Source organism: Anser cygnoides, chromosome 29, assembly GCF_040182565.1.
Source record: "Anser cygnoides isolate HZ-2024a breed goose chromosome 29, Taihu_goose_T2T_genome, whole genome shotgun sequence".
In the NCBI taxonomy this organism is placed as follows: domain Eukaryota; kingdom Metazoa; phylum Chordata; class Aves; order Anseriformes; family Anatidae; genus Anser; species Anser cygnoides.
In genome coordinates this window covers 710,371-781,054 of record NC_089901.1, presented here as the reverse complement: position 1 = coordinate 781,054, position 70,684 = coordinate 710,371, and the positions used below count along the sequence as shown (strand labels likewise).

The 70,684-nt window shown below is 54.1% G+C and overlaps 4 protein-coding genes across 4 annotated transcripts; 1 reads left to right on the top strand and 3 right to left on the bottom strand.

The window, feature by feature from the left end:
* Positions 1-463: 463 nt before the first annotated feature.
* Positions 464-3,728, bottom strand: LOC106049601 (olfactory receptor 14C36-like). Its single transcript, XM_013201967.3, has 2 exons — positions 2,727-3,728; positions 464-643 (listed from the first exon to the last, which is right to left on the bottom strand). Exons 1-2 carry the CDS (start codon positions 3,726-3,728, stop codon positions 464-466), a joined length of 1,182 nt encoding a protein of 393 aa, XP_013057421.3.
* A 10,504-nt stretch (positions 3,729-14,232) lies between these two features.
* On the bottom strand, positions 14,233-14,823 carry LOC136787350 (olfactory receptor 14J1-like). The gene has a single exon (XM_066984530.1). It carries the CDS (start codon positions 14,821-14,823, stop codon positions 14,233-14,235), a length of 591 nt encoding a protein of 196 aa, XP_066840631.1.
* Positions 14,824-20,430: 5,607 nt separating this feature from the next.
* On the top strand, positions 20,431-33,512 carry LOC136787349 (olfactory receptor 14C36-like). Its single transcript, XM_066984529.1, has 2 exons — positions 20,431-20,614; positions 32,740-33,512. The coding sequence occupies exons 1-2, from the start codon at positions 20,431-20,433 to the stop codon at positions 33,510-33,512; spliced, it is 957 nt and encodes a 318-aa protein (XP_066840630.1).
* A 7,866-nt stretch (positions 33,513-41,378) lies between these two features.
* On the bottom strand, positions 41,379-42,448 carry LOC136787348 (olfactory receptor 14J1-like). Its single transcript, XM_066984528.1, has one exon. The coding sequence runs from the start codon at positions 42,446-42,448 to the stop codon at positions 41,513-41,515; it is 936 nt and encodes a 311-aa protein (XP_066840629.1). The 3' UTR covers positions 41,379-41,512.
* Positions 42,449-70,684: the final 28,236 nt, after the last annotated feature.

Genomic DNA, 70,684 nt, shown 5'->3' with positions numbered 1-70,684 from the left:
TGATGCCTTGGAAATTCCTAATCCAGTAGGAAGCAAATGGCTGTTAAATGGCCTGTGATTAAATAGTTGACATGGCTCCTGGTTCCTTGGCTCCTGGCTGGGAGCAGTACCCATTATGTGCCATATAGGAAGAGGTCTTGAATAAGGGTTGTCATGTCAGAGGTTTCACCTTTTTCCTAAAAAAAGGTCTTCTTTTAGTTCTCCACACAAAAGTGTCCGATGCCCTAGGGGGGATGAAGCCTGCATGACGGACTGCAAAAAGTTATCCAGGAGCTGTAGGAGCCATTCTAGATCCATATCTGGTGGGTAGGAAGAGCACTTTTGGGTTGGTTGCTGGGCACATTGTGCAGGCTGCTCCTAGACAACTTTGTACCTTTTCCCCTCCTGACTACAACACCTCTTCTGTCTCAGGATTGGAGTAGCCATCAGAGGTGAGACAGATACTCTGACATCATGAAAACCATCAGAAAGGTGCCCTGTAGAAGATGACTGATATGGGGAGGTCACGAGAAGCCTGGAGAGGAGAAGTGTGTGATTTGGGGGAGGGAAGAGTGGCTAGGCCATCATGAAGTAACAATTTTGAAAAGGTAAGGGGGTTCAGGTAATATTGATGCTGCTGCAACACTGACTCTGAAAACAGTCCCTTTAGACTCTTACTGTGTTTCTAACCCCTAACTGCTACTCCTCACCTTGACTGTAATCCACTACTCTCCTGCTGTACCTCAAACCTTCCCTTGAAGCCAAAGCTCAAACAATAAGCCTTTACCATTAACCTCTCTCTCACCCTAATCCTTGTCCTTTTCACTAGGATTGAAATACTCTATTTAACCTTAGTACTCAGGCCAGCCCTAAACAAAACCCTATCCCAAAAAACTTTCCCATACCCTAAATACGGACCTGAACACCCTAAGCCTGTGTGCTATGCCTAACCTGGGAAAGCTCTAATCCCTAAGCCTTAACCAGTATCCTGGTTCCTGGGATCTAAAACCCTCACCTTCATCTCCTCTCCTACCTTTAACTTAAGCTGTTTGCCCTCTTGGTAGGAATCATAAAGTTGCTGAGCAGTCGTAAAGAATGCAGTCACGCATCTGGTTGCTCAGAGAAGCTGTGGTTGTCCCATCCTTTGAGGTGTTCAAATGATGTGTTTGGGGAGAGCAAAATGATGTTTCCAAATTTTGCTCACAGAGGGCTTTGATTCCAAAAAGCCATGTGTGGTGGTTTTACTCAGGTGGGCGGCTGAGCTCCACCACAACCGCTCTCTCACTCCCCCTCCTCAAAGAGGAACGGGGAGAAAATACGATGAAAAGGGCTCAAGAGTTGAGATAAGGACGAGGAGATCACACAGTAATTATCGTGACGGGCAAAACAGACTCAGCATAGGGAGATAGTAAGATTACTAACAAGCTAGAGAAGCGAGAAACAAAGAGAAGAAACCAAAAGCACCTTCCCCCCCATCCACCCTCTTCCACCTCCTCACCCTGAGTGGCACAGGGGAACAGGGGAATGGGGGTTATGGTCAGTCTATAACGCTTCTTCTCCACCGGTCCTTCTCGGTCACTCTTGTTCCCTGTGCTGTGGGGTCCCTCCCACGGGGTGCAGTCCTTGGTGAACTGATCCAGCGTGGGCTTCCCACAGGCAGCAGCTCTTCAAGAACTGCTCCAGATATGCGTCCATACTACGGGGTCCATTCCTCAGGAGCAAACTGCTCCAACCTGGGTCCCCCACAGGCAGCAGCTCCTGCCAGGTCACCTGCTCCTGTGTGGGCTCCTCTCCACGGACAACAGGTCCGGCCCGGAATCTGCTCCAGCAGGGGTCTTCCACAGGCCGCAGCCTCCATCGGTGCAGGTCCACATGCTCCACTGTGGTCTCTTCTACAGGCTGCAGCGTGGAACCCTGCTCCACTGTGGTACTCCATGGGCTGCAGGGGGACAGCCTGCTTCACCATGGTCCTCACCACAGGCCGCAGGGGACTTCTACTCCTGCACCTGGAGCACCTCTCCCCCTCCTTCTTCACTGACCTTAGCACCTGCAAGGCTGTTCCTCGCTCCTCTCACTCTCCCAGCTGCTGTGTGGTGCAGATTTTTTTTTTTTCCCTGTCTTAAATATGCTCTCACAGAAGCGCAAACAACACCACTTATTGGCTCAGTTCTGGTCAGCAGTGGGGCCCTTACCAAACATGGGGCAGCTTCTAGAACCTTCTCACAAAAGCTACCCCTATGGCCCCCTGCTACCAAAACCTTGCCACGTAAACCCACTACACCATGGGGACATAGTCCTAGGCAGACCCCTGTGGATCTTTCACCATCTCCAGGAGCACTGTGCACCATCACATAAAGACTCAGACCAGGACATTCCTTTTTGCATTGCCCCATGCCATACTCCCTTTTGCCCATGCAGAGCCCAAGCGGAGCAGCAGAGCCTCACAAGGACTATTTCTTCAGCCTGCTCTTCACGTACATTTGGAGAAAAGCCCAAGCACAAAACAGCAGCACTGAGGAAATCCACATTTATTACACAGCTTGGACATGGGATATGCCATGCTGTACCATACTGATACATAAGTACAATACATACATGTACAAAGGTGTCTGTGTAAGCCAGACTGATTCTATGCCACCAAGAAGTGGAGTGAAAGCAGACATTCTGGAACTTTAGCTGTAACAGATTGCACAATAAATTGGAAAATATTTTGAAGATGTGGAATCTTATTTCAGCCAAAAGACTACTGATTGAATCATCTTCTTCAGGATATCTTTGAGCTCCTGATTCCTCATGCTGTAGATGAGGGGGTTCACTGCTGGAGGCACCACCGAGTACAGAACTGCCACCACCAGGTCCAGGGATGGGGAAGAGATGGAGGGGGGCTTCAGGTAGGCAAAGATTGCAGTGCAGATAAACAGTGAGACCACAGCCAGGTGAGGGAGGCATGTGGAAAAGATTTTATGCCGTCCCTGCTGTGAGGGCATCCTCAGCACTGCCCTGAAGATCTGCACATAGGACAGCACAATGAAAACAAAATAACCGAAGGCTAAACAAACACCAGCCACAACCACTCCAACTTCCCTGAGGTGGGCATCTGAGCAGGAGAGCTTGAGGATCTGAGGGATTTCACAGAAGAACTGGTCCAGGGCATTGCCATGGCAAAGTGGTAATGAAAATGTTGTGGCAGTGTGCAGCACAGAATAAAGAAAGCCACTGCCCCAGGCAGCTGCTGCCAACTTGGCACAAGCTCTGCTGTCCAGGAGGCTCCTGTAGTGCAGGGGCTTGCAGATGGCAACGTAGCGGTCGTAGGCCATGATGGTAAGAAGAGAAAACTCTGCTGAAATGAAATAGAGTAGCAGAAAGACCTGTGCAGCACATCCTGCAAAAGAAATGGCCCTGTTGTCCCAGAAGAAATTGGCCATGGCTTTGGGCAGAGTGGTGGAGATGCATCCCAGGTCGAGGAGGGCGAGGTTGAGCAGGAAGAAGTACATGGGGGTGTGGAGACGGTGGTCGCAGGCTACGGCGGTGAGGATGAGGCCGTTGCCCAGGAGAGCAGCCAGGTAGATGCCCAGGAAGAGCCCAAAGTGCAGGAGCTGCAGCTCGCGGGTGTCTGCGAATGCCAGCAAGAGGAACTCGCTCACGGAGCTGCTGTTGGGCATTTGTTCCCTCTGGGCATGAGGACCTTCTGAAGGATGAAAACGTAATGACAGGTTAGGAGAGATGTCTCTGAGAAGACCCTCTGCCATTACCTATAGAATCCCAACTCCCTCAGTTGCTTCAGGAAGAAGACAGCTCTTTCCCCAACCCTAACAACTGAGTGAGATGATACTTGACAAATTTAAATAGGTATTTGGCACTTAGTTCCAGTGAAGATACCTCCATTGAACATCCCTGTGAATTAGTGCCAGGATAGCGCTGACCCATACGAGCATCAGTAAGAGAGCAGACATTAAGAGCCCCTGGGACAGGCAGAAAAACTTAGAAGAATCCTGCGATGTTCCTAAGAAATGAAGCAAGGAGAGAAAGGCAGACATGTATGGCGTGAAGCCTTCTCCCTACCCAACTTTGCTTGCCACCTCACAGTTAGCACCACTGCAAGGCTGGTGATGTCAGCTTCTTTGCTGTGCTCCACACTGCAGTACAATTCACCTCTCCTCTCCAGGAGGTGCAGATGCTGAGGGGTTTACTTCTGGCCTGGGCCACGAGGCAGCAGAGACAAGGGCTGTGCTGGGTGGGAGAGGAGACTGGGGCTTTGTTCTGGGGAAGGCACCTGCACTGCAGGGGAGGGCAGAGAGCTTCCTGAATCCACCTCCCACGGCATTTCTGAATCCATTTTCCTCTCATTCTGCACGTGTGTCTCTGTTTGCAGATGCCCCTGCTGGGAACTGTCTCTGTCCACACGTCTCTTCCCTGTCCATGCTCACAGACCCAATCTGACCTGCTGTGTGCTCAGCTCTGCCCTGCAGACTTCTCCTGGGTACAGGGAAAGGTCTGGAGACATTGCTCTGTTTGCATGTCCTGATGAACAGCTTCAAAGCACCTAGAGGAGACAACAAAACAGGATCAGTCTGTAATCAGAGATGAGCGGAGGGACTTTCAGAGGCTCCGCACCAACCTATGTATCTTAGTATAATGCTCTAGGAGTGTCAGTCTCCTAGAAAAATATAACCACAACATTAGTATGCAATCCGCCACATCACTGAAGCTGGAAAATGGAGACAGAGACACCTAAAGGGTGTCTAATAAAGATAGTCTCTGTCTTGAATTTCTACTTGAAAAGTCCTCTGTGCGATGCCCTGGGATGCTGTGCGGCTGTGAGCAGCCTGCCCCAGGCAGCAGGCAGTGGGCCCCTGCGATGTCCTGCCGGGGGGGGGGGGGCTCCTTCCACCCACAGCTTCTCCCCACAGCCCCTGGGCAGCTCCCCAGGCAGGCTGAGTGCTGAGCCTGGAAGGCGGCAGAGGCCCTGCCCCGCCACACAGCCCCTGGGGCACAGCAGGGACCCTGCTCTGCACCACATGGGCACTCCTGCAGGTGCCCTGCAGCACCTTCTCCTCCACACTGCACAAGCCACGAGAGACATCATGGCAGCTCCTGGCCAGGCAGAGACATCCTGGATCCAGAAAACCCTTCCAGGAACCTTCCCTGCACTGTCCTGAAGCCAGCGACTTACCATGTGCAGAGCTGTGAAGGTTTCTCCTGCACTGAGCTCTCCTCTCCTCCAGGCGGCCTGGAATCCCCTTCTGCTTGGGTGCCTGCAGTCAGAGCCCCCAGCCCTGCTGTGCTTTGCAGAGGAGCTGCTCCTGGGCAGAGCTGTCTCTCTGCACCAGGGCCCTCTTGCCAGGAGCTCTCTCTGTCCCAGGAGCCCGGCCCAGATCAGCAGCAGAGGCCCAGCCCAAGGCATTGTAATCACCCCTCTGGTGGCTTTGGTGATGAGCTCACGAACCTCAGGCAATGAGGGGCAATTGAAGAAATCTCTCAAGAAGTCCAAGTGTGATGCAAGTTTCCTGCAGTGTCCTCCTGAGGGCCAGCACTGAAATAGCCTCCCTTGGAGCTCGCTAGAGCAGAACATTGGAGGCAGTGGGGACAAGTAGACAAAGGCAATGTGAAGGTGTCACTGATGTGTAGGAAAACTGCATGTGTTTCACCAAGCACAAGGGCCAGACCTTGACCCCCTGGCCCTTGGAAGGGATATCCTTTCCCTTCACACACTGCTCAGGGCTCTTCCTGGGGCAGTAGGAGATGGGAGTTTCTTTCTCTTCATGTCCAGTCTCAACATCCTGAAGTAAACTTTGTGGCATTATTTCTGTTTGATGCTGTTTTCCCCTACAGAAGAAAACTACAGTATCTCCAAAACCACCCTTCAGGCAGCCTCAGGCTACTTTTGCTCTGCTTGGATTCTCCATGCCACTGGGCGAGAGAAACCCAGGTGTCTCGGTCTCTCTACACAGGGCAGGTGCTTTAGGCCCTGAACCCCACCTTGGCAGAATCTCTCTGGGCACTATCCTGAACCCCACCAAAATGAGGAGCTACGCACTGGGACACCCATGTGCAAGTGGTGTCATGAAGGGATGAAAGACATGGACTCCTGGTGGCTCTTGAACAGGAGACAATTATTGCCCTTTTTCAGTACTACATATACTTTCCCCGTAGCCCCACACGCTGTCCATGCACCTGAATCTGTCATAGAATTGGTTAGAGACCCTCAGACACACGCCTCGAGCCAGCCAGCAATTGGCCACTGCCCAAAGCTCATCTTTAACACTGTAGCCGATTTACTTTATCTCAACCTTGCTCAAGTTTTTGTTTCTACCGCTTGTTCTACCGCATTGTCTCTAATTCAGGGACATGTGAAACAGTGTGAAGCCACCTGCAAATTCCTTTCCCACAGTGTCACACCAGATCTGAGATGAGTATTATCATACTCAGATTTTCCTGGTGGCCATGCTCCTCCTAAGGCAGCTGTGTAGGAAGCTGGCCTGGTTCCTGGTGAGCAGGCACCACTGCTCACATGGCATCCCTCGTGGTGCCCAGGCCCTCCTCCTCCTGGGCACTGCTCACTCAGCAGGGTCCCAGTCTGCCCTGATGTGAAGGGTTACTCTTCCACTGGTGCAGGACTAGGCAATTCTCCTTGAAAATGTCAAGAGGTTTCTGTAGGCAAGTTCATGCAGTTTCTCAGAGTTCTCCTGGACAGATGCTGCATTCTGTCAGCTGTTAATATCTTCAGGCAGATGGCTCACCCTGATTGGGCTCACAAGATCGCATCATGAGAAGTTGCTGGATAGTTTGGACAGTACAGGAGTAACCAGTTGAATGGAATTGTGAGGACAGGCTCACAGAAAGGTAGAGCATGGAAGGCTTCCAGGTTCCACCTTTTCTGTGTTTCTCATTCATGCTGTCATTTTGTCTGAATCTGTGTCCTAAATGTTGTTAGGCTGTGCAAGGACAAATTTAGAAGGGCCAAAGCGCTAGTGGAGCTCAATATGGCAAAGACAACTAAAAATGTTTTTATAAATACATTAAAAAAAAAAAAAAAAGAGAATTAAGGAGAATCTTCATCCTGTATTGGATGTGGGAAAACAGAATTAGAAGAGGTGAGGAAAAGGCTGAGGTACTTAGTGCATTCTTTACCTCAGTGTTTAAAAGCAAGACCAGTTGTTCCCCTTGTACTCAGCCCGCTAAGCTGGTAGATAAGGACCTTGAGCAGAATGAAGCCCTCATAATCCATGAGGAAATAGTTAGAGAACTACTATTCTGCTTAGCTGTACACAAGTCTAGGCAGCTATTTGGGCTCCACCTGAGTGTACTGAGGGAGCTGACTGAAGTGCTCACCAAGCCGCTATCCATCATTTATCAGCAGTCCTGGCTATCAGGGGAGGTCCCAGTCTACTGGTGACTAGCAAATGTGACGGCCATCTACAAGAAGGGCCGGAAAGGGGATCTGGGGAACTACAGGCCCATCATTCTGACCTCGGTGCCGGGGAAGCTCATGGAGCAGATTGAATACCATCACACAACACTTCCAAGACAACCAGGAGATCAGGCCCAGTCAGCATGGGTTTATTAAAGCCAGGTCCTGCTTGACAAATCTGATCTCCTTTGAAGACAAGGTGATGAACTCTGTGGACAAGGGAAAGGCTGTGGCTGTAGTCTACCTAGACCTCAGTAAGGTTTTTGAAACCATTTCCCACAGCATTCTGTCAGAGAAACTGGCTGCTCATGGCCTGGATGGATGTACTATTCACTGGGTTAAAAACTGGCTGGGCGGCCAAGTCCAAAGCATAGTGGTGAATGGAGCCAAAGGCAATTGGAGGCCAGTCACTGGTAGTGTCCCCCAGGGCCAAGGACTGGGGCCAGTTCTCTTCAATATCTTCAGCAATGATCTGGATGAGGCGATCGAGTGCACCCTCAGTAAATTTTGCAGATGACACCAATTTCAGGGTGAATGCTGATCTGTTCAAGGGTAGGAGGGCTCTGAAGAAGAATCTGGATAGGCTGCACCCATGGGCGGAGACCAACTCTATGAAGTTCAACAGAGCTAAGTGCTGGGTCCTGTACTTGGGGCACAACAATCCCATATAATGCCACAGGCTGGGGGAAGAGCATGTGGAAAGCTGCCCGGCAGAAAGGGCCCTGGGGATATTGGTGGATAGTTGGCTGAATATGAGCCAGCAGTGTGCTCAGGTAGCCAAGAAGCCCAACAGCATCCTGGCTTGTCCCACGAATACTGTGGACAGCAGGAGTAGGGAAGCGATTGTCCCTCTGTACTTGGCCCTGGTGAGGCCACACCTCAAGTACTGTGTTTAGCTCACAGGCTCCCAGCACAAGAAGGACACAGGTCCATTAGTTCAGAGGAGGGCCACGAGGATGATCAATGGGCTGGAGCACCCCTCCTATGAAGACAGGCTTAGAGAGATGGGGTTGTTCAGCTTGGACAAGATAAGGCTCTGGGGAGACCTTACAGTGGTCTTCCGGTACCTAAAGGGGACTACAGGAAAGCTGGGGAAGGACTCTTCATCAAAGAGTGTAGTGATAAGGACTAGGGATAATGATTTTAAACTGAAAGAGAGCAGATTCAAATTAGACATTAGAAAGAAGTTCTTTACTCAGAGGGTGGTGAGGAACAGGCTGCCCAGAGAAGCTGTGAATGCCGCATCCCTGGAGGTGTTCAAGGCCAGGTTGGATGGGGCTTTGAGCAACCTGGTCTAGTGGAAGGTGTCTCTGCCCATGGCATGTGAGTTGGAATTATGTGATCTTTAAGGTCCTTTCATACCCAAACTGTTCTGTGGAAAGAAGAAGCACGGCACTATACCAGCTACTAGGAAGAAAAATTAACTCTATCGCTGCCAAAACTAGGACAATATCCACCCCTCATTCCATACCATATACATCATGCTCAGGTCCAACACTTTCTAATTAATCACCACCACCTTTCCTGTCTTTTGATATGCACACAAAAATATCATCTCCTTAGTCTCTTTGTGTCTATGATAATAATAATAATGATAATAATGATGATGATGATGATGATAATAATAATGATAATAATAATTCCTTTTGTGTCCTGTGCAACTGCCCTTATCTCAAACCACGAACTTTTACATTTTTTTTTCCTCCCGGTTCTCTCCTCCATCCCATTGGATGAATAGCTTTGTAGTGCTGAACTGCCTATCGGGTCAAACCAAAACAAGTTTTTTTGGTGCCTAGCGTGGAGCACAAAGTTTGAGATGACTGATCTGACCACAGCGTTTTAAAAGTAAATTGTTATAAGCATTAGATCAGTTTAACAGTTGCTGATCACAATGTTGACTTTTTGATCTCGGGTCTGTTGTGCTTGTTTTCAGAATTGTGTTGTATAGCACATTACTAACTGTCTGTCTTCCATGTCATGCTTTTTATGAATTCTGGGGGCTGGTTTAAGGTTACTGTTTTGCTGTATTGGATAACACTGACTTATGATAGGATAAAATTATTGCTGCCTCCATAACTCGGGAACCATCTCTTCATCTCTTAGAAACTATTAAGAATTACACTCTTTTACACTCTCTGCCTTTTATTCTCAAGGAGTAAATCTATGCAGGGTGGAGGGGGATGTTTTCTTCCACTTCTTCACTCTCCCTTTCACCTTCACCTCTCCTTTCTCCTCCAGGCTAATTACAGTGGCTCTTCAAAGCTTTGAACATCCTTGGGATGGTAAAACCAGCATATTCCTATTTTGATATTTCCTGAATGTGTTTGAGGTTTTGTTTAAATTTAAACAACTACTTCAGCATGCCATCCAGAGATCTGCCCCAAGGCAGGAGAGTTAGGAGTGGCAGGGAGTGTGGGAGGATATGGGCAGGCACCTAGAGCAGTGGGCACCTCTAGCATTTTGGAACTTCACCTCTAAGTGCAGAATTCTAAAAAAAAACCACTGTGAAATGCTTGAAAAAGGTGTGTGGTCACCCTGGCAGTTCCAAAGAGACACAAATCACTGCAATGACCTATGCTTAACAAGCCACTGTCAACACTTCCCAGACCCCTATGACTTTTCCTGCAGGCACACGACAGCCCCAGGAGCCATTACAACCATTGTCAAGGTCCCAAAAGCCACTCCAAACCCTGAAAAAGGTCCTGCAGGCACTCCATCTTCTGAGATGGGCCCAAAGTTAAATGACCCCTGTGACAGAAACTATAGCCACTCCAAAACCTGAGATAGGCCCTGCAGCCACTCCAACTCATCCGAAAGACCCTGCAGCCAGAACAACTCCTGTGTTGGGCCCTGCCCCTCCTTCAGAGGAGAAGAAACTCCTACCTACACAAGAAAGGAGTAGGAAAAAGATGAGGCAGGTTTCTCCAAAGAAGGGCCATCATGGAAGCAGGAGGACAAAGAAGAGATCATATAAACATCAGAAACCAAGTGAACCCTTTCCCAGGGTAAGCTATGAGGTATGGGAAAAGATTTCAGCCATCATCTTGGTGAGTATGTTGTCATCTGGCTGCTCCAGTGTGGGGAGAAAGGGCACAATAACCTGGAATTAGAGGAGAGGGAAGGCAAGAAGCTGGAATCCCTCTTTAGGGAAGGGGTGATTGACAAAGCCATTGGAAAAGGGCACAAGGAGCTTACTTCTGTAAGGAGTCAAGGGGACAAAGATCTTGTATGTCAACCAGGAAAGTGGACAATCATGCAGAGGGGTATCCAGTACGTGAGGGAATTAACAATGCTGGAGGTGATTTGTATAAACCGACAACTTACAGCTATCCAAAGATCCAGGTGAAGTCAAGTGCACACGATCCACGTGGCAGAAGTTTGTACAGAGCACACCATCATCATATGCCAACTCATTGGCAGTAATGACCTGGAAAGACCAAGAGGAACCCACAGCAGATGAATTGGCTAGGCTACTATGGCATTACAAAGTCTCTCTTCTTCCCTATGGGCCTGCATCTCGTCTTGAGAGAAACTTTCTTGTGAGGTGCAAGAACTACAAGAGAATACATCTTCCTTCCCACCTGCATGAACCAATACCTCAACTATCAGGTGTAAGCATCACTCTGCTCAAGAAAATTGATATAGTGGGTGCATACTACCTCTCACACTGTGGTTGTGACTGTGTGACCATGAAAAGACCATGAGAAAATGGGATGGAAAAATCTACCTCGACCTCCAATCTACCTCCTGCCAAGTGCAGGAGAATGATATGACCCCTGCCTGGTTCATGGGTGGTGGTGAGGAGGCAACGAGGCCCTGGTGCTTTATCGATAAGCTGTCTTCTCATAAGCCTCAGTGGCAGAGACAACAGCCAGAGCCATGGACACAAAGACCCGGATGACTTGCGGAAAACGGACTCCACAATCCATAAGATTGTGAAGTAGGTATGTTTACTCAGCGCTGGGCAGCACTGGGGGTAGTGCCACTGAAGTCGTGCGCATGCAACGCGGCAACTCGCCATGGTTATATGCAGTAAAGAGTTATATATGCATGAAGTTTCACAATGCGCCTATACATATGCATAACCTGTCCCCGCTTCATATTAAAATTAGTTCCAAGAAGTCGTCTCCATAAACTCATCCTGGAGGCGCTTTTACAGTGTCTCCTCGCAGTGGTCACCGGGGATCGTGGCGATGAAGGTAGGTGACTCTTACGTGTCAACACTAGTTGGCCTCTTATCTTTGCACAGACTCTGTTGCTCCTTGGCTCTTGTCCATCCGCAGGACTAGTAGTTATAGCCAGTTTCTTAAGATAGGCTCACATTCTTATCAAGAGACTAACCTTGGTAAGGGACCTAAGGCTTCTTGCTTTAGTTAATTTGCACAATGCACAATAGTTCCACTAGTTTAATACTGTCTAACTCCCTATCTCAAAGGGATGACCTGTCATCTACTTCAGAAAGAGCTCAACTCACATTCCACTTTACAGACATTCACATAGGACTGGATTAGGAATTTCTGAGGCACTATTTACCTCATAATACCACACCTACAAAACACCCCCTTTTCAGCCCAGGACCTGCCCAGCTAGAAGTGAGCTGGTTGTGATCCTTCAAGCCCTTGGTACTGCTGCTGGACTCCCAGCCTCTCTGATACATGGGAGCCAGCTCCTTGCCAGTCCTGTGAGGTGCTAGGGCAGGAGGGACCTTACAGTCAGTGTTCCAGCCCCGTGCCTGTTGACGGTCTCTCTTGCACACAGCAAAGATCATGCTCACATCCAGAAGCCATGTACCTGAAGCTGGCCTATAAGACACTTAGGGGAAGTGCCCTCCTAGCCCTAGCCCCAGCCGCAGCCCCAGCTCCAGGCTTAGCCCAAGTGTGCCCTGTGGCTTCAGAGCTCTCCTCTGCCTGCTCACACCAGATTGAGCACTTGAGCTCTGGTCAGTCCGCCTTGGACAGGCTCACACTCTGTGGGCTCCATTCACTGCTCTCTTCAGGGCTCACGCTGCCCCTGAAGATGTCCCTGCATACTCTGCACACACCACTCTTGACCACAGGTCCCATGTGTCTCTTTACCCAACCCCTCTTCGCCTGCAGTAGTGGCACCTCACTGCAGCATATCCAGGCTCGTGGGTGTTTCCTGAGGGCCTGACCCGTGTGGGGAGTGGTGGGGAGGAAGAGAACAAGATCACCTCCTGGGGCATGGCTGAGCACAGCCCAGCCATCCCACACCTTGGGCAGGCCCCTTGTCCCAGGCTGAGGCACACATGCAATGTGGACACTTCTCCAACTGCCCAGCTTCATGCAGGGCCCTTCAGCCCTGCTGCAGTCCTGGGACTCACCTCCTCCTCCCCCACCCACAGACATATATTACTTTCCATTTGGGTCTCAGGCAGGACTTTAAGGATCTGCTAAAGCCCTGAATTTTCATGTTTTTAATAGCCTTCACATCAGTCTTTCTTCTGGCCATCCCCACTGCCTAGCCCTGCCATCCAGGTGGCACTCAGTAACATGGTGCTCAGCAATAAATATTGGGGTCATCTTTCAAAGAGATGGTAGAAATTGCTTGAGGGCTGGCTGCAGAGATGATGAAGTATTGCATATTCATCAATTCGGGGGATTGATTTATTTTTTCAAAATAAGCACTGGGCAGGACTATGGGGTGTCTCTAAGGGCACAAAAGACAGGTGAGTGCTGCAACAGATCTGGCCTACTAGGCTTTAAATAGTCTCCTCAATTACTTTGCAGTCTTATGGGCCTTCCCCTGCAGGCTCTTCACCACCTCCCCTGGCATTGCAGAGCACTCCATAGCCCCTGGACTCCTCAGATCTGTTTTTCCCCCCGAAAAAACTCTTTGGGTGGTCACTTATTTTATGAAGCTTTCTTTCACTACGCAATGAGCTCGTTTTCCCTGGGTTCCACTGACTTCTCCTGGCAGCTCCAGATTCCTCTCCAGGCTGGCATCGGCCATCAGCCCACTGCAGGGGGTGCAATCCCATGCTGATAAGTTCAAGACCAGTTGTCTGCTTGGGCAAGTGCCACCACAAATGGAGCTCTTGGTCCAGCCGTTTGTTCCTTCACAGACCACCCTGGGACATTCAGCCTGTGTCCTTCACTCCATGAAGAACCCCAGAAAACAGAAGAGCGTGGAGCAACCCCTTGGCTCTGTTCCTAGCAGCAGCTTTGGAAGAGGTGCCCAGGCTTCTGGGTTTTCCCTGAGATGCCCCTTTTGTTACTGTGGTGCTAGCAGGGAGGCCAGCTGTGACCCAGGGCTGTACAGGGCCTGCTGCTACCTGCTAGGACAGGCATGTGACTACAGAGACAACAGGACTGTCACCAACATACATGAGATCTAAGGGCTTACCCAAATGCAAGAGCACAAGAGAATAATGTGAAAGCAAAATGAGAGCAGCAGTGAAAAGGCCACATCCTGCTGCTGGCCATGGCCATGCCTCCAGGGAAGCAGCAGCCCTGACCTGAAGGCAGCAGAGAGGCAGAGCCCAGCAGGCAGTGAGGAGTAGCCCTAAGGACCACCGGGGCTGCTCCTCCATGTAGCAGCTGGGCTCTTGGCCCTGAGCCCCTCCTGCGTGCTGGGGCTGCTCCCCCAGCTCCGGAGGAGGTGAGAGGAGATGGCAGCTAAGACAAATCAATTTCTGCTGATTCTTTATTGTCTTTATTTACACTGGAAGCCTATTTCTATATGTAGACTAGATGATTTGGTTAAAATAAATAAATGAATTAACAGGCAGAATGCTAAGAGTAAAGTCATTGAAATAATGGTTAAAATTGTATGATTCAAATCACAATAATTGCCCATAATTAAGAATACATATTATGAACACGTTATTGATGCTTAAGAAGCAGGCATAAAAACAATTTCTTCACTCCATACTTCAGCTCCTTGTTCCTCATGCTGTATAACAGGGGGTTCACTGCTGGAGGTACCACTGAATAAAGAACAGCTACCACCAGGTCCAAGGACGTGGAAGTGATGGAGGGGGTCTTCAGGTAGGCAAATAAGACAGTGCTGACCATCAGGAAGACCACGGCCAGATGAGGGAGGCACGTGGAAAAGACTTTGTGACGTCCCTGCTCAGGGGGCATCCTCAGCACAGCCCTGAAGATCTGCACATAGGACACCACAATAAAAACAAAACAACCAAATGCTAAAGAAATACTAAGCACAAGTGCCCCAATTTCCCTGAGGTAGGCATCTGAGCAGGAGAGCTTGAGGATCTGGGGGATTTCACAGAAGAACTGGTCCACAGAATTGCCTTGGCAGAGGGGCACTGAAAATGTATTGGCAGTGTGCAGGACAGCATTGAGAAAGTCACTGGCCCAGGCAGCTGCTGCCATCTGGGCACAAGCTCTGCTGCCCAGGAGGCTCCCGTAGTGCAGGGGTTTGCAGATGGCAATGTAGCGGTCGTAGGCCATGACGGTGAGAAGACAATACTCTGCTCCAACCAAGAAGAGTGAAAAGAGAATTTGTACAGCACATCCTTCATAGGAGATTGCCCTGGTGTCCTACAGAGAATTGGCCATGGCTTTGGGGAGAGTGGTGGAGATGGATCCCAGGTCGAGGAGGGCGAGGTTGAGGAGGAAGAAGTACATGGGGGTGTGGAGGCGGTGGTCACAGGATATGGCGGTGAGGATGAGGCCGTTGCCCAGGAGGGCATCCAGGTAGATGCCCAGGAAGAGCCCGAAGTGCAGGAGCTGCAGCTCGTGCGTGTCTGCGAATGCCAGCAGGAGGAAATCACACACAGGGCTGCTGTTGGGCATTTGCTGCCCTTCATCAAGGAGACTGAAAAAGAAGAAAAATGTATATTTTGTTAAGGGGCATTTCTCTGGGCCATACTCATTTCATTCCTCATTAAAGTCTTCACATTGCCTTTCTTTCCAGGGGGACCTTTGTCTCTGTCCCTAGCTTGAGCCTTGCTTTGTGCTGGCTGAGGGTCTGTACACAGCAGCTGCCTCTGCCCATGAGCAGTGGGCCACCTGTGCTCCACTGCAGTAGTAACTGTTGTTGTTAAGGTTGCAAACCTCAGCCAGAGGTCACATCCAGAAGGGCTGCTCTGTCCATCCCCTGGTGCCCAGCTGCTGGCTACCTGCAGCACTCTCAGCTGGGGGATGGCTGCACTCAGAGGTTATGCTCAAAAATCACATCCCCCTGTCTGCAGGTCCTAACAAACCTGCAACAACAACAACAACAACAACAAAAAAGGTGAAGTCTGTAATTAGAGAGAAGGGAAAGGATATTCTGAAGTCTGTCACTAACTTGTTCATGTCTTGGTTCAATGCAACAGGATGCTCAGTCACCTGTGCTAATCCAACACAGAGCTAATCCATTAACACAGAGCCTACCCCAGAATCTGAGGAGGAAAATGTAAGCAGAGACTGCAGAAAGTATCTTCTTTTTGCAGGCAACCCCTGCCCTGCCCTTCCTCTGCCCAAGACCCCTAGGCAATGCCCTGGTTGTGCTGTGGGGCTGTGAGCAGCCTGCCCCAGGCAGCAAGCAGCCTCTGGGAAGCAGCAGGACCCTGCCCTGCCCTGCTAGGGTGGGGGGGGGGGGGGGGGGAGGAAGAGGGGGGGGTGCTCCTTCTACCCGCAGATTCTCCCCACAGCCCCTGGGCAGCTCCCCAGGCAGCAGGTCCCCCTGCAGCACCTTCTCCTCCACACTGCACAAGCCACGAGAGACATCCTGGCAGCTCCTGGCCACGCAGAGATGTCCTGAGTCCTGGAGCCCCTTCCAGGAACCTCCCCTGCACTGTCCTGAAGCCAGAGACTTACCGTGTGCAGAGCTGTGAAGATTTCTTCTGCACTGAGCTCTCCTCTGCCCACACCCTCCAGGCGGCCTGGAATCCCCTTCTGCTTGGGTGCCTGCAGTCAGAGCCCCCAGCCCTGCTGTGCTTTGCAGAGGAGCTGCTCCTGGGCAGAGCTGTCTCTCTGCACCAGGGCCCTCTTGCCAGGAGCTCTCTCTGTCCCAGGAGCCTGGCCCAGCTCAGCACCAGAGGCCCAGCCCAAGGCATTGTAATCACCCCTCTGGTGGCTTTGGTGATGAGCCCACGAACCTCAGTCACTGAGAGACAATTGAAGAAATCTCTCAAGAAGTCTGAGTCAGAGGCAAGTCTCCTGCAGTGTCCCCCTGAGGGCCAGCACTGACACAGCCTCCCTTGGAGCTCGTTAGAGCAGAACATTGGAGTCAGTGAGGACAAGTAGACAAAGGCAATGTGAAGGTGTCACTGATGTGTAGGAAAACTGGATGTGTTTCACCAAGCACAAGGGCCAGGCCTTGACCGTTGGTCCCTAGGAAGGGATATCCTTTCCCTTCACACACTGCTCAGGGCTCTTCCTGGGGCAGTAGGAGATGGGGATGTGCATTGCCAAGTGCAGGAGAATGGTATGACCCCTGCCTGGTTCATGGGTAGGGAGGGGTAAGGAGGCAATGAGGCCCTTGTGCTTTAATAATAAGCTGTCTCCTCATGGGTGTCAGTGGAAGAGACAACAGCCAGAGCCATGGACACAAAGATCACGCTCTTGTTGGGACTTTCAGCCTTGCCAAAGTCCTTGCTCCTCTCTATACCAGACTGTCCAAGGGACTCCCAGGCCTGCAACTTTTTTCCTGCGGGCTGTAAACCCTTGACCATGTGGTACCACACTGGATCTGAGTTGAGTCTGATAACTCAGATTTTCTTGGTGGCCATTCCCCTCGTAAGGCAGCTGTGTAGGAAGCTGGTGAGCAGCACCACAGCTCATATGGCATCCCTCATGGTGCCCAGGCACTCCTCCTCCTGGGCACTGCTCACTCAGCAGGGACCCGGTCTGCCCTGATGTATGCGGTTTTTCTTCCTCCAGTGCAGGACCAGGGCTCTTCTCCTTGCAAATGTCAACAGGCATCTGTAGGCAAAATCCTACGGTTTCTCAAGGTTTCCTTGGACTGATGCTCCACTGTGTCAGGTGTTAACATCTGCAGGCAGATGGCTGACCCTGATTATGCTGTCTCTCACAAGGTAACTGTAGCAGGAGTTTGTAGGACAGTTTGGACAATACAGGAGTAAGTAGTTGAATGGAATTACAGCACAGACTCCGAGAACGGTAGGGGATGGAAGGCTGCCAGATGCCATTTTTTCTGTTCTTCCTTCTAATGCATGCTGTTGTTTTGTCTGGAACTGCATTCTGTATACAGAACACTGCCCCATACCAGCTAGTAGGAAGAAAATTAAGTCTATCCCAGCCAAAACATAGACAATATCCACTCCATATTCCGTACCATCTGCATCACGCTCAGCTCCAATACTTTCCAATTAATCACCACCACCTTTTCTCTTTGGTCATACACACAGAGATATCATGCCCTTAGTCTATGGTTGTCCTGGTGTTGGCTAGGATCGAGTTAATTTTCCTCCTAGTAGCTGGTATGATGCTGTGTTTTGGATTTAGCATGACAAGAATGATGATTACACACTGATGGTTTAGTTGCTGCCCAGCAGTGGAGGGCTGGGGGTGCCTGAGAAGCTGGGGGGACAGAACCAGGACAGCTGACCCCAAGTGGCCAAAGGGATGTTCCATACCGCATGACATCATGCTGAACAATCAATATGGGTGGCTGGCCAGGGTAGGGGGTACCACTGCTTCGGGACGGGCAATCATCATCATGATCATCATCATCATTGTTCGTATTATTTGTCTTCACTTTCTGTCCTATTAAATTGTCTTATCTCAACACATGATATTTTTTTTCTTTTTCTTTTTTTTCCCCCTCATTCTCTCCTGCATCCGCTGGGGGTGTAGCAGGGTGTGTGTGTGAGTGAATGGCTGTGTGGTGCTGATCTGCTTGCCGGGTTAAACCACACTCTTTTTGGTGCCCAACACGGAGCACAAAGTTTGAGCCAATGACAGATCTGACCACAGTATGTTAAAAAACAAACAGAAAAAAATGAAAGCTATTACAAGAATTAGATGATTTTAATAGTTGCTGACCACAAAGTTGTTTTTTTTTTTTTTTTCTAAATCTCAGGTCTGTTCTGCTTCATTTCAGAATTGTGTTGTATAACACGTTACTTACAGTATGTCTTCCCTGTCATGCTGTTTATCTTTTCTGATGGCTGGCTAAGTTTATTCTTTTGAAGTATTGTGTAAGACTGGCTTATGATATGATAAAAATCCTTGTCACGAAACTAATCTGGTACTTGTACTCAGCATTGCCTTTACTTCCATACCTTGGGAACCATCACTCAGAAACTATTAAGAATTACACTCTTGACATTTTCTCCTCAAGAAACCAAGCCATGGGGGAGACAAGGAGAGGACACTTTTCCTTACTTCTTCACTCTCCCTTTCTGCTTCACCTCCCCCTTCTCCTGCAGGCTAATTACAGTAGCTCTTCAAAGCTTTGAATATCCTTGGGATGCTCAAACCAGCATGTTCCTATTGTTACATCTCCTGAATGTGTTTCAGCTTTTGTTTAAATTTAAACAGCTACTTCAGCATGCCATCCAGAGATCTGCCCCAAGGCAGGAGAGTTAGGAGTGGCAGGGAGTGTGGGAGGATATGGGCAGGCACCTAGAGCAGTGGGCACCTCCAGCGCTTTGGAACTTAACCTATGAGTAAGTGCAGAATCCTTAAAAAAAAACCACTGTGAAATGCTTGAAAAAGGTGTGTGGTCACCCTGGCAATTCCAAAGAGACACAAATCACTGCAATGTGCTGGGCCTTGAACTATGCTTAACAAGCCACAATCAACTCCTCCCCCATCCCTATGACTTTTCCTGCAGGCACACACCAGCCCCTCTGACAGGCCCAGGAGCCACTACAACCCTTGTGAAGGTCCCAGCAGCCACTCCAAACCCTGCAACAGGTCCTGCAGCTGCTCCAGCTCCTGAGATGGGCCCAAAGTTAAATGACCCCTGTGACAGAAACTATAGCCACTCCAAAACCTGAGATAGGCCCTGTAGCTACTCCAACTCCTCTGAAAGGCCCTGCAGCCAGAACAGTTCCTGTGTTGGGCCCTGCAGCCAAACCAGCCCCTATCATGGGCCCCATGGCTGGGCCAGAGAAAAAACCTGTGTCAGTATCGGTTGCCTCTACATGCAAGGGAAAACAATGGGTCTGAAAGTCAGTTTTTCTTTAGAAAGGAAAGAAACTCCTACCCGGACATGAAAGTTAGGAAGAAGATGAGGCAGGTTTCTCCAAAGTTGGGCCATCATGGAAGCAGACGGACAAAAAAGATCATATAAACATCAGAAACCAAGTGATCCCTTTCCCAGTGTAAGCTATGAGATATGGGAAATTATTTCAGCCATCATCTTGGTGAGTATGTTGTCAGCTGGCTGCTCCATTGTTGGGACAACAGTGCCAATAGCCTGGAATTAGAGGAGAGGGAAGCCAAGCAGCCAGGATCACCCTCTACAAAAGGAGTAATTGGCAAAGCCATTGGAAAAAAAGCACAAGGAACTTAATCCTGTTAGGTGTCAAGGAAAGCTATCCCTTCAAGAAATATCTTGTATGTCAACCAGGCAAGTGGACCACCATGGAGAGGGTTATCTGGTACCAGAAGGAATTAGCCGTGCTGAAGGTGATTTGTAGAAACCTAGACAATGAACAGCTGTCCAAAGATCCAGATGAAGTCAAGTGCACATGACCTATGTGTCAGAAGTTTGAACAGAGTGCACCATATGCCAGCCCATTGGCAATAATGACCAAGAAAGACCAAGAGGAACCCACAGTGGAAGAATTGGCATGGGACCAGACACGCGCGAGCTGCAGCTCCTGCACTTCGGGCTCTTCCTGGGCATCTACCTGGATGCCCTCCTGGGCAACGGCCTCATCCTCACTGCCGTAGCCTGTGACCACCACCTCCACACCCCCATGTACTTCTTCCTCCTCAACCTTGCAGTCCTCGACCTGGGATCCATCTCCACCGCTCTGCCCAAAGGCCATGGCCAATTCTCTGTAGGACACCAGGCAAATCTCCTATGAAGGATGTGCTGTACAAATTCTCTTTTCACTCTTCTTGGTTGGAGCAGAGTATTGTCTTCTCACCGTCATGGCCTACGACCGCTACATTGCCATCTGCAAACCCCTGCACTACAGGAGCCTCCTGGGCAGCAGAGCTTGTGCCAAGATGGCAGCAGCTGCCTGGGGCAGTGGCTTTCTCACTGCTGTCCTGCACATGGCCATTACTTTTTCCCTGCCCCTCTGCCAAGGCAATACTGTGGACCAGTTCTTCTGTGAAATCCCCCAGATCCTCAAGCTCTCCTGCTCAGATGCCTACCTCAGGGAAATTGGGGCACTTGTGTTTAGTGTTTCTTTATTATTTGGTTGTCTTGTTTTCATTCTTGTTTCTTATGTGCATATGTTCAGGACTGTGCTGAGGATGCCCTCTGAGCAGGGTTTGTACAACGCCTTTTCCATGTGCCTACGACACATGGCCATGGGCTCCCCATTTGTCAGCACTATCATGTTTGCATATCTGAAGCGCCCTTCAAACTCATTCCCATCCCTGGACTTGGTGGTGGCAGTTCTGTAGTCCATGGTGCCTCCAGCAGTGAACCCCCTCATCTACAGCATGAAGAACCAGGAAATGAAGGATGTTATAAACAAAAAATTTTCATATGTTTTTTAAAGCCTCAGTAAAGGTCTCATCATTTATCCCTTCTCCTAGCATATACAATAACAGTTCAGAGAATCTTTTATTATTAATATTCTTTACTATTATTTTAGCACATATTTGATGATATTTTGAGTTAAATATTAGTCTTAGCAGCCTGCCTGCTAATTATTTTATTTACTTTCATCAGGTAATCTAATTTACCTATAGAACTAGTCTTGCTCAGAAGGTATAGACAAGAAAAAAAATCCATGAGAAACTGTCCTGGTTTCAGTTAGGACAGAGTTAATTTTCCTCCTAGTAGCTGGTAGGGTGCTATGTTTTGGTTTAGGATGAGAAGAGTGCTGATAACATGCTGATGTTTTAATTGTTGCAGAACAGTGCTTACACCAAGCCAAGGACTTTTCAGCTTCTCGCTCTGTCCTGCCAGCGAGCGGGCTAGGGGTGCAGCAGGAGCTGGGAGGGGACAGACCCAGGACAGCTGACCCAAACTGGCCAAAGGGGTATTCCATACCATCTGACATCATACTAAAAAATATATAGGAGAGCTAGCTGGGGTGGGGGTGCCGGTTGCTCAGGGATAGGCTGGGCATCGGTCAGCGGGTGGTGAGCAATTGCATTGTGCATCACTTGTTTTCTTACACATTATTATTAGTAGTACTATTATCATTATTATTATTTTCCTGTCTTAATAAACTGTCTTTATCTCAACTCACCGGCTTCACTTTCCCGTTTCTATCCCCCATCCCAGAGAGGGAGGGGGAAGGGTGAGCAAACGGCTGTGTGGTGCTTAGCTGCCGGCCGGGTTAAACCACAACAGCCCTTTGGCACCCAATGTGGGGTTCGAAGGGTTGAGATAACAACAGATCTGACCAGAGTGTGTTAAACTGAAACTGGTATAAGTATTGTACCTGCTTAATAGTTGCTAGTCACAACATTGATTGCTTTAATCTCAAGTCTGCTGTGCCTGTTTTCCAAATTGAGTTTTATAGCATGTTACTCACTGTATGTGCTCCCTGTCATGCTGTTTATCCTTTCCTGGCCCTGGTTTAAGATCATTATGGTACTGTGTGGTGTAACAATGGCTTATGAAATGATGAAATTTCTGGTCATGACTCTAACTTGGTATTTGTACTCAGCACTGTCGTCGAGTCTATACTTTGGAAACCATATCTCGGAAACTATTAGCAATTACACCTATTGCCTTTTTCATCAGGGAGCCAACCTGTAGAGGGGGCAGGGGAAGATATTTTTTCCTACTTGTTCACTCTCCCTTTCTCCTTCACCACCACCCTCTTATCCCCCGAGCTAGTTACGGTGGTTCTCCGAGATGTTGAATATCCTTGGGATACTCAGACAAGCATGGTGTTATGTCTCCTGAATGCACTTCAGGTTTTGTTTAAGGTTAAACAACTACTTAGGAAACTCATCCAGAGATCTGCCCTGAGTTGGGGTAGTTGCGAGTGGCAGGGAGTGTGGGAGGATATGGGCAAGTTTTCTAGAGCAGTAGGCACCTCCAATGTTTTGGAAATTCACCTCTGAACAACTGCAAAATCCTAAAAAACTGGTAGAATGCTTGGAAAAAGGGTGTTATGACTCTGGCAGTTCCAAAGAGACACAAATTACTGTAGCATGCTTGGGTCTGGCCTATGCCTATCGAGCTGCAATCGATGCTACTATCAACCTAGTGACAGGCCCAACAGTAACTCCAACGGCTACGATGGACCCTGCAGCCGCTCCAATTCCTGCAGCTGCTCCAGCTCCTGCAGCCACTCCAGCTACTGCAGCTGCTCCAGCTCCTGCAGCCACTCCAGCTACTGCAGCTGCTCCAGCTCCTGCAGCCGCTCCAGCTCCTGCAGCCACTCCAACCCCTGAGATGGGCCCAGCATGTATTCCAACCCCTGTGGCAGGCCCTGTGGCAGGGTCAGAGAAACAAGCTGTAGCAGTGCAAGTTGCCCCTGCAGAGGGTATTCCAACCCCTGTGGCAGGCCCTGTGGCTGGGTCAGAGAAATGAGCTGTAGCAGTGCAAGTTGCCCCTGTAGACAAGGTGAAAAAATGGTATAGAGATTGTTGTGGTTTAACCCGGCTGGCAGCTAAACACCACACAGCCGTTCGCTCACCCTCCCCCCTCCCTCTCTGGGATGGGGGAGAGAAACGGGAAAGTGAAGCCGGTGAGTTGAGATAAAGACAGTTTATTAAGACAGGAATATAATAATAACAATAATAATAATAATAGTGATAATGATAATAGTATTAACAATAATAATGTGTAAGAAAACAAGTGATGCACAATGCAATTGCTCACCACCCGCTGACCGATGCCCAGCCTATCCCCGAGCAGCCGGCCCCCCACCCTGGCCAGCCACCCCTATATATTGTTTAGCATGACGTCAGATGGTATGGAACACCCCTTTGGCCAGTTTGGGTCAGCTGTCCTGGGTCTGTCCCCTCCCAGCTCCTGCTGCACCCCCAGCCTGCTCGCTGGCAGGACAGAGCGAGAAGCCGAAAAGTCCTTGGCCTGGTGTAAACACTGCTCTGCAACAATTAAAACATCAGCATGTTATCAGCGCTCTTCTCATCCTAATCCAAAACATAGCACCCTACCAGCTACTATGAGGGAAAATTAGCTCTGTCCTAACTGGAACCAGGACAGAGATTCAGGTGATTTAGAATGCAGAGAGTCTTCTGCTAGGTCTAGGTATAGAGAAGACGAGGCTGGGCCATCAGAAGAACAGGAGGATGAAGATGAAGATGTCAAAAAAGCAACAGTAACTACCCAAAGCCTATACCAGTGTGAGCTATGAGATGTGCAGAAAGATTTTGGTTGCTGCATAGGTGAGCAGCTTGTCACCTGGCTGCTCCAGTGCTGGGACACCAGAGCCAATTGTATGGAATTAGAGGGCAGGGAAGCCAGGTGGCTGGGATCCCCTGCTGGAGATGCAGGCATTGACAAAGCAATTGGAGATGGAGCACAACCTTACAGCCTCTGGAGGCGTCTCCTGTCAGCTGTGAAGGAAAGGTATCCCTTCAAGGAAGAGCTTGTATGTCTACCAGGCAAGTGGACCACTATGGAGAAGGGAATCCAGTACCAGAGGGAATTAGCCATATGGAGGTGATTTATAGGGACTTAGACAATGAAGAAATATCCATAGATCCAGATGAAGTCAAGTGTACATGACCCATGTGGTGGAAGTTTGTACAGAGTGCGCCATCATCATATGCCAGCTCATTGGCAGTAATGGCCTGGAAAGAGGATGAGGAACCCACAGTGGATGAAGTGGCTAAACAACTCCGGCAGTACGAAGAAAGTCTCTCCTCTTCCCTACAGGCCTGCATCTCGGCTGTGGAGAAACTTTCTGAAGAGTTCCACCAACTTAAAGAGAATTTATCTTGCTCCCCACCTGAACTAACCAGTGTCCACCAACTAAAAGAGAATACTTTGGAGAAACTTTCTGAAGAGGTCCACCAACTTAAAGAGAGTTTATTTTCATCCCCACCTGTACAAACCAGTGTCTCAGCTATCAGGGGGAAGCGTTCATCCATGCAAGGAAGATGATATGGTGGGTACATACCCTGTGCGACCCTGTGATTTTACCTACATGACCATGGAGAGGACATGAGAAAATGAGATGGAAAAATCTACCTCGATCCTAGAGGCACGGGTATGTGAGTTGCAAAAGAAAACAATCCGGAAAAAGGGATTCTCTGAAAAGCTTGCTGCTCCAACTTCTAGCAGGCAGTTCTCTAGACACAGAAATGAAGATTCTGACTAGAGTGGCTGTGCCAGGGGGAGGAAAGGGGTAATTGAGTTTATTGGACTTTGTGGATTCGATGGCCTGGCACGTCAGACGCACAGAAGTATAAGGCTTTAATAGACACTGGTTCAGAGTGTACTCTAATGCCATCAAGCTATAAAGGGCCAGAGCCCATCTGTATTTATGGTGTGACGGGGGGATCCCAGCAGTTAAATGTATTGGAGGCTGAAGTGAGTCTAACCGGTAATGAGTGGCAAAAGCACCGTATTGTGACTGGCCCGGATGCTCCGTGCATCCTTGGCGTAGACTATCTCAGGAGAGGATATTTCAAGGACCCAAAAGGGTTCCGCTGGGCTTTTGGCATAGTTGCTTTAGAGACAGAGGACATTAAACAGTTGTCTACCTTGCCCAGTCTCTTGGAGGACCCTTCTGTTGTGGGGTTGCTGAAGGTCGAAGAACAGCAAGTGCCAATTGTGATAAATTAGCAGGTGTTTGTACATTGTCTTTAAAAGGAATTCAGAGAATCTGCTGAGAAGATAAGGTTTTGCAATTTACGACCTTGTTAAGGGGAAGACAAGCGAGTAGATAGTGAGGAGGGGGGGTGTTGGATAAACGTCCTTGGTAAAACAAAGACTCTGTGAAATACTGTTTGCTGCTTTTGCTTTTGCTACCCTTGAACACGAGCACAACGCTTGATCATTGACAGAAACAGAACGAACTGCACAGCTTCAAAAGATTCAACAAGTCCTGACAAGCCGAAACTTGGATGCTGACAAGCCGAACTTGGATGCTATAAAACGGCGACACTGAAAAGGGAGAGTTGTGTGCTGTGGTGGAGCGGAGACTCCCCAGCCGCCCAGCGCTGTTTTGCTTGTACCTGCTTACTTAATTAATAAACTATCTTCGATAGACCAGAAAATTGTGTGGTCTCGCTTATAACAAATTTGGTGCCGTGACTCAGATGAAGGCAAATTGACTGAGGACCCTTTCGGGGGAGAACCCCGCCCAATTCCTTTATGGTGAACTGAGTGAGCAGCCTGAACATAATTGCCTTAGAAATATAGAAGAGCAGGTAAAATTGAGACCTGATTTGGAAGATGTGGAGTTACCCTTAGGGGAACAGATATATGTAGACGGATCCTTGAGGGTAGTTGAAGGGAAAAGAAAATCGGGATATGCATTGGTTAATGGAAAAACATTCGAGGTAATAGAATCAGGCCCTCTGAGCCCGAGCTGGTCAGCACAGGCCTGCGAGCTATATGCAATGCTAAGAGCTCTGAAATTGCTGAAAGATAAAAGTGGAACAATATACACGGATTCTAAATATGCATATGGAATAATCCATACCTTTGGAAAAATATGGGAAGAAAGGGGACTTATTAATTCTCAAGGGAAAGGGCTGGTTCACGAGGAGTTAATTACCCAAGCGCTACAAGCTGTAAGGGAACCAAAAAATATCGCTGTGGTACATGTCAAGGGACATCAGAAGGGAACAAGCCCTCAAATTAGGGGAAACAATTTGGCAGACCAGGAGGCCAAACGGGCAGCACTCCTGTGTGTATATGAGGTGACAAAAAGGGCTGATTGCCCAGCGCTGTTTTGCTTGTACCTGCTTACTTAATTAATAAACTATCTTCGATAGACCAGAAAATTGTGTGGTCTCGCTTATAACGTCAATCGCTACCACAACTGTGCACCGGTGGCAATATCGCTGGTCATGGTGGCAATATTTGGTCATGGATGGCTATGTCCTTTTTAGGAAAGACAGGCTGGGGAAGCGACGGGGTGGGGTTGCCCTTTATGTGAGGGAGCAATTAGAGTGTACACAGCTCCACCTGGGGGAGGGTGAAGGACAAGTGGAGAGCTTGTGGGTGAGAATTAAGGGGTGGGCTGGTATGGGGGACACTATTGTGGGGGTGTACTACAGGTCACCAGATCAGGAGGAGGGGTTCGATGAGGCCTTCTACAAGCAGCAGGTAGCAGCCTCACGATCCCTGGCACTGGTTCTCATGGGGGACTTCAATTATCCAGATATCTGCTGGGTAAGCAACTCGGCCAGGCATGTGCAGTCCAAACAGTTCCTACAATGCGTTGAAGATAATTTTCTGATGCAGGTGGTGGAGGAGCTGACGAGGCGGGGGGTGCTTCTGGACCTTGTCCTTACCAACAGGGATGGGCTTGTTAGGGACGTGAAGGTTGAGGGCAGCTTGGGATGCAGCGACCATGAGATGGTGGAGTTCAAGATGGAACTTAGTGGAAGAAGGCAAAAAGCAGGATTGCTACCCTGGACTTTCGGAGAACCAACTTCGACCTCTTCTGGGACCTGCTTGGGGGTATCTCATGGGCTAGGTTGCTAGAAGACAAGGGTGCTTGTGAGAGTTGGGCAACATTTAAACAGCACTTCTTCCAAGCTCAGGATCGGTGCATCCCTAAGAGTAGAAAATCAGGGAAAGGGGGCAGGAAACATTCATGGATGAACAAGGAGCTCATCGACAAGATCAAAAGGAAGAGGGAGGTCTATGAAATGTGGAAAAAGGGCCCGTCCTCCTGGGAAGAGTATAGAAGTGTTTTCAGGGCCTGCAGGGATGCGACGAGGAAGGCTAAAGCCCACCTAGAGATGAGGCTTGCAAAAGAGATAAAGGATAATAAGGTTTTTTTTTAAGTATGTAAACAGTAAAAGGAAGACTGGGGATAATGTGGGTCCCCTGCTGAACAAGGGGGTTGTCCTGGTAATGAGAGATGCCAAGAAGGTGGTATACTGAATGCCTTCTTTGCTTCAGTCTTTGCTTCAAGGACTGCCCCCAGGACTCCTGGACCCTGGAGGGTGGAGAAAGGGTCTGGGAAATGGACAGCTCCCCTCCAGTTGATGAGGGAGTGGTTTGGGAGCGTCTGAGTGGGATCAATGCACATAAATCCATGGGCCCCATTGGGATGCATCCGCGTGTGCTAAGGGACCTGGCAGATGTGATCACCGAACCGCTCTCTATCATCTTGGAAAGGTCCTGGAGAACAGGAGAGGTGCCTGAAGACTGGAGGATAGCCAATGTCACTCTGGTCTTCAAGAAAGGCAAGAAAGAGGATCCAGGAAACTACAAGCCAGTCAGTCTCACCTCTGTCCCTGGAAAGGTGTTGGAACAGCTTGTTCCGGATGCCATCTCCAAGCAATTGGAAGAGAAGAAGGTTATGAGGAGTAGTCAGCATGGATTCACCACGGGGAAGTTGTGCTCGACCAACCTCGTTGCCTTCTATGATGGCATCACCAGCTGGGTAGATGGGCGAAGAGCAGTGGATGTTATCTACCTTGACTTTAGCAAGGCTTTTGATACTGTCTCCCATGACATCCTGCTAGCAAAGCTGAGACAATGTGGGATAGACGAGTGGACAGTAAGGTGGGTTGAGAACTGGCTAACTGGCCGCGCTCAGAGGGTTTGGTGTCTTGCGAGGGGCTGGGTCTGTGGTGGCTGTGCCCAGAGCCCTGCAGCAGGCTGCAGTGGGCACTGGCCCCCAGCCTGGGTGGATGGGCTGGGCTGGGCTGTGCTTGGGAGAGGGCAGGGAGTTGGGGAGAGGTGGGCAGGGGCTGGTCTGGTCTGAGAAGCGCCTGGCAGAGGGCAACAGCAGTGTCAGGGAGCGGTGGGAGCATGCAGGGGAGGGCTCCCAGCAGGGCTTGGTGCTGCAGAGCCAGGGCTGCATTCAGAAGAGTGTTGGCACCAGGTCAAGGGAGGTGATCTTCCCTCTCTACTCAGCCCTGGTGAGGCCACACCTGGAGTATTTTGTCCAGTTCTGGGCTCCCCAGTACAAGAGGGACATAGAACTACTGCAGCAAATCCAGAGAAGGGCTGCAAAGGTGATTAGAAGACTGAAGCACCTGTTGTACCAGGACAGGCTGAAAAAACTGCGCCTGCTTAGCCTGGAAAAGAGAAGACTAAGGGGAGGCCTCATTAATGTCTATAAATATGTGAGGGGAGGGTGTCAAGAGGATGGAGCTGATTGTTTTTTAGTTTTGTCCAGTGACACGACGAGTGGCAACGGGCACAAACTGAAGCATAGGAGATCGCGGCTCAATGTGAGGGAGCACTTCTTTACTGCGAGGGTGACAGAGCACTGGAACAGGCTGCCCAGATAAGTTGTGGAGTCTCCTTCTCTGGAGATATTCAAAGCCAGCCTGGATGCCATCCTGCGCAATGTACTCTTGGTGATTCTGTTCAGGGGAGTTGGACTAGAAGATCTTCAGAGGTTCCTTCCAACCCCGTCCATTCTCTTATTCTGTGATTCTATGAAGGGAGCCCAGAGCTGCAGGTGCATGGGAAAGGAGGCTGCTCTGGGCCCTTGCTGGCCTGGGCAGAGCAGTAAGGGGGCCCAGGGAATCCGTCCCCCCACTGCAGCTTGCCAGGACCTACAAGGCTGTCATGGAGCATCCGTGGTGCACAGGGAGAGGCCAAAGCCAAGGGGTGTGAGGTGAAGCAGGAGCTACTGGGCCTGCAGAGCAGGAAATCTTTGTCCGCCAGCTCGGGGCTCATCTGCAGAAAGGGGGTCAAGAGCGCTGCCTCTTTTTCACTTTCATGTACCCAATTTCCCAAAGTGGGGCAAGTTGATGGGCTCTGCCTCAGCCATTTAAATGTCCTGTTGTTGAGTCTCAGCCTGAGTTTGCCACAGATGACCCAGGATGTCAAATGGATGTTCAGCTGCCTACTGGGAGTAAGGGACACTATCTCTGGTTCCCAGTGGTCATTTCAACTTCAGGTCAATCCCAAGAACCCCCTTAAGAAGGGGGTTGTCTTTGAAGGGGTTTGATGTGCTGGGCTGAGCATCAGTTACAGGGACAAAGACCACTGCTGTCAGTGGAAGTGCCCTGGGTACTTCACCTGCCTCCACCTGATCCACCAAAATTCTCTGGTCACCTGCAGATCCTTCCTGACAGCAGCCTGTCCAGAGAATTACTTTAGATGCACCAGGGCCTCTGGAGGTGGCACTGGTTGTTCATGATCAGACAGCAAATCTCTGCCTGAATTCCCAGTAATTTCTTCAGAATGTAAGTAATAAGGCAAGTACTCATCACCTCAAATGATTCAATCCCTTCCATAAAATGTCACGAAGTGTAGTTTCTATCATGAGGAAATGTGAATTTTCAGGATGTATATTCTTCGCTAGAGAAGAAATAATGGTGTTCACCTGTACTTGCATTGTGATCGCTTTGTCTACCAAGGTGTGCTCCCTCATCTTCCAGGTACATCCACAAGTTTTGATTAAACAGACCCTGCTCAATGTCCCCTTTCCAGCTGCCTCTCTGGACCTATGGACTTCCCATTGTTCTCCTGGTTTGCGCTTCCCTTACTCTTTGAACATTCAGACCGCTCTCACTGACACAGTTGCTGCTTTGACCTTCAGGGAATTCAAGCTTGCTCATCTGTCAGCAGTCTGTCTAGTTGCTGCTTTCTGGAGTCAGACCTTCCACTTCTTGAGCCTTGCAGAGAACAGGGATGGCATACAGCCCAGGACTGACCGTAGGATATGGCCCCCAGCAGGAAGCACTCTGGTCATGCAGAAGGTGCAGATGATAGTGCTCCCACCTCTGTGAGCAAAGGGAGTGTTGTCCCCAGTCAGGAAGCTGGCCAGCATCTGGCACAGGGTGGTGGAGCTGTACAAGGTGTGGAAGGGGGACAAATCCCCAAAGAAGGCGGCCACGGGCATCTGCAGGTGTTTGCTTGTAGGCACCATCACAATGATGAGGGTGTTCCACATCCCAGTCACCGTGCTGGTCATGTGAAAGCGGAAGAAGAGATTTGTCTATGGGTAGAGGATCTTCCAGATGGACAGCTGGGGAAACTGAACGAATGGTGTCTTAGTGTCCCATTCCCTTCATGGAAATCATGTTAGAGCATTCTGGTCCTCCCTCTCTTGTTAGGACACCAATGAGCAAGATGTTTCTTTCTCAGTTTGTAAACGAAATGGTGAAGGGTGTTCAGAGGGGTGAAATGACCCCTGGCAGTCATGGCTGCGGTGTCCTGCCATGCAGTGGGAACACAATAGAGGTTAAGGGAGGGCATCATTTCTTCACATGTTTGACAACCAAACTCTAATAGCACAAATCACATTTCTAAAACCAGTCTCTCCCACATTCAGAGAGGTACAGTTGGTGACGAATGCGGTCTGCTTCAAACACCACACCCCATGAGAGATCCTGTTGCCTTCAGGAGCTGTCAGCTCTGAGGCCTTGGGGACACTTCGAGGGAGCCCAATGGCACAGAGCAAGTGATGCCATGGTTGGAAGCTGTGTTGCTGAGCTGGACCGGGCTCCTGGGCTCAAGGGGAGCTCCTGGCAAGCAGGCAGCACTGCAGAGAGACAGCTCTGCCCAGGAGCAGCTCCTCTGCACAGCACAGCAGGGCTGGGGGCTCTGACCACAGGTGGCACGGGGAGAGGGGAGAAGGAGAGAGGGGTTGGAGGCAGTGAGGAGTGCAACAAGAGAGGGCAGTGTGTGGCAGGACATATCTACGGACTCTTGACACCGTGAGTCTCTGGCAGCAGGGCAATGCAGGTGCAGTTGCCAAAGGGGTCTACTACAGCTGGTACATTTGATGCCTAATAGCATCTGACAGGACGGTTCTCTCTGTTTTTCCAGCGAAGAGTAGACAATGCTTTAGAGAATGTCATTTATGAGGGGGCATTTCAAGAGAAAGACCGAGGCTTGTTTTATCTGAAGGGGAAGGCTTTTTTGGACTCTGTGGTTTAAGATTTCTGTTGCAAAGGTTTTACAGGTTTCATGGTATGGGTTGTCAGGATTGTACAGGAGACTGAATCTACTAGAGCATTGCACTGAGAGATCAGTATGTCCGCAATTAACTTCATAAAGACCCTTCAGACACCTCACCTTAAAGACTGCACCAACATCATATTTGTGATCTCAGGTTTTAACTGAGCTAACATAGAACCAGCACCCAGCAGGGACATGGGCAGGTGGTGAGAGGGAACTGCTGCCACAAATGCTGTGTGAGGGAGGGCTCAGGCACCTCCCTGCCATCTCCCCGCACAGCAGGTGCCTTCCCTGGGACACCCCCTGCTCTCCTCTCCCACCAGCACAGCCTCTGCCCTCAAGCCCCCGGTGTCCCCAGCAGGAGCTGCCGCCTCTGCAGGCAGAGCAGCAGCAGAGGAGGGTCTGCTGAGTGTCTGTCTGTCCCTCCCTGGTCTTTCCTCCTCTGGCAGCAGCACGCTGCCATTCCTCCTGGCTTCTCCAACTGGCCATGCTGCTGCTGTTCTTGTTTCCAGGCTGGCTGAGGATGGAGGTTTCACATGCAAATGGAGTGAGCCCTCGGTGTGCTTGGACGGAAATGGGGTACGGGGACAGGGTGAGGGGTCTGGATATGTGTGCTTTGAGACTGGATTCTTCGGCTCTCAGCAGTGTCCAGGTTCTTCTTGGGTGAACCTCTGAGTGCAGTTGTCCTGCAGCTCAAAGAGGTGCCGGCACAGGTCAATTCAAACCAGGAAGAGGATCCACAGTATTTCACTTGGAATGCAGGAAAATTGCACAGGATTTCTGCCTTACAGACTCTCTTCAGGAGTGGCTGGTCAGCTAGAACAAAAGACACAATTATAAATCCACCTATGTTCTTTACCTGTTGCTGTAGGACAGGACTCATTCCTGAACTACCCACAGCAGAATGTCCTGCTCCAAGGGAAAGCCTCAGGCAGCATGAATACAAACACAGGAAAGGGATCTGCCAAATGTCTGCGTGCAATTGGGCAAGCACATTGGGGATTATATAAGAAATAGAAATCTTTTTTCTCAGATAACTCTGGTATATTATCACTGTATTTCTGTTCCTTGGGCAGGACCCCATGCCCAGAAAGAGCAAATGCCCAACAGCAGCTGTGTGAGTGAGTTCCTCCTCCTGGCATTCGCAGACACGCGGGAGCTGCAGCTCCTGCACTTCGGGCTCTTCCTGGGCATCTACCTGGCTGCCCTCCTGGGCAACGGCCTCATCCTCACCGCCGTAGCCTGCGACCACCGCCTCCACACCCCCATGTACTTCTTCCTCCTCAACCTCGCCCTCCTCGACCTGGGATGCATCTCCACCTCTGCACCCAAAGCCATGGCCAATTCTCTGTGGGACACCAGGGCAATCTCCTATGAAGGCTGTGCTGCACAGGTTTTTTTTTTAGTCTTCTTCTTTGGTTCAGAGTATTCTCTTCTCATCACCATGGCCTACGACCGCTACGTTGCCATCTGCAAACCCCTGCACTACGGGAGCCTCCTGGGCAGCAGAGCTTGTGCCAAGATGGCAGCAGCTGCCTGGGGCAGTGGCTTTCTCTATGCTGTCATGCACACAGCCAATACATTTTCCCTGCCCCTCTGCCAAGGCAATTCTGTGGACCAATTCTTCTGTGAAATCCCCCACATCCTCAAGCTCTCCTGCTCAGATGCCTATCTCAGGGAAGGTTGGCTTCTCATGTTTAGTGCCTGTTTAACCACTGTATGCTTTGTTTTCATTGTGCTGTCCTATGTGCAGATCTTCAGGGTGGTACTCAGGATGCCCTCTGACCAGGGATGGCATAAAGCCTTTTCCACGTGCCTCCCTCACCTGGCTGTGGTCTCCCTGTTTGTCAGCACTGTCATGTTTGCCCATCTTAAGCCCCCCTTGATCTCCTCCCCATCCCTTGACCTGGTGGTTGCAGTTCTGTACTCAGTGTTGCCTCCAGCAGTGAACCCCCTCATCTACAGCATGAGGAATCAGGAGCTCAGGGATGCTTTGAGGAAACTGATGCATTGATGTCTTTCAAAATCAGGAAATTGCCCTTCATCTTCCACATATGACTGATAATGTAATGCATTTCTGGCACAAGGTATAGTTTGCTGTTTTTTGGACTTTTTTAATACTCTTTAGAGCCGCAGCACGAGGTCGAGGATGTGTGTAATTGGGGTTGCATGGGGAAGGGGTTCCACAGTGGCTGTCCAGGCCAGCACAGATGTGCTTATGTGGGAATTGCTCCCTGGAATATGGAATATCCCAGAAGAGCAGGGCCCCCTGTGTGTGCAGGGGAGATATGGGAAGGGAAACCCTTTGCTACTGCTGCCAGCAGTACGCACCATCATACCATGATGCCATCATACGCACGTAGAGAGATGAACACCTGCGACAACAAAGGCCATCAGATATTCCTACAAGTCTCATGAAGGCCAGTGGGGCAGATAGTGTCACAAGGCGAAGTAACATCCCATGGGAAGCCACCTGGAGGCAGCTCTGGGATGTGCTTCCTTGAACGTCCCTGTGCCAATTCCTCATGCCTTGGGGTATCTCAGAGGAGGGCAGAGCAGGGTGAGGCACTGCAGGGCTGACGTGCTTCCCAGCCTCTGGCAGTGGCTGCAGGAGCCAGAGGGACACTGCAGGCACTTCAGTGCACTGCGTGTGGTGTGCAAGGCAGGGACCCGTGTCTCCCAACAGCCCCATGTGTATGAGGAGCGCAGGAGACCAGCTCAGAGATGGATATCTCACAGAGCCCTGGCATTGCCCTGTGTGCCTCCAGAAACAACCCCCAGTGTCTCTGTGAGATTTCTGTCACCCTACTTGCACAGGTTCATTCCAGATGCCTCTCTCTGCTATGTCACACTACCGTGACTTTCTGGACTGGGCTGTCAAAGGTTTGCATCAGAGATTTCTGGGGACTTGGAAAAGGCAGGCATCAAACACATCTTAAGGAACGCCAAAAAAAAAAAAAAAAAAAGACGAGGAGAATTGCTGCTATCACCTCTGCTCCTGGTGACGTGACGGGGAAAGTCCTGCCACAGCCATCTTCAGGTACATGGAGGAAAACAAAGAAATTGCTGAAGCAGTAGGGAAGGGGAAAGAAGGCAATGTGGTGAACCTGGACTTTATCAAGGCCTTTGCCATGGTCTCCTGGAGTCTCCCTTTGGCCAGACTGGTGATATTTGGACTGAAGAAGGGGATGATGATGGGGGGAGGGAAGGTGGCTGGACATTAGTGGTACAAAGTCCTCCTGACAGTCAGTTACCAGCAGCATCCCTCTGTGATGGGAACTTGGACCAACACCATTGACCCTGTTTGCTGTCTCCCTCTATGATGGCATGGAGTGCATTTTCAGCTCATCTGTGGATGATGCCAACTAGGTTGAGTCCTTGAGCAACTTCACCTTGCGCAGAGCACAACACTATGTAAGCCACTCCATCCCAGCCAGATGCAGTACAAGCAGGCACTTGGCATGCCAACTGTGAGAACCCCTCTGTCTACATACCCACTAGGACCCTTACAGGAAGAAGGCCTGCCTGTATGTTTTCATGTTCCTTCCTGGAGGTAAGGAACCGGAGAGGTTTGAGAGGTTGCTTGTGGGAACTTCATGAAGTTCAACAAGGCCTACTTGGCCTTGGTCCTACACCTTGGCCAGGGCAATCCCAAGCACAAATACAGGCTGAGTGGGGAATGGATGAGGTGATTCTCCCCCTTTTCTCTGCTCTCTTGAGACCCCACCTGGAGTACTGCGTTCAGCTCTGGGGCTCCCAATATAAGAATGACATGAAGCTGTAAGAGTGAGTCCAGACAAGGACTACAAGGATGAACACGGGACTGGAGCACCTCTCCTATTAAAACAGGTTGAGGGAGTTGGGGTTGTTCAGCCTGGAGAAGAGAAGGCTCTGAGGAGGCCTTATAGCGTCCATCCACTACTTAAAGGAGGCCAACAGGAAAGCTGGGGAGAGGCTTTTTCTCAGGGTGTGCAGTGATAGGACAAGGGGAATGGTTTTAAACTTAAAGAGGGTAGATTTAGATTAGATATTCAGATGAAATTCTAGATTTCGAGGTGAGGCACTGGAACTGATGCTGTGGGTCCAGAGGTCACCCAGAGGGAGTTTGGATCAGCCCATGCCCTTGTGTTTGAAGGAACAGCTGGCGAGAAGCTTCAGTGAAATCGTGGGAATACCAGAGAGCAAGGTGGGGAAGAGAAGTGGCTGTCTGCTGCCTTCAGAGAAGTGTGGGACAGCACAGAAAAACATGCAGAGGAGTGTTCTGACAAGACTGGAAGGCCACCTTTGTCACCGCAGCCATGGCTTATGAGGAGATATGTTATACTCATGGCACTGGGACCATGTATTCGCCTTTCAACTGTGTGCAAACACTGGGAGGTGTCATACCATCATCCTTCACATTATATATGGGCATCACCCCCTACCCCACAGACCCCAGGAAGACCCCTGAGTGAGACATGGGGGTTCAGGATCTCTCCTCCAGGGGCTGGGGTCAGGCCTTGGACCTTCTGCTTCACCAAAACAAAACGAAACTTTTCTCAGCACAGTACCTTTGCCTGTCTGTAATCATGGCCTCCAATTATCTGCCCTAGCAATTCCCACAGGAGGCTTTCATAGCAACAGAATAGAATAACCAAGAGTGTAGAGTGTAGAGTACTCTAATACTACAGGACAGAGTAGCCAACAGAGGTGAGACAGGTACTCTGATATAATGAAAGCCATCAGAAAGCTGATGCCAGTTAGATGACTGCTATGGGGAGGTCAGGAGTAGCCTGGCCAGAAGAGATGTGAGATTTGGGGTAGGGAAAAGGAAGGGAAGAGGAGCTTGGAAGTTTCTATTTGTAGAGGTAAGAGGGTTCATGTAATGTTGATGCTGCTGTAACACTGACTTAAAACAGTCATGCATGGCCCTTACACTATTTTCAACAATAACATTAATCCCTCAACATAGACATTAGTCCAACACCCTGACGGTAGTCCCCTACTATAATGCAGAACTCAAAGTATCACCTGAAGAAAAACTCAGCCCATAGCCCCTTTCCCTTACCTTTACTCTCTTGCTCACCCTAATCCCTGCACTTAACACTATCATTAAAATGCTCTATTTAACCCCAGACTTCTTGGCAGACCTAAATGCAACCCTAAACCATAATGCTTGCCCATACCCTAACCACAGACCTGATACCACAAGCACAACACCAAACCCTCCAACTAAAACTTTGCTTAATGTCTAACCCAGAAAGGTAAACCCTAGTCCCTAGGGGCTAGAGAGAGGTCATCTCTGCCTCAGGATCTCCTGCACCAACAGCAGGAATGTGACTGTGGAAGTGACTGTAAGGTCACTTCTGTCTCTGCAGTTGATAGGCCAGAAGCATGAAAATGTCACAGAAAGAGACTATGAGGTCACTTCTGCCTGTATCTGGCAGGTCACCCTTGACTTCGACCTGGGATCTGTATTTTTCAGCTGACATCTGCCAGTGGCCCTGCTAGGCCAGCAGAAGGCACCTGGTTGGCATGGTGACTGTGGGATCCCCTCTGCCGACATACCGAGGAGGACCCAGACAGAAAGAAGGCCTGAATATTGGTTGTCGTGTCTCTTCTGCTTCAGTCCATGACTGGACAGCAGGAGGCACAAGGCTTGGTTGTGTCTAGCCAAGAAGCTGCAAGACCAGCAGCAGGCCCATGGCTTGGAAGACACTGGTGAGGTGACTTGTGTCTGGTGTGCTGACAGGCCTCAAGAAGGCCGATGGGTTGGGATGCCTACTTTGGGAGTGGTTTCCACTCTGATGGAGCTTGTTTGGTAGTAGGAAAGAGCAGGAGAGAAAAACGGCCACAAAATGCATCTTGGAAGGTAGGCACTGGCCACGAGGAGGAAGAAATGTCCCTCAAAGGGTAGTGCTGTGGTGCAAGAGGTCACCCAAAGAGTGTACGTGATAAGACCATGGCTTTGTGTTTAAAGGATCAATTGGTGAGGTGGTGAGGTTTGATGAGACATTGGTGAAGTGATGGAAATGCCAGGAGGTGAACAGAGATGGGTGTCTGCAGTCTTCAAGGAAATAGGGCAAAGTCTGGGATAGTATAGGAAAGACTGCAAAGGATAAGGCGGAGGGTGTTGGTAGAATGGAAGGTCCCAACAGCCCTGACGTTTTTGTCCCTGTGGCTAGAGCTCATGAAGAGATATGCCATACTCATTGCAATGGAGCCTCATTGCTTCCTTGCAACCCCTTGCAGAGGCTGGTAGGTATCATACCACTGTTCTTCTTGTGGCATCACACTGCTCACCACATCAAGCCTGATCAAGCCATGGGGGTGCACTATCTCCCCTCCCAGTAGCTGGGGTTAGGCCTTGGCCCTTCTTCTTCAATAAAACCAGTGAAGATATTTCTCAGCATACTGCCTTTGCCTACCTGTAATCATGGCCTCCAATTAGCTGCTCTAACAAGTCTCTGGGGAGGCTGTCTTAGTAACAGCCCTCTGTGGGGCCCATTAATACTCCAAATCACTTCAACTTTTCCTTCTGACTTTACTTTCTCAGGTGGTTGCATCATTCTTCTCACAGTACCTGAGTGTCATAGCCTCAGCACCAAAATACACCATGGAACTCATTAAAATGAAGAAACTCCTAACATCTCTTGCATAGTTTTGTTCAGGACTTCAAGACTTGTTCAGCTAATTGGAGAGCTTTCATGTTCTAGTTAAGGAGGAAGATTTCAAAAAGCACCTAATAAAAATCTTTTCCCATCTTAAAGGATGCATTTAGTTGAATTTTGTTTAGGAGTATTATTCCCTAATTGATATTCATCCAGGGTGTCTCCTTCAGAGACTTGCATAGGTAGGAAAAGCAGACTCTTGAGGTCTGACACTGCATGGAGAATCTTGCTCCTCACCACGCCAGCCCTGACATTTCTCTCATTGGCCACCTGGCGCTTCCATCACTTTTCCTTACACCAGACTTATGCATTAAAGTCTGCAGCTGGACGTTACAGCTCCATTTCCTCAGCTCCCACCTGCTTTACTAAGAGACATGGATGAACACAGGTGTGGAAGGGTTTTTCCTATTTCCAACCAAAGACCAGCAAAACATGCATAAATTTTCAAAAAAATAAAGAAATAATAATAAGAAAAAAAACAAGCTCCTCATCTTCTATTCCTTCTCTGAGGTTTACCTTCCCAAAAGATTGAATGTACAAGAAGTATTTTATACTGATAGATATGAAATTATGAACTATAGTGTTAGTATCGATCCATACAATATGAATTCAATGATAAAGTATGAGGTTCTTGCTAAAGAAAAAAAATACATATTGCTGATAGATGAGCAAGCTGGGCTGCTTCTACCTGAATCTCAAAGCAGCAACTGTGTTGGTGAGAGTGGTCTGAATGATCAAAGAATAAGGGGAGGGCAAACCAGAACAACAGGAATTGCATAGGTCCAGACGGGCAGCTGGAAAAGCTATATTCAGCATTGTCAGTTTAATCAAAACTTGTGAACATACCTGGTAGATGAGGGAGTACATCATGATACACTACGGGAGGACAATGCAAGTACATGTGAACATCAGTATTTCTTCTCCTGTGATGAATATACATCCTGAAAATTCACATTTCTTCATGGTAGAAACTACGCTGTCTGACATTTTATGGAAGGGATTGAATCATTTGAAGTGATGAGTAATTGCTCTATTAGTTAAGTACTCATGAAATTACTGGGTATTGAGGCAGAGCTTTGCTGTCTGACAATAAACAATCAAGCAAAACCACCAGAGACCCCATCTGAGGTACTTCCCTGGATTTGCAGCTATCAGAAAGGACCTGCAGGAGACCAGAACCTTTGCGGGGATTCAGGGGGAGGTAGATGGAGTTCCCAGGGAAACTCCACTGCCAGCAGTGCTCTTTATCCCTGCAACTACAGTCCAGCCCGGCACACAAAACCCCTTCAAGGACAAAACCCCTCTTTCAGTGAATTCCTGAGACTGACCCAAAGTTGAAAAGGCCATTGGGAACCCAAGATACTCTCCTTTGTTCCTACTAGACAGCTGAACATCCATTTACCCTCCTGGGTCATCTGTGGCAAATTCAGGCTGCAAGACTCAAGAACAGGACACTTGAAAGAGCTGAGACAGAACCCATCAGCTTGCCCCACTTTGGGAAATCGTCCCCTTCCAACTATGGGTATGAAAGTGAAAAATGTGAGATGACCCATCTGGTCAATGCACAGAGTAAGGGAAAGTCATAGGCATTGTGCTGTATTGGCAGAAGGCAAAAGGCATTGCATTGTGCCTCAGACTAATCAAGGAGACCTAATCCAGTTCATCCACAAGATACAGAAAAAAACTTGAAGCTCAGTGAAGGATGTTGAGTTGTGGCCTAAAATGAAGAAGGATGTTGATTACTGGTGAAGGAACTGTCCCTTTGTGCCATCACCAATGCAGATTACACAAGAACTGCATCACATAAAGTAACCCATCCCACCCTGGCTCTGTCACCCCATGAGGCAGAGGAGAGGGAGGTGACAGCCAAGGGACACATTTGGGTGTGGAAGACGGGGCCCAGCAGAGACAAGGAGTCAAGGCAGTGGGGTGGGAGAGGCCAGGAGAAGCAGCCCAAGGGGTGGTGCTGCTTGTGAGGACATGTTTGTGCCAGCCGCCTGAGTGGGCAGCAGCTGTGTGGAGTCAAGGGGAGGCCAGAAAGTGCATGCCAAGAGTGCTCCTGCCAGCAGAGACAAGGCCGGGTCCAAGGACAAGGGGAGAGGCAGGCCCAGGGCAGGGGTCTGCAAGGGCCATGCTGAGCTCGCTGCCCCTGCAGCAGCCACACTGGCCCTCAGCAGATGTTCTGGCCAGCACACACTGGGAGGTCCTGGCGTGCATCAGAGAGCAGCAAGGAGGGCGCTGGATAGGGCCAGGGTGAGATGGGTGGTAGAGCCCCATGCAAGGGCTGGCTGGGGGTCCCCTCTGCTGCAGCCACTGCATGGAGCATGGCAGGAGGAGGGCAGGCAGGGCTTGTGGCCACAGTGCAGAGCCTGGTCCTGGACGCTCCATGACCATCTTGCAGGTCCTGGCAGGCTGGGGTGAGGGGACGAATGCCCTGGGCCCCCTTCCTGCTCTGCCCAGGCTAGCAAGGGCCCAGAGCGGCCTCCTCTCCCCTGCCCCTGTGACTCTGGGCTCCCTTTGCGCAGCCCTAGCTCTGCAGCACCAAGCCCTGCTGGGAGCCCTCCCCTGCATGCTCCCACCGCTCCCTGACACTGCTGTTGCCCTCTGCCACGCACTGCCCAGCCCAGCCCATCCCTTGCTCACCTCTCCCCACCTCCCTGCCCTTGCCTGGTCAGCCAGTCTTGGTCCTTTCCACTTGTTCACTGAAGGCCTCTGAGACCTTTGTGCTGAGGCCTTGCTGTCTGTCCTGGCATTGCAGAGCTCCCATCAGCCCATGCATCCTTTGGCTTAGCTTTACTGTGAAAATCCACTCACTGCCCACCCAACACAAGGCAAATGGATCCCCTAGAAAACCCTTAGGATATCTTGGAGGCTCCTGATACCTTCTTGATGCCAGCAGCCCTGTGACATGTCAGACAGTTCCAGGAAGCTGCTTCTTGACTGATCAGGGTGTCCAGGGGCACTGGGAAACTGCCAGTGACGACTCAGTCCATCCCTGATTCCCTCACCCAGCACCCCATCCCCTCATGCCCCTGTGCCCAGGTGGCACCCAAGCACAAGACTGAGGCCTTGAGACTGGTATTCCCTGAGTGTCTTCTGCACTCCAGTTTGGGAAGAAGAGCCCTGACCACTGAGCAACTTCATTTTACTAACAAGATGCCACTACAGAGGCCAGGTGTCATTTAGGAATAAACACATTTAGAGAAAACCTCTGGGTCACACAGAGGACTAGTCACCTAGAAAAGAGGAATGAAAGCAAACATTTATCTGCAAACAGAATTTTAAAGAATGCTACATCTAAAGGCCACAAATTGCCTGATATTAACTTGAGTAAAACTAGAAAAGTGGGAGAGCCAATTTATTGCTAAGTAAATATTACCACTAAAATCAGTTTCTTCAATGTGCTTTTCAGGTCCTGGTTCCTCATGCTGTAGATGAGGGGGTTCACTGCTGGAGGCACGACGGAGTACAGAACTGCCATCACCATGTCCAAGGATGGGGAGGAAATGGAGGGGGGCTTCAGATAGGCAAACATGGCAGTGCTGACAAACAGGGAGACCACAGCAAGGTGAGGGAGGCATGTGGAAAAGGCTTTGTGCCGGCCCTGCTCAGAGGGGATCCTCAGCACTGCCCTGAAGATCTGCACATAGGACAGCACAATGAAAACAAAACAAACAAAGACTAAAGAAATATTAAACAGAAGTGCCCTGACTTCCCTGAGGTAGTCATCTGAGCAGGAGAGCTTGAGGATGTGGGGGATTTCACAGAAGAATTGGTCCACAGAATTGCCTTGGCAGAGTGGCAGGGAAAATGTATTGGCCGTGTGCAGGACAGCATGGAGAAAGCCACTACCCCAGGCAGCTGCTGCCATCTTGGCACAAGCTCTGCTGCCCAGGAGGCTCCCGTAGTGCAGGGGTTTGCAGATGGCAATGTAGCGGTCGTAGGCCATGACAGTGAGGAGATAATACTCTGCTACAACCAAGAAGATCGAAAAGAAGACTTGTGCAGCACATCCTTGATAGGAAATGGCCCTGGTGTCCCAGAGGGCATTGGCCATGGCTTTGGGGAGAGTGGTGGAGATGCATCCCAGGTCGAGGAGGGCGAGGTTGAGGAGGAAGAAGTACATGGGGGTGTGGAGACGGTGGTCGCAGGCTACGGCGGTGAGGATGAGGCCGTTGCCCAGGAGGGCAGCCAGGTAGATGCCTAGGAAGAGCCCGAAGTGCAGGAGCTGCAGCTCGCGCGTGTCTGTGAATGCCAGGAGGAGGAACTCGCTCACAGAGCTGCTGTTGGGCACCTGCATGGTTCTTGGCTTGGGGTTCTGTCCCAGGGAAACAAAAAAACAACAACAGCAAAAAAGCACAGAAGTTTTATATGAGAAAAGCTTGTTCCATTTCCCTATTAATCCAATGTAATGATTCTTCTCTATCAGGATTACAGTTGGCAGGTCCCTTTCATGCGTCCTTACTGATGCAGCCTGAGGATGTCCCTGTGAATAAGGGATTCTGCTGTGAGCAACACGAGTCAGTCCTGCCCAACAGCAAGAGGTTAAGAGGAACATGGGGTAATATCAGATTCAAATCACCTCCTAATAAAGAGCTTTTCCATATAGTTTCTCACAACTCACCCATCTGCAGAGCAAGGCTGTGGGGAATTATTTTTGTATTTTTTGTCTAGCTGCCCACCCCAATCCTGAGGACTTTTCCTAAGGCAGAAATCCTGGGCATTTCTGCTGCACTCCAAGTGAAAAGCTGTGGATCCTCAGAGGCAAAGGGACTCCCCCTTTAATTCAGAGTGTTCTTTAGAGAGGACAGCCAGTCTGTACATCACAGCTGGTCACAGCTGCGCTGTGCTGGCAGTTGAGATGACATTTGAGATACAGGACCATTGCACTCAGAGGTTCATAGACGCATAGAAACGTAGAATATCACAACCTGGAAGGGACCCAGAAGGATCCTCAAATCCCACCCCTGGATCTGTATATAGGCACCCAAAAGTAGGTCCATACACCTGTGAGGGTTGTCCAAAAGTTTCTGGAATTGTGGTAGCCTCAGTGCTGTGACCACTTCCCTGTGGTAGCTGTTCCAGTGTCTAAGGCACCTGGACACTGCTGGGAGCAAAGGAATCCAGGCTCAAAGTGCACAACCACAGACCCCTCACCCTGCCTCTCTACTCCCCTTCCCCCAAGCACACCAAGAGCTCACTCCATGTGCATGTGAAACCTCCATCCCCAGCCAGCCTGGAATCAAGAATAACAGCAGCACGGCCAGCTGGAGAAGCCAGGAGGAATGGCAGCGTGCTGCTGCCAGGGGAGGCAAGGCCAGAGAGGGACAGACGGGCACTCAGCAGACCCTCCTCTGCTTGCAGCTCTGCCTCATTACAAATGATCTGTGCTCACCTCAAGCCGGCAGACACCTGCCAAAGACAGGGCATGGGGCATCAGAGGGTTTGCAGCTCCTAAAGATAAGCTAGGATAAAACCTGAGAGGACCACAATGATGATGTTGCTGCAGTCTGTGGGCTGGGGTGTGGGAAGGGACTTTTGAAGTTCATTGTTGACATTGATCCCTCACTGCAATGCTCTTGGCGTCTCAGTCTCCTGTACAATCCTGAAAATCCATTGCCATGAAACCTGCCTCACATCCAGTGCAGGAATCTGAAAACACAGAAACAAAAATAAAAGCCTTCACCTTGAAATCAACCAAGCCTAAGTCTTCCTCTTACGTCCTCATAAATGTCATTCTCTAAAAAGCATTGTCTACTCCACATTACAAGTAGAGTAAGAGCCATATGGACAGATTCTATCAGCCATCAGATGTGCCAGCTGTGCCCTTTTGGCAACCTCGTCTTCATCACCGTGCTGCTAGAGACTCACGGTTTCAACAGTCTGCAGATCTGTCCCGCCACACGCTGCCCTCTCTTGTTGCGTTCCTCACTGCCTCCAACCCCTCTCTCCTTCCCTTCTCTCCCCGTGCCACCTGTGGTCAGAGCCCCCAGCCCTGATACGCTGTGCAGAGGAGCTGCTCCTGGGCAGAGCTGTCTCTCTGCAGTGCTGCCCGCTTGCCAGGAGCTCCCCTTGGGCCCTGAAGCCCGGCCCAGCTCAGCAGCACAGCACCCGACCATGGCATCGCTTGCTCTGTGCCATTGGGCTCCCTCGAGGTGTCCCCAAGGCCTCAGGGCTGACAGCTCCTGAGGGCAGCAGGGTCTCTGCTGGGGTGTGGTGTCTGAAGCAGACTGAAGTCATCACCAACTGATCCTCTCTGAACAAAGGGAAGATGGATTTTAGAATTATGATTTCTGCTATTAGAGTGAGGATGTCTACCATGAGTACAAATGACACCCTCCCTTAAAACCATATTCCTCTCCCACGGCGTGGCAGAACACCTCAGCCACGACAGGCAGGGATCATTTCACCTGTCTGAGCTTTCTTCACCATTTCTTTTACAAACTGAGAAAGAAACATCTTGCTCATTGGTGTCCTAACCAGAGAAGGGAGACCAGGATGCTCTAAAATGTATTCCATGAAGAAAGGGGAATGGGACAATATGACATCGTTGGCTGAGTTTCCTCTCCTGTCAATATGGAAGTTCCTCAACCCTTAGACACATCTCTTCTTCCTCTCTCGCATGACCAGTACAGTGACTGGGATGTGGAGCAAACACCTGCAGATGTCCATGGCCTTCTTCTTTGGGGATTTGTCCCCCTTCCACACCTTGTACAGCTCCACCACCCTGTGCCAGATGCTGGCCAGCTTCCTGACTGGGGACAACACTCCCTTTGCTCACAGAGGTGGGAGCACTATCATCTGCACCTTCTGCATGACCAGAGTGCTTCCTGCTGGGGGCCATGTCCTACGGTCAGTCTTAGGCTTTATGCCATCCCTGTTCTCTGCAAGGCTTGTGAAGTGGAAGGTCTGACTCCAGAAGGCAGCTGTACCTTAACCCAAGGGATTTCTCTCATGCACAGAAACCATTTCATTCTTCTCCCAGCTACAGTGCTGTGGTCCCAGTCTCGTGGACCCCTTCTGTGATTTTGCCCCATTTCTGAAGCTCTCCCGCAGTGACACTGTGACACTCAAGACCTTTACTTTCATGACGTGCTTTCTAGATCCAGTCTTCCCCTTCCTGCTCAGTTGGGCATCCTGTGTGTGCTTTAGATCTGCCACCTTGGAGTCTGCTGCAGGCAGAAGGCCTTATCTACCTGCTCCTCTTCCCTCGCTAGTGCCACTGTTTTCTATGACACCATCATCACTGTGTGTGTGAAGCCCCTAACAGCCCTCCTGAGAAGGCTCATCCAAGCTCTTTTTCAAAGAATCATAGATTGGTTTGGCTTGGAAGGGACCTTAGAGATTACCTAATTCCAACCCCCCTGCCATGGGCAGGACAGCTTCCACTAGACCAGGTTGCTCAAAGTCCCATAAAACCTGGTCTTGAACACTTCTAGGGATGGGGCACTTCCACAGCTTCTCTGACAACCTTCTTCTAGTGCCTTACCACTCTCATAGTGAAGAATTTCTTGTATCGAATCTAAATCTACCCTTTTTTACAGAATCACAGAATCGTCTAGGTTGGAAGAGACCTCCAAGATCACCTAGTCCAACCTCTGACCTAACACTAACAAGTCCTCCACTAAACCATATCACTAAGTTCAACATCTAAACATCTCTTAAAGACCTCCAGAGATGGTGACTCAACCACTTCCCTGGGCAGCCCATTCCAATGCCTAACAACCCTTTCGGTAAAGTTCTTCCTAATATCCAACCTAAACCTCCCCTGGCGCAACTTTAGCCCATTCCCCCTCGTCCTGTCACCAGGCACGTGGGAGAATAGACCAACCCCCACCTCTCTACAGCCTCCTTTAAGGTACCTATAGAGAGCGATGAGGTCTCCCCTGAGCCTCCTCTTCTCCAGGCTAAAAAACCCCAGCTCCCTCAGCCACTCCTCGTAAGACTTGTTCTCCAGACCCCTCACCAGCTTCGTTGCCCTCCTCTGGACTCTCAAGCACCTCCATGTCCTTCTTGTAGAGAGGGGCCCAAAACTGAACACAGTACTCGAGGTGCGGCCTCACCAGAGCTGAGTACAGGGGGACAATTACTGCCCTAGCCCTGCTGGCCACACTGCTTCTTATGCAAGCCAGGAAGCTGTTGGCCTTCTTGGCCACCTGAGCACACTGCTGGCTCATATTCAGCTGCCTATCAACCAATACTCCCAGGTCCTTCTCGGCCAGGCAGCTTTCCAACCATTCATCTCCCAGCCTGTAGCTCTGCTTGGGGTTGTTGTGCCCCAGGTGCAGGACCCAGCACTTGGCCTTGTTGAACTTCATTCAGTTGGCCTCAGCCCGTCGGTCCAGCCCATCCAGATCCTCCTGCAGAGCCTTCCTACCCTTGAGCAGATCGACACATGCACCTAACTTGGTGTTATCTGCAAACTTACTGAGGGTGCACTCGATCCCCTCATCCAGATAATCGATAAAGATATTTAAGAGGACTGGCCCCAGTACTGAGCCCTGGGGGATGCCACAAGTGACCGGCCTCCAACTGGATTTGACTCCATTCACCACAACTCTTTGGGCCCAGCTATCCAGGAAGTTTTTAACCCAACGACGCATATGCCAGTCCAAGCCATGAGCAGCCAGTTTCTTGAGGAGAATGCTGTGGGAAACGGTGTCAAAGGCCTTACTGAAATCAAGGTAGACCACGTCCACAGCCTTTCCCTCATCCTCTAAGCGTGTCACTTTGTCATAGAAGGAGATCAGGTTCGTCAAGCAGGACCTGCCTTTCATAAACCCATGTTGACTGGGCCTGATCGCCTGGTTGCCCTGTAAGTGCCGCGTGATGACACTCAAGATAATCTGCTCCATGAGCTTCCCTGGCACTGAGGTCAAACTAACAGGCCTGTAGTTTCCCAGGTCTACCCTCCAGCCCTTCTTGTAGATGGGCATCACGTTTGCTAGCCGCCAGTCAACTGGGACCTCCCCTGATAGCCAGGACTGCCAATAAATGACGGAAAGCGGCTTGGCCAGCTCTTCCGCCAGTTCTCTCAGTACCCTCGGGTGGATCCCATCCGGCCCCATCGACTTGCGTACACCTAAGTGCTGCAGCAGATCACCAACCATTTCCTCGTGGATTATGAGGGCCACGTTCTGCTCCCCATCCCCTTCCACCAGCTCAGGGTACTGAGTATCCAGAGAACAACTGGTTTTGCCACTAAAGACTGAGGCAAAGAAGGCATTAAGCACCTCAGCCTTTTCCTCATCTCTTGTAACTAAGTTTCCCCCTGCATCCAGTAAAGGATGGAGATTCTCCTTAGTCCTCCTTTTTGCGTTGATGTATTTATAAAAACATTTTATGTTATCTTTAATGGCAGTAGCCAGATTGAGCTCCAGATGAGCTTTGGCCTTTCGAATTTTGTCCCTGCACAGCCTCACAACATCCTTAAAGTCCTCCTGAGTGGCCCGCCCTCTTTCCCAAAGATGATAAACCCTCTTTTTTCTCCTAAGCTCAAGCCACAACTCTCTGTTCAGCCAGGCCGGTCTTCTTCCGCGCTGGCTTGTCTTTGGGCACGTGGGGACAGACCGCCCCTGAGCCATTAAGATTTCCTTCTTGAAGAGTGCCCAGCCTTCCTGGACTCTGCCCTTCAGAACCACCTCCCAAGGGACTCTGCCAACCAGTGTCGTGAACAGCTCAAAGTCAGCCCTCTGGAATTCCAAGACAGCGGTTCTACTGATCCCCCTCCTGACTTCACCAAGAATAGAGAACACTAACATTTTGTGGTCACTCTGAACAAGACAGCTCCCAACAACCACATCTCCCACCAGCCCTTCTCTGTTTGTGAACAGAAGGTCTAGTGGGGCTCCGCCCCTGCTAGGCTCACTAACCAGCCGTATCAGGAAGCTATCTTCCACGCTCTCCAGAAACCTCCTAGACTGCTTTCTCTGGGCTGCATTGTGCTTCCAGGATATGTATGGGAAGTTGAAGCCCCCCACAAGAACAAGCGCTGACGATTTCACAACTTCTACCAGCTGCCTGTATAACTCCTCATCAGTCTCCCGATCCTGGTATGGAGGTCTATAACAGAACCCCACCAGGAGGCTTGCCTTGTTGGACTTCCCACTGATCCTAAACCATAGGCACTCAACCTTATCATTCCCAAAGTCAAGTTCCACAACATCAAAACACTCTCTAATATAGAGAGCCCCCGGTGACCCCCAGTGGGCCCCTGGGCGCCCCAGAGGACCCACCCTGGTGACCCCCGGCGGGCTCCTGGGCGCCCCGGAGGACCCACCCCGAAGACCACCTAGAGGCCCTTGGGCGCCTTGGAGGACCCACCCCGGTGACCCCCATCAGGCCCCTGGGTGCCTCCGAGGACCCACCCTGGCAACCCCCGGCGGGCCCCAGGGTGCCCCCGATGACCCACCCCGGTGACCCCCTAGACACCCCTGGGCGCCCCAGAAGACCCACCCCGGTGACCACCGGCAGGCCCCTGGGCGCCCCCGAGGACCTACCCCAGTGACCCTCTAGAGGCCCCCGGGCGCCCCCGAGGACCCACCCCGGCGACCCTCGGCAGGCCCCTGGGCGCTCCCAAAGACCCACGCTGGCGACCCCCATTGAGCCCCCAGGTGCCCCCGAGAACCCACCCCGCAGAACCCCTGCGAGCTCCCAGGCGCCCCAGAGGACCCAACCTGGTGACCCCCATTGAGCCCCCAGGCGCCCCCGAGGACCCACCCCGGCGAACCACTGCGGGCCCCTAGGCACCCCAGAATACTCAAACTGGTGACCCAAGGCGGTCCCCAGTGCGCCTTGGAGGACCCACCCCCGTGACCCCTGGTAGGCCCCTGGGTGCCCCAGAGGACACACCCAGGTGACCCCCTAGAGGTCCCTAGGTGCCCCAGAGGACCCAAACAGGTGATGCCTGGCAAGTCCCCGGGCGCCCAGGAGGACCCACCCCAGTGACCTCTGGCAGGCCCCTTGGTGCCCCGGAGGACCCACCCCGGTGACCCCCGGCGGGCCCCCGGCGCCTCCGAGGACCCACCCCGGTGACCCCCAGCAGGCCCCCGGGCACCCCCGAGGACCCACCCCGGTGAACCACGGCGGGCCCCCGGGCGGCCCGGAATACCCAAACTGGTGACCCCTGGCGGGCCACAGTGTGCCTTGGAGGACCCACCCTAGTTGTGATGTATAAGAAATGTTTGTTCTTTATTTTTCATAGCTATATTAAGAAGGGAACAAAAGGAGTTGCTCAAGCGGCGGTAAGAACCTTGAGACATCCTGCTTGTTGATTTCTCGGATATACGGTTGAAAGAACTTTGTGTAAACAGTACAATTGCCAACCCGATAACCCACTGCCCTATCTTAAGAAAAACTAACATGACCAAATAAGGAGGAGAAACGCTGCAAACTAAGCAGAGGAAGACTACTGCCTTCATCCGCGCGACCACCAGAGGGACAGAGACGACCCCCTAGCAACAATCGACGCTGCCGCAGTACTAGAAAGGGGCCACGTAACTTCAGAAGAACCCGATGATAAAAAGGGACTGCGAAAGGGGGAGGGCGCGCCGTTTGGAGGAGCATGGACTCCCTGGCCGCCCAGCGTTGTTTTGCTTGCTGATCACTTACTCAATAAACTAATTCTTTCTGGCTAAAAGAGTAATTTATAACACCGGTGACCACCGGCAGGCCCCTGGGTGCCTCGGAGGACCCACACCAGTGACCCCCTAGAGACCCCCAGGCACCCCCGAGGACCCACCCCGGTGACCCCCGGCAGGCCCCTGAGCGCCCCCGAGGACCCAGCCCAGTGACTCCTGGCAGGCCCCCGGGCGCCCCCGAGGACAGAACCAGGGAACCCCCGGCGGGCCCCCGGACGCCCCTGAGGACCCACGCAGGTCACCCCTGGCGGCCCCAAGGGTGCCCCCGAGGACCCACCTTGGTGACCCCCGGCAGGCCTCCGGGCGCCCCCGAGGACCCAGCCAGGTGACCCGCGGGGGGCCCCTGTGCGCCCTGGAGGACCCACCCCGGTGACCCCTGGTGGGCCCCCGGGCGCCCTGGAATACCGAAACTGGTGACCCCGGCGGGCCCCAGTGTGCCTTGGAGGACCCACCCCCGTGACCCTCGGCAGGCCCCTGGGCGCCCCGTAGGACACACCCAGGTGACCTCCTAGAGGCCCCTAGGTGCCCCAGAGGACCCGAACAGGTGATGCGCGGCGAGTCCCCGGGCGCCCAGGAGGACCCATCCCAGTGACTCCCAGCGGGATCCCTGGCACCCCCGGGGACCCACCCTGATGACTCCCGGCGGGACCCCGGGCACCACCGAGGACCCACCCTAGTGACTCCCAGTGGGACCCCGGACACCCCGAAGGACCCACTGCGGTGACTCCCGGCGGGACCCCGGGCGCCCCCGAGGACCCACCCCGGTGACCCCCGGCGGGCCCCTGTGCGCCCTGGAGGACCCACCCCGGTGTCCCCTGGTGGGCCCCCGCGTGCCCCCGAGGACCCACCCCGCTGAACCACGGCGGGCCCCTGGGCGCCCTGGAATACCGAAACTGGTGACCCCGGCGGGCCCCAGTGCGCCTTGGAGGACCCACCCCCGTGACCCTCGGCAGGCCCCTGGGCGCCCCGTAGGACACACCCAGGTGACCTCCTAGAGGCCCCTAGGCGCCCCAGAGGACCCGAACAGGTGATGCGCGGCGAGTCCCCGGGCGCCCAGGAGGACCCATCCCGGTGACCCCCTAGAGGCCCCCAGGCGCCCCCGAGGATCCACCTCGGTGACCCCCGGCAGGCCCCTGAGCGCCCCCCAGGACCCACCCTGGTGACCCCAGGCAGGGCCCTGAGCGCCCCCGAGGACCCAGCCTGGTGACTCCCAGCAGGCCCCCGGGCACCCCCGAGGACCGCCCCCAGTGACACCCTAGAGGCCCCCAGGCTCCCCGGAAGACCCACCGCGGTGACACCCTAGAGGCCCCTGAGCGCCCCCGAGGACCCAAACCTTTGACCCCCGGCAGGCTGCCGGGTGCCCCTGAGGAACCACCCTGGTGACCCCCTAGAGGCCCCCAGGAGCCCCGGAAGACCCACCCTGGTGACCCACGGCGGTCCCCCGGGCGCCCCAGAGGACCCACCCCGGTGACCCCCAGAGGGCCCCCGGGTGCCCCCGAGGACCCACTCCGGTGACCTCTGACGGGCCCCTGGGCGCCCCCGAGGACCCACCCTGGTGACCCCTGTCGGGCCCCAGGCGCCCAGGAGGACCCACACCGGTGACCCGCGGCAGTCCCCTGGGCGCCCCGGAGGACACACCCTTCTGAACCCCGGCGTGACCCTTGGGCGCCCCTGAGGACCCATCCCGGTGACCCCCTGCGGGCCACCGGTGGCCCTGAGGACCCATCCCCATAATCCCGGCAGGCCCCCAGGCTCCACGGAAGACCTACCCTGGTGACCCCTGGCGGGCCCCTGTGACTCCCAGCAGGTCCACGGGCACCCTGGAGGACACACCCCGGTGACTCCCAGCGGGATCCCTGGCACCCCCGGGGACCCACCCCGGTGACTCCTGGTGGGACCACGGGAACACCCGAGGACCCACCCAGTGACTCCCAGCGGATCCACGGGCACCCCCGAGGACCCACCGCAGTGAACTCCCGGCGGGACCCCGGGTACCCCCGAGGACCCACCCCGGTGACTCCTGGCAGGACCCTGGGCACCCCGGCGGACCCACCGCGGTTACTCCCGGCGGGACCCCAGGCATCCCTGAGGACCCACCGCGGTGACTCCCAGCAGGTCCACGGGCACCCCTGGGGACACACCCCGTGACTCTCGGCGAGACCCCGGGCACCCTTGAGGACTCACCCCACTGACTCCCGGAGGGACACCGTTCACCCGTGAGGACCCACCCCGGTGACTCCTGGTGGGACCCCGGGCACCCCGGACGACCCACTGCGGTGACTCCTGGCGGGAACCCGGGCAGCCCCGAGGACCCACCCCAATGACTCCTGGCGGGACCCCTGGCACCGCCGAGGACCCACCCCAGTGACTCCCGGCTGGCCCCTATGCGGCCCCGAGGACTAAACCCTGTGATCAGCTACGGGCCTACGGGCGCCCCCGAGGACCCACCCCGGAGACTCCAGAGAGTCCACTAGCACCACAGGGGACCCACACGGGTGACTCCAGAGAGTCCACTTGCACTACTGGGGACCCACCCCGGTGACTCCCGAGAGTCCAGTGGCACAACTGGGAACCACCCCGGCGACTCCCGAGACTCCACTGGTACCACTGGGGACCCACCCCGGTGACTCCAGAGAGTCCACTGGCACCACTGGAGAGCCACACTCGTGACTCCCGAGATTCGAGTGGCACAACGGGGGACCCACCCAGGTTTCTCGAGACAGTCCACTGGCACCACTGGGGACCCACACCGGTGACTCCAGAGAGTCCACTTGCACCACTGGGGACCCACCGCGGAGACTCCACAGAATCCACTTGCACCACGGGGGACACAGCCCGGTGACTCCAGAGAGTCCACTGGCACCACGGGGCACCCACCCTGTTGACTCCCGAGAGTCCACTGGCACCACTGGGGACCCATCCCGGTGACTCCAGAGAGTCCACTTGCACCACTGGGGACCCACCCTGGTGATGCCCGAGAGTCCAGTGGCACAATGGGGGACCCACCCCGGTGACTCCCGAGACTCCACTGGCACCACTGGGGACCCACCCCGGTGACTCCATAGAGTCCACTGGCACCACTGGGGAGCCACACTCGTGACTCCCGACACTCGAGTGGCACAACTGTGGACCCACCCAGGTTTCTCGAGACAGTCCACTGGCACCACTGGGGACCCACACCGGTCACTCCACAGAGTCCACTTGCACCACGGGGGACACAGCCCGGTGACTCCAGAGAGTACACTTGCAGCACAGGGGACCCACCCTGGTGACTCCAGAGAGTACACTGGAACCACGGGGGACCCACCCCGGTGACTCCCGAGAATCCACTGGCACAACTGGGGACCCACCCCTGTGATTCCTGAGAGTGCACTGGCACCATGGGGGACCCACGCCCGTGACTTCAGAGAGACCACTGGCACCAGTGGGGACACACCCCGGTGACTCCAGAGAGTGCACTGGCACCACTGGGGATGCACTGCGGTGACTCCACAGAGTGCACTGGCACCGCTGGGGATGCACTCCAGTGACTCCAGAGAGTGCACTGGCACCACTGGGGATGCACTCCAGTGACTCCAGAGAGTGCACTGGCACCACTGGTGATGCACTTCAGTGACTCCAGAGAGTGCACTGGCACCACTGGGGATGCACCCCGGTGACTCCAGAGAGTGCACTGGCACCACTGGGGATGCACTCCGGTGACTCCAGAGAGTGCCCTGGCACCACTGGGGATGCAACACGGTGACTCCAGAGAGTGCACTGGCACCTCTGGGGATGCACCCCTGTGAGTACAGAGAGTCCACTTGCACCAGTGGGGTTGCACCGCAGTGACTCCAGAGAGTGCACTGGCACCACTGGGGATGCACCCCGGTGACTCCGGAGACTGCACTGGCACCACTGGGGATGCACCCCAGTAACTCCAGAGAGTGTACTGGCACCACTGGGGACGCACTGCGGTGACTCCAGAGAGTGCACTGGCACCACTGGGAATGCACTGCGGTGACTCCAGACAGTGCACTGGCACCACTGGGGATGCAGTCCAGTGACTCCAGAGAGTGCCCTGGCACCACAGGGGACCCACCCCGGTGACTCCAGAGAGTCCACTGGCACCACTGGGGATGCACTCTGGTGACTCCAGAGAGTGCACTGGCACCACTAGGGATTCCCTTCAGTGACTCCAGAGAGTGCACTGGCACCACTGGGGATGCACCCCAGTGACTCCAGAGAGTCCACTGGCACCACTGGGAATGCACTGCGGTGACTCCAGACAGTGCACTGGCACCACTGGGGATGCACCCCGGTGACTCCAGAGAGTGCACTTGCACCACTGGGCATGCACCCTGGTGACTCCAGAGAGTGCACTGGCACCACTGGGGATGCACCCTGGTGACTCCAGACAGTGCCCTGGCACCACTGGGGATGCACCCCGGTGAGTCCAGAGAGTGCACTGGCACCACTGGGGATGCACTGAGGTGGCTCCAGAGAGTGCACTGGCACCACTGGGGATGCACCCCGGTGACTCCAGTGAGTGCACTTGCACCACTGGGGATGCACTGCGATGACTCCATAGAGTGCACTAGCACCACTGGGGATGCACTCCGGTGACTCCAGAGAGTAAACTGGCACCACTGGGGATGCACTGCGGTGACTCCAGAAAGTCCAGTGGAAACATTGGAGATGCAGTCCAGTGACGCCAGACAGTGCACTGGCACCACTGGGGATGCACTGCGGTGATTCCAGAGAGTGCACTGGTAGCACTGGGGATGCACTACAGTGACTCCAGAGAGTCCACTGACACCACTGGGGATGCAGTCCAGTGACTCCAGAGAGTCCACAGGTACTACTGCAGACCCACCGCAGCGATTCCCGAGAGTCCAGTTGCACAACTGGGGACCCACCCCCGTGATTCCAGAGAGTCCAGTGGCACAACTAGGGAACCCAGCACGGAGACTCCAGAGAGTCCACTGGCACCACTGGGGATGCACCCCGGTGACTCCACAGAGTGCACTGGCACCGCTGAGTATGCACTCCGGTGACTCCAGAGAGTGCCCTGGCACCACTGGGGATGCACTCCGGTGACTCCAGAGAGTGCACTGGCACCACTAGGGATTCCCTGCAGTGACTCCAGAGAGTGCACTTGCACCACTGGGGATGCACCCCGGTGACTCCAGAGAGTGCACTGGCACCACTGGGGGTGCACCCCGGTGACTCCAGAGAGTGCCCTGGCACCACTGGGGGTGCACCCCGGTGAGTCCAGAGAGTGCACTGGCACCACTGGGGATGCACCCCGGTGACTCCAGAGAGTGCACTGGCACCACTGGGGATGCACCCCGGTGACTCCAGAGAGTGCCCTGGCACCACTGGGGATGCACCCCGGTGAGTCCAGAGAGTACACTGGCACCACTGGGGATGCACTGCAGTGACTCCAGAGAGTGCACTGGCACCACTGGGGATGCACCCCGGTGACTCCAGAGAGTGCACTGGCACCACTGCGGATGCACCCCGGTGATTCCAGTGAGTGCCCTGGCACCACTGGGGATGTACCCCGGTGACTCCAGAGAGTGCACTGGCACCACTGGGGATGCACAACGGAGACTCCATAGACTGCACTGGCACCACTGGGGATGCACTGCAGTGAGTCCAGAGAGTGCACTGGTACGACTGGGGATGCACTGCAGTGACTCCAGAGACTGCACTGCCACCACTGGAGACCCACCCCGGTGACTCCAGAGAGTCCAGGGCACCACTGGGGACCTAACCTGGTGTCTCCAGAGAGTCCACTTGCACCACAGGAGACCAACCCCGGTGACTCCAGAGAGTGCACTGGAACCACTGGGGATGCGCCCCGGTGAATCCAGAGAGTGCACTGGCAGCACTCGTGATGCACCCCGGTGACTCCAGAGAGTGCACTGGCACCACTGGGGATGCACCACGGTGACTCCAGAGAGTGCACTGGCACCACAGGGGATGCACCCCGGTGACTCCAGAGACTGCACTGGCACCACTGGGGATGCACTGCGGTGACTCCATAGAGTCCAGTGGAAACACTGGGGATGCAGTCCAGTGACGCCAGAGAGTGCACTGGCACCACTGGGGATGCACTGCGGTGACTCCAGAGAGTGCACTGGCAGCACTGGGGATGCACTGCAGTGACTCCAGAGAGTCCACTGGCACTACTGCGGACCCACCCCAGCGATTCCCGAGAGTCCAGTGGCACAACTGGGGACCCACCCCGGTGATTCCAGAGAGTCCACTGGCACCACGGGACACCCACCCCGGTGACTCCAGACAGTCCACTTCCACCACTGGGGACCCACCCCGGGGACTCCAGAGAGTCCACTGGCGCCACGGGGGACCCACTCCGGTGACTCCTGAGTGTCCACTGGCACCAGTGGGGACCCACCCCGGTGACTCCAGAGAGTGCACTGGCACCACTGGGGATGCACTCCGGTGACTCCAGAGAGTGCACTGGCACTTCTGGGGATGCACTCCGGTGACTCCAGAGAGTGCACAGGCACCACTGGGGATGCACCCCGGTGAGTCCAGAGAGTGGACTGGCACCACTGGGGATGCACCCCGGTGAGTCCAGAGAGTGCACTGACACCACTGGGGATGCACGGCGGTGACTCCAGAGAGTGCACTGGCACCACTAGGGATGCACCCGGCTTGAGTACAGAGAGTGCACTGGCACCACTGGAGGTGCACCGCTTTGACTCCAGAGAGTGCACTGGTACCACTGGGGATGCACCCCGGTGAGTCCAGAGAGTGCACTGGCACCACTGGGGATGCACCCATGACTACAGAGAGTGCACTGGCACCACTGGGGATGCACTGCGGTGACTCCAGACAGGGCACTGGCACCACTGGGGATGCACTGCGGTGACTCCAGAGAGTGCACTGGCACCACTGGGGACGCACTGCGGTGACTTCAGAGAGTGCACTGGCACCACTGGGGATGCACTCCATTGACTCTAGAGAGTGCACTGGCACCACTGGGGATGCACTGCGGTGACTCCAGAGAGTGCACTGGCACCACTGGGGATGCACCCGGGTGATTCCAGAGAGTGCACTGGCACCACTGGGGATGCACCGCGGTGACTCCAGAGAGTGCACTGGTACCACTGGGAATGCACCCTGGTGAGTCCAGAGAGTGCACTGGCACCACTGGGGATGCACCCTTGTGACTACAGAGAGTGCCCTGGCACCACTGGGGATGCACCCCGGTGACTCCAGAGAGTGCACTGGCACCACTGGAGATGCACCGCGGTGACTCCAGAGAGTGCACTGGCACCACTGGGGATGCACCCGGGTGAGTCCAGAGAGTGCACTGGCACCACTGGGGATGCACCCGGGAGACTCCAGAGAGTGCACTGGCACCACTGTGGATGCACCTCGGTGAGTCCAGAGAGTGCCCTGGCACCACTGGGGATGCACCCCGGTGACTCCAGAGACTGCACTGGCACCACTGGTGATGCACTGCGGTGACTCCTGAGAGTGCACTGACACCACTGGGGATGCACTGCGGTGACTCCAGACAGGGCACTGGCACCACTGGGGATGCACTGCGGTGACTCCAGAGAGTGCCCTGGCACCACTGGGGATGCACCCCGGTGACTCCAGAGAGTGCCCTGGCACCACTGGGGATGCACTGCGGTGACTCCAGAGAGTGCCCTGGCACCACTGGGGACCCACCCCGGTGACTCCAGAGAGTCCACTGGCAGCACTTGGGACCTACCCCGGAGACTCCAGAGAGTCCACTGGCAGCACTGGGGACCCACCCCGGAGACTCCAGAGAGTCCACTGGCACCATGGGGGACGCATCCCAGTGACTCCAGAGAGTCCACTTGCACCACTGGGGACCCGGCCCAGAGACTCCAGAGAGTCTACTGGCACCACTGGGGAACCACCCCGGTGACTCCTGAGAGTCCACAAGCACCACTGGGGACCCACCCCCGTGACTCCACGAGAAACCACTGGGACCACTGCGGACCCACCCCGGTGATTCCAGAGAGTCCACTTGCACCACGGGGGACCCACACCCGTGACTCCAGAGAGTCCACTGGCACCACGGGACACCCACCCCGGTAACTCTAGAGAGTCCACTTGCACCACTGGGGATGCACTGCGGTGACTCCAGAGAGTCCACTTGCACCACTGGGGATGCACTGCGGTTACTTCAGAGAGTGCACTGGCACCACTGGGGATGCACCGCGGTGACTCCAGAGAGTGCACTGGCACCTCTGGGGATGCACTGCGGAGACTCCAGTTAGTGCACTGGCACCACTGGGGATGCACTGCGGTGACTCCAGAGAGTGCACTGGCACCAATGGGGATGCACTGCGGTGACTCCAGAGATTGCACTGGCACCACTGGGGATGCACCCGGGTGACTCCAGAGAGTACACTGGCAACACTGGGGATGCACCCCGGTGAGTCCAGAGAGCGCACTGGCACCACTGGAGATGCACCGCGGTGACTCCAGACAGTGCACTGGCACCACTGGGGATGCACCCCGTTTGACAACCGAGAGTGCACTGGCACCACAGGGGATGCACTGCGGTGACTCCTGAGAGTGCACTGGCACCACTGGGGATGCAGTGCGGTGACTCCAGAGAGTGCACTGGCTCCACTGGGGATGTACTCCAGTGACTCCAGAGAGTGCACTGGCACCACTGGGGACGCACTGCGGTGACTTCAGAGAGTGCACTGGCACCAGTGGTAATGCAATCCAGTGAATCCAGAGAGGGCACTAGCACCAGTGGGCATGCACCCCGGTGACTCCAGAGAGTGCCCTGGCTCCACTGGGGATGCACTGCGGTGACTCCAGAGAGTGCCCTGGCTCCACTGGGGAAGCACCCCGGTGAGTCCAAAGAGTGCACTGGCACCACTGGGGATGCACCCTGGTGACTCCAGAGAGTGCACTGGCACCACTGGGGATGCACCCCGGTGAGTCCAGAGAGTGCCCTGGCACCACTGGGGATGCACCCCAGTGAGTCCAGAGAGTGCACTGGCACCACTGGGGATGCACTGCAGTGACTACAGAGAGTGCACTTGCAGGACTGGGGATGCACCGCGGTGACTCCAGAGAGTGCACTGGCACGACTGGGGATGCACTGCGGTGACTCCAGAGAGTGCACTGGCACCACTGGGGATGCACCCCGGTGACTCAGGAGACTGCACTGGCACCACTGGGGATGCACCCCGGTGACTCCAGACAGTGCACTGGCACCACTTGGGACGCACCCCGGTGACTCCAGACAGTGCACTGGCACCTATGGGGATGCACTGCGATGACTCCAGAGAGTGCACTGGCACCACTGGGGATGCACTGCGATGACTCCAGAGAGTGCACTGGCACCACTGGGAATGCACTGCGGTGACTTCGGAGAGTGCACTGGCACCACTGGGGATGCACCCCGGTAACTCCAGACAGTGCACTGGCACCACTGGGGATGCACCCCGGTGACTCCAGAGAGTGCACTGGCACCTATGGGGATGCACTGCGATGACTCCAGAGAGTGCACTGGCACCACTGGGGATGCACTGCAGTGAGTCCAGAGAGTGCAGTGGCACCACTGGGGATGCAGTGCAGTGAGTCCAGAGAGTGCACTGGCACCACTGGGGATGCAGTGCAGTGAGTCCAGAGAGTGCACTGGCACCACTGGTGATGCAGTGCAGTGAGTCCAGAGAGTGCACTGGCACCACTGGGGATGCAGTGCAGTGAGTCCGGAGACTGCACTGGCACCAACTGGAGCTGCACTGCAGTGAGTCCAGAGAGTGCACTGGCACCACTGGTGATGCAGTGCAGTGAGTCCAGAGAGTGCACTGGCACCACTGGGGATGCAGTGCAGTGAGTCCGGAGACTGCACTGGCACCAACTGGAGCTGAACTGCAGTGAGTCCAGAGAGTGCACTAGCACCACTGGGGATGCAGTGTAGAGAGTCCAGAGAGTGCACTGGCACCACTGGGGATGCACTGCAGTGAGTACAGAGAGTGCACTGGGAACACTCGGGATGCAGTGCAGTGAGTGCAGAGAGTGCACTGGCATCACTGGGGATGCACTGCAGTGAGTCCAGAGACTGCACAGGCACCCCTGGGGATGCAGTGCAGTGAGTCCAGAGAGTGCACTGGCACCACTGGGGATGCAGTGCAGTGAGTGCAGAGAGTGCACTGGCACCACTGGGGATGCACTGCAGTGACTCTTAAGAGTGCACTGGCACCACTGGGGATGCACTGCAGTGAGTCCAGAGAGTGCACTGGCACCTTGGGGATGCAGTGCAGTGCCTCCAGAGAGTGCATTGGCACCACTGGGGATGCAGTGCAGTGAGTCCAGAGAGTGCACTGGCACCAATGGGGATGCAGTGCAGTGACTCCAGAGAGTGCACTGGCACCACTGGGGATGAAGTGCAGTGAGTCCAGAGAGTGCAATGGTACCACTGGGGATGCAGTGCAGTGAGTCCAGAGAGTGCATTGGCACCACTGGGGATGCAGTGCAGTGAGTCCAGAGAGTGCACTGGCACCACTGGGGATGCAGTGCAGTTGAGTCCAGAGAGTGCACTGGCACCTTGGGGATGCAGTGCAGTGAGTCCAGAGAGTGCACTGGCACCACTGGGGATGCAGTGCAGTGAGTCCAGAGACTGCACTGGCACCACTAGGGATGCACTGCAGTGAGTCCAGAGAGTGCACTGGCACCACTGGGAATGCAGTGCAGTGACTCAGAGAGTGCACTGGCACCACTGGGGATGCACTGCAGTGAGTCCAGATAGTCCACTGGCACCAATAGGGATGCAGTGCAGTGAGTCTAGAGAGTGCACTGGCACCACTGGGGATGCACTGCAGTGAGTCCAGAGAGTGCACTGGCACCACTGGGGATGCAGTGCAGTGAGTCCAGAGAGTGCACTGGCACCACTGGGGATGCAGTGCAGTGAGTCCAGAGAGTGCACTGGCACCAACTGGAGCTGCACTGCAGTGAGTCCTGAGATTGCACTAGCACCACTGGGGATGCAGTGTAGAGAGTCCAGAGAGTGCAGTGGCAGCACGGGGGATGCACTGCAGTGAGTCCAGAGACTGCACTGGCACCTCAGGGGCTGCACTGCAGTGAGTCCAGAGAGTGCACTGGAACCACTGGAGATGCAGTGCAGTGAGTACAGAGAGTGCACTGGGAACACTCGGGATGCAGTGCAGTGAGTCCAGAGACTGCACTGGCAGCACTGGAGCTGCACTGCAGTGAGTCCAAAGATTGCACTGGCACCACTGGGGATGCAGTGCAGTGAGTCCAGAGAGTGCAGTGGCAGCACGGGGGATGCACTGCAGTGAGTCCAGAGACTGCACTGGCACCTCAGGGGCTGCACTGCAGTGAGTCCAGTGAGTGCACTGGCACCACTGGGGATGCACCTCGGTGAGTCCAGAGAGTGCACTGGCACCACTGGGGATGCAGTGCAGTGAGTGCAGAGAGTGCACTGGCACCACTGGTGATGCAGTGCAGTGAGTCCAGAGACTGCACTGGCACCACTGGGGATGCAGTGCAGTGAGTCCAGAGAGTGCACTGGTACCACTGGGGATGCAGTACAGTGAGTCCAGAGAGTGTACTGGCACCTCTGGGGCTTTAGTGCAGTGAGTCGAGAGAGTGCACTGGCACCACTGGGGATGCAGTGCAGTGAGGCCAGAGAGTTCACTGGCACCACTGGGGATGCAGTTCAGTGAGTTCAGAGGGTGCACAGGCACCACTGGGGATACACTGCAGTGAGTCCAGAGAGTGCACTGGCACCACTGGGGATGCAGTGCAGTGAGTCCAGAGACTGCACTGGCACCAACTGGAGCTGCAATGCAGTGAGTCCAGAGAGTGCACTGGCACCACTGGGGATGCAGTGCAGTGAGTCCAGAGAGTGCACTGGCATCAATGGGGATGCACTGCGGTGACTCCAGAGATTGCACTGGCACCACTGGGGATGCACCCGGGTGACTCCAGAGAGTACACTGGAAACACTGGGGATGCACCCCGGTGAGTCCAGAGAGTGCACTGGCACCACTGGAGATGCACCGCGGTGACTCCAGACAGTGCACTGGCACCACTGGGGATGCACCCCGTTTGACAACCGAGAGTGCACTGGCACCACTGGGGATGCACTGCGGTGACTCCTGAGAGTGCACTGGCACCACTGGGGATGCAGTGCGGTGACTCCAGAGAGTACACTGGCTCCACTGGGGATGTACTCCAGTGAGTCCAGAGAGTGCACTGGCACCACTGGGGATGCACTGCGGTGACTTCAGAGAGTGCACTGGCACCAGTGGTAATGCACTCCAGTGAATCCAGAGAGGGCACTAGCACCAGTGGGCATGCACCCCGGTGACTCCAGAGAGTGCCCTGGCTCCACTGGGGTTGCACTGCGGTGACTCCAGTGAGTGCCCTGGCTCCACTGGGGATGCACCCCGGTGAGTCCAAAGAGTGCACTGGCACCAGTGGGGATGCACCGTGGTGACTCCAGAGAGTGCACTGGCACCACTGGGGATGCACCCCGGTGAGTCCAGAGAGTGCCCTGGCACCACTGGGGATGCACCCCGGTGACTCCAGACAGGGCACTGGCACCACTGGGGATGCACCCCGGTGACTCCAGAGAGTGCACTGGCACCACTGGGGATGCACCCCAGTGAGTCCAGAGAGTGCACTGGCACCACTGGGGATGCACTGCAGTGACTACAGAGAGTGCACTTGCAGGACTGGGGATGCACCGCGGTGACTCCAGAGAGTGCACTGGCACGACTGGGGATGCACTGCGGTGACTCCAGAGAGTGCACTGGCACCACTGGGGTTGTACTCCAGTGACTCCAGAGAGTGCCCTGCAACCACGGGGGACGCACTGCGGTGACTTCAGTGAGTGCACTGGCACCACTGGGGATGCACCCCGGTGACTCAGGAGACTGCACTGGCACCACTGGGGATGCACCCCGGTGACTACAGACAGTGCACTGGCACCACTTGGGATGCACCCCGGTGACTCCAGACAGTGCACTGGCACCTGTGGGGATGCACTGCAATGACTCCAGAGAGTGCACTGGCACCACTGGGGATGCACACCGGTGACTCCAGAGAGTGCACTGGCACCACAGGGGATGCACACCGGTGACTCCAGAGAGTGCACTGGCACCACTGGGGATGCACCCCGATGACTCCAGAGAGTGCACTGGCACCACTGGGGATGCACCCCGGTGACTCCAGAGAGTGCACTGGCACCACTGGGGATGCACCCCGGTGATTCCAGCGAGTGCACTGGCACCACTGGGGATGCAGTGCAGTGACTCCAGAGAGTGCACTGGCACCACTGGGGATGAAGTGCAGTGAGTCCAGAGAGTGCACTGGTACCACTGGGGATGCAGTGCAGTGAGTCCAGAGAGTGCATTGGCACCACTGGGGATGCAGTGCAGTGAGTCCAGAGAGTGCACTGGCACCACTGGGGATGCAGTGCAGTTGAGTCCAGAGAGTGCACTGGCACCTTGGGGATGCAGTGCAGTGAGTCCAGAGAGTGCACTGGCAGCACTGGGGATGCAGTGCAGTGAGTCCAGAGACTGCACTGGCACCACTAGGGATGCACTGCAGTGAGTCCAGAGAGTGCACTGGCACCACTGGGAATGCAGTGCAGTGACTCAGAGAGTGCACTGGCACCACTGGGGATGCACTGCAGTGAGTCCAGATAGTCCACTGGCACCAATAGGGATGCAGTGCAGTGAGTCCACAGAGTGCACTGGCACCACTGGGGTTGCACTGCAGTGAGTCCAGAGAGTGCACTGGCACCACTGGGGATGCAGTGCAGTGAGTCCAGAGAGTGCACTGGCACCACTGGGGATGCAGTGCAGTGAGTCCAGAGAGTGCACTGGCACCAACTGGAGCTGCACTGCAGTGAGTCCTGAGATTGCACTAGCACCACTGGGGATGCAGTGTAGAGAGTCCAGAGAGTGCAGTGGCAGCACGGGGGATGCACTGCAGTGAGTCCAGAGACTGCACTGGCACCTCAGGGGCTGCACTGCAGTGAGTCCAGAGAGTGCACTGGAACCACTGGAGATGCAGTGCAGTGAGTACAGAGAGTGCACTGGGAACACTCGGGATGCAGTGCAGTGAGTCCAGAGACTGCACTGGCAGCACTGGAGCTGCACTGCAGTGAGTCCAAAGATTGCACTGGCACCACTGGGGATGCAGTGCAGTGAGTCCAGAGAGTGCAGTGGCAGCACGGGGGATGCACTGCAGTGAGTCCAGAGACTGCACTGGCACCTCAGGGGCTGCACTGCAGTGAGTCCAGAGAGTGCACTGGCACCACAAGGGGATGCAGTGCAGTGAGTCCAGTGAGTGCACTGGCACCACTGGGGATGCACCTCGGTGAGTCCAGAGAGTGCACTGGCACCACTGGGGATGCAGTGCAGTGAGTGCAGAGAGTGCACTGGCACCACTGGGGATGCAGTGCAGTGAGTCCAGAGACTGCACTGGCACCACTGGGGATGCAGTGCAGTGAGTCCAGAGAGTGCACTGGTACCACTGGGGATGCAGTACAGTGAGTCCAGAGAGTGTACTGGCACCTCTGGGGCTTTAGTGCAGTGAGTCGAGAGAGTGCACTGGCACCACTGGGGATGCAGTGCAGTGAGGCCAGAGAGTTCACTGGCACCACTGGGGATGCAGTTCAGTGAGTTCAGAGGGTGCACAGGCACCACTGGGGATACACTGCAGTGAGTCCAGAGAGTGCACTGGCACCACTGGGGATGCAGTGCAGTGAGTCCAGAGACTGCACTGGCACCAACTGGAGCTGCAATGCAGTGAGTCCAGAGAGTGCACTGGCACCACTGGGGATGCAGTGCAGTGAGTCCAGAGAGTGCACTGGCATCAATGGGGATGCACTGCGGTGACTCCAGAGATTGCACTGGCACCACTGGGGATGCACCCGGGTGACTCCAGAGAGTACACTGGAAACACTGGGGATGCACCCCGGTGAGTCCAGAGAGTGCACTGGCACCACTGGAGATGCACCGCGGTGACTCCAGACAGTGCACTGGCACCACTGGGGATGCACCCCGTTTGACAACCGAGAGTGCACTGGCACCACTGGGGATGCACTGCGGTGACTCCTGAGAGTGCACTGGCACCACTGGGGATGCAGTGCGGTGACTCCAGAGAGTACACTGGCTCCACTGGGGATGTACTCCAGTGAGTCCAGAGAGTGCACTGGCACCACTGGGGATGCACTGCGGTGACTTCAGAGAGTGCACTGGCACCAGTGGTAATGCACTCCAGTGAATCCAGAGAGGGCACTAGCACCAGTGGGCATGCACCCCGGTGACTCCAGAGAGTGCCCTGGCTCCACTGGGGTTGCACTGCGGTGACTCCAGTGAGTGCCCTGGCTCCACTGGGGATGCACCCCGGTGAGTCCAAAGAGTGCACTGGCACCAGTGGGGATGCACCGTGGTGACTCCAGAGAGTGCACTGGCACCACTGGGGATGCACCCCGGTGAGTCCAGAGAGTGCCCTGGCACCACTGGGGATGCACCCCGGTGACTCCAGACAGGGCACTGGCACCACTGGGGATGCACCCCGGTGACTCCAGAGAGTGCACTGGCACCACTGGGGATGCACCCCAGTGAGTCCAGAGAGTGCACTGGCACCACTGGGGATGCACTGCAGTGACTACAGAGAGTGCACTTGCAGGACTGGGGATGCACCGCGGTGACTCCAGAGAGTGCACTGGCACGACTGGGGATGCACTGCGGTGACTCCAGAGAGTGCACTGGCACCACTGGGGTTGTACTCCAGTGACTCCAGAGAGTGCCCTGCAACCACGGGGGACGCACTGCGGTGACTTCAGTGAGTGCACTGGCACCACTGGGGATGCACCCCGGTGACTCAGGAGACTGCACTGGCACCACTGGGGATGCACCCCGGTGACTACAGACAGTGCACTGGCACCACAGGGGATGCACACCGGTGACTCCAGAGAGTGCACTGGCACCACTGGGGATGCACCCCGATGACTCCAGAGAGTGCACTGGCACCACTGGGGATGCACCCCGGTGACTCCAGAGAGTGCACTGGCACCACTGGGGATGCACCCCGGTGATTCCAGCGAGTGCACTGGCACCACTGGGGATGCAGTGCAGTGACTCCAGAGAGTGCACTGGCACCACTGGGGATGAAGTGCAGTGAGTCCAGAGAGTGCACTGGTACCACTGGGGATGCAGTGCAGTGAGTCCAGAGAGTGCATTGGCACCACTGGGGATGCAGTGCAGTGAGTCCAGAGAGTGCACTGGCACCACTGGGGATGGAGTGCAGTTGAGTCCAGAGAGTGCACTGGCACCTTGGGGATGCAGTGCAGTGAGTCCAGAGAGTGCACTGGCAGCACTGGGGATGCAGTGCAGTGAGTCCAGAGACTGCACTGGCACCACTAGGGATGCACTGCAGTGAGTCCAGAGAGTGCACTGGCACCACTGGGAATGCAGTGCAGTGACTCAGAGAGTGCACTGGCACCACTGGGGATGCACTGCAGTGAGTCCAGATAGTCCACTGGCACCAATAGGGATGCAGTGCAGTGAGTCCACAGAGTGCACTGGCACCACTGGGGTTGCACTGCAGTGAGTCCAGAGAGTGCACTGGCACCACTGGGGATGCAGTGCAGTGAGTCCAGAGAGTGCACTGGCACCACTGGGGATGCAGTGCAGTGAGTCCAGAGAGTGCACTGGCACCAACTGGAGCTGCACTGCAGTGAGTCCTGAGATTGCACTAGCACCACTGGGGATGCAGTGTAGAGAGTCCAGAGAGTGCAGTGGCAGCACGGGGGATGCACTGCAGTGAGTCCAGAGACTGCACTGGCACCTCAGGGGCTGCACTGCAGTGAGTCCAGAGAGTGCACTGGAACCACTGGAGATGCAGTGCAGTGAGTACAGAGAGTGCACTGGGAACACTCGGGATGCAGTGCAGTGAGTCCAGAGACTGCACTGGCAGCACTGGAGCTGCACTGCAGTGAGTCCAAAGATTGCACTGGCACCACTGGGGATGCAGTGCAGTGAGTCCAGAGAGTGCAGTGGCAGCACGGGGGATGCACTGCAGTGAGTCCAGAGACTGCACTGGCACCTCAGGGGCTGCACTGCAGTGAGTCCAGAGAGTGCACTGGCACCACAAGGGGATGCAGTGCAGTGAGTCCAGTGAGTGCACTGGCACCACTGGGGATGCACCTCGGTGAGTCCAGAGAGTGCACTGGCACCACTGGGGATGCAGTGCAGTGAGTGCAGAGAGTGCACTGGCACCACTGGGGATGCAGTGCAGTGAGTCCAGAGACTGCACTGGCACCACTGGGGATGCAGTGCAGTGAGTCCAGAGAGTGCACTGGTACCACTGGGGATGCAGTACAGTGAGTCCAGAGAGTGTACTGGCACCTCTGGGGCTTTAGTGCAGTGAGTCGAGAGAGTGCACTGGCACCACTGGGGATGCAGTGCAGTGAGGCCAGAGAGTTCACTGGCACCACTGGGGATGCAGTTCAGTGAGTTCAGAGGGTGCACAGGCACCACTGGGGATACACTGCAGTGAGTCCAGAGAGTGCACTGGCACCACTGGGGATGCAGTGCAGTGAGTCCAGAGACTGCACTGGCACCAACTGGAGCTGCAATGCAGTGAGTCCAGAGAGTGCACTGGCACCACTGGGGATGCAGTGCAGTGAGTCCAGAGAGTGCACTGGCATCAATGGGGATGCACTGCGGTGACTCCAGAGATTGCACTGGCACCACTGGGGATGCACCCGGGTGACTCCAGAGAGTACACTGGAAACACTGGGGATGCACCCCGGTGAGTCCAGAGAGTGCACTGGCACCACTGGAGATGCACCGCGGTGACTCCAGACAGTGCACTGACACCACTGGGGATGCACCCCGTTTGACAACCGAGAGTGCACTGGCACCACTGGGGATGCACTGCGGTGACTCCTGAGAGTGCACTGGCACCACTGGGGATGCAGTGCGGTGACTCCAGAGAGTACACTGGCTCCACTGGGGATGTACTCCAGTGAGTCCAGAGAGTGCACTGGCACCACTGGGGATGCACTGCGGTGACTTCAGAGAGTGCACTGGCACCAGTGGTAATGCACTCCAGTGAATCCAGAGAGGGCACTAGCACCAGTGGGCATGCACCCCGGTGACTCCAGAGAGTGCCCTGGCTCCACTGGGGTTGCACTGCGGTGACTCCAGTGAGTGCCCTGGCTCCACTGGGGATGCACCCCGGTGAGTCCAAAGAGTGCACTGGCACCAGTGGGGATGCACCGTGGTGACTCCAGAGAGTGCACTGGCACCACTGGGGATGCACCCCGGTGAGTCCAGAGAGTGCCCTGGCACCACTGGGGATGCACCCCGGTGACTCCAGACAGGGCACTGGCACCACTGGGGATGCACCCCGGTGACTCCAGAGAGTGCACTGGCACCACTGGGGATGCACCCCAGTGAGTCCAGAGAGTGCACTGGCACCACTGGGGATGCACTGCAGTGACTACAGAGAGTGCACTTGCAGGACTGGGGATGCACCGCGGTGACTCCAGAGAGTGCACTGGCACGACTGGGGATGCACTGCGGTGACTCCAGAGAGTGCACTGGCACCACTGGGGTTGTACTCCAGTGACTCCAGAGAGTGCCCTGCAACCACGGGGGACGCACTGCGGTGACTTCAGTGAGTGCACTGGCACCACTGGGGATGCACCCCGGTGACTCAGGAGACTGCACTGGCACCACTGGGGATGCACCCCGGTGACTACAGACAGTGCACTGGCACCACTTGGGACGCACCCCGGTGACTCCAGACAGTGCACTGGCACCTGTGGGGATGCACTGCAATGACTCCAGAGAGTGCACTGGCACCACTGGGGATGCACTGCAGTGACTCCAGAGAGTGCACTGGCACCACTGGGGATGCACACCGGTGACTCCAGAGAGTGCACTGGCACCACTGGGGATGCACCCCGATGACTCCAGAGAGTGCACTGGCACCACTGGGGATGCACCCCGGTGACTCCAGAGAGTGCACTGGCACCACTGGGGATGCACCCCGGTGATTCCAGCGAGTGCACTGGCACCACTGGGGATGCACCCCAGTGACTCCAGAGAGTGCACTGGCACCACTGGGGATGCACTCCGGTGACTCCAGAGAGTGCACTGGCACCACTGGGGATGCACCCCGGTGACTCCAGAGAGTGCACTGGCACCACTGGGGATGCACCCCGATGACTCCAGAGAGTGCACTGGCACAGCAGGGGATGCACTGCAGTGAGTGCAGAGAGTGCACTGGCACCACTGGGGATGCACTGCAGTGAGTCCAGAGACTGCACTGGCACCACTGGGGATGCAGTGCAGTGACTCCAGAGAGTGGACTGGAACCACTGGGGATGCAGTGCAGTGAGTCCAGAGAGTGCACTGGCACCACTGGGGATGCACTGCATTGACTCCAGAAAGTGCTCTGGCACCACTGGGGATGCAGTGCAGTGAGTCCGGAGAGTGCCCTGGCACCACTGGGGATGCACAGCATTGAGTCCAGAGAGTGCACTGGAACCACGGGGGATGGAGTGCAATGAGTCCTGAGAGTGCACTGGCACCACTGGGGATGCAGTGCAGTGAGTCCAGAGACTGCACTGGCACCACTGGAGCTGCACTGCAGTAGGTCCAGAGATTGCACTGGAACCACTGGGGATGCACTGCAGTGAGTCCAGAGAGTGCACTGGCACCACTGTTGATGCACTGCAGTGAGTCCAGAGAGTGCAGTGGCACCACTGGGGATGCACTGCAGTGAGTCCAGAGACTGCACTGGCACCTCAGGGGCTGCACTGCAGTGAGTGCAGAGAGTGCACTGGCACCACTGGGGATGCACTGCAGTGAGTCCAGAGAGTGCACTGGCACCACTGGGGATGCACCTCGGTGAGTCCAGAGAGTGCACTGGCAACCCTGGGATGCAGTGCAGTGAGTCCAGAGAGTGCACTAGCACCACTGGGGATGCACTGCAGTAAGTCCAGAGACTGCACAGGCACCACTGGGGATGCAGTGCAGTGAGTCCAGAGAGTGCACTGGCACCACTGGGGATGCACTGCATTGAGTCCAGAGAGTGCACTGGCACCACTGGGGATGCACTGCAGTGAGTCCAGAGAGTGCACTGGCACCACTGGGGATGCACTGCAGTGAGTCCAGAGAGTGCACTGGCACCACTGGGGATGCAGTGCAGTGAGTCCAGAGAGTGTACTGGCACCACTGGGGATGCAGTGCAGTGAGTCCAGAGAGTGCACAGGCACCACTGGGGATACACTGCAGTGAGTCCAGAGAGTGCACTGGCACCACTGGGGATGCAGTGCTGTGAGTCCGGAGACTGCACTGGCACCAACTGGAGCTTCACTGCAGTGAGTCCAGAGAGTGCACTGGCACCACTGGGGATGCAGTGCAGTGAGTCCAGAGAGTGCACTGGCACCACTGGGGATGCACTGCATTGAGTCCATAGAGTGCACTGGCACCACTGGGGATGCAGTGCAGTACTCCAGAGAGTGCACTGGCACCACTGTGGATGCAGTGCAGTGAGTCCAGAGAGTGCACTGGCACCTCTGGGGCTTTAGTGCAGTGAGTCGAGAGAGTGCACTGGCACCACTGGGGATGCACTGCAGTGAGGACAGAGAGTTCACTGGCACCACTGGGGATGCAGTGCAGTGAGTCCAGAGAGTGCACTGGCACCACTGGGGATGCAGTGCAGTGAGTGCAGAGAGTGCACTGGCACCACTGGGGATGCAGTGCAGTGAGTCCAGAGAGTGCACTGGCACCACTGGGGATGCAGTGCAGTGAGTCCAGAGAGTGCACTGGCACCACTGGGGATGCAGTACAGTGAGTCCAGAGAGTGCACTGCCACCACTGGGG

What these genes read in the sequence shown, in the direction of transcription:
- LOC106049601 (XM_013201967.3), bottom strand. Translation starts at nt 3,728, where the DNA reads ATGGCAGAGGGTCTTCTCAGAGACATCTCTCCTAACCTGTCATTACGT. An exon ending in TGAAGAAGATGATTCAATCA is followed by an intron (nt 644 to 2,726) that starts GTAGTCTTTTGG and finishes AAGAGTCTAAAG; the next exon opens with GGACTGTTTTCAGAGTCAGT.
- LOC136787350 (XM_066984530.1), bottom strand. Translation starts at nt 14,823, where the DNA reads ATGGCCTACGACCGCTACATTGCCATCTGCAAACCCCTGCACTACGGG.
- LOC136787349 (XM_066984529.1), top strand. Translation starts at nt 20,431, where the DNA reads ATGGCCTACGACCGCTACATTGCCATCTGCAAACCCCTGCACTACAGG. An exon ending in TACTGTGGACCAGTTCTTCT is followed by an intron (nt 20,615 to 32,739) that starts GTGAAATCCCCC and finishes TCACCGCCGTAG; the next exon opens with CCTGCGACCACCGCCTCCAC.
- LOC136787348 (XM_066984528.1), bottom strand. Translation starts at nt 42,448, where the DNA reads ATGCAGGTGCCCAACAGCAGCTCTGTGAGCGAGTTCCTCCTCCTGGCA.